The sequence below is a fragment of the Arachis hypogaea genome, chromosome 13 (genome assembly GCF_003086295.3).
Source record: "Arachis hypogaea cultivar Tifrunner chromosome 13, arahy.Tifrunner.gnm2.J5K5, whole genome shotgun sequence".
In the NCBI taxonomy this organism is placed as follows: domain Eukaryota; kingdom Viridiplantae; phylum Streptophyta; class Magnoliopsida; order Fabales; family Fabaceae; genus Arachis; species Arachis hypogaea.
Genome location: NC_092048.1, coordinates 56,100,395 through 56,172,483, shown reverse-complemented (window position 1 = coordinate 56,172,483; position 72,089 = coordinate 56,100,395). Strand labels below are relative to the sequence as shown.

Genomic DNA, 72,089 nt, shown 5'->3' with positions numbered 1-72,089 from the left:
ATTTCAATAGAAAAATTAATTAAATACAAAAAGAATACTAAAAAAGTACTAAAAAACTATAATTAAAAGAGTACTAAATTTTAACATATAAATTTAAGTTGTTTAAAAAAAAGTTATAACTAAATAGTGTTAAAATAATATGATTTTAAATTATAAATGTCTTTTTTTAATAATTTTTATCTAAATGTAATTTTGAGTAATGTAATTTAAATAATATTTATTTTATTATAATCCACTTTGATACAAAATTATTAAACATAAATCACATTAATATCAATTTATTTTTTTATCAAAATTAAATTTATAAAATTAATTTGATACAAATTTCTATTTGTAAATTAATTGTGTAAATGTAGTATTCATTTCATTATTTCTAATTTTAGCTATTATATTGATTTTGAACTATTATTCACGCTCTTACTAAAAGTTTGATCAATATACTTTCAGAGACTATATATAGTAGTCTCTCTAACACAATTTTTTAAGACTTGAACCAATCAAAATTATTGAAAAAAAAAAAAACAAAATTTCCTAGCATTCTCCTAATAGGGTGTTAATATTATTGTTTCTATACATTAAATTGTTACTTTCTATAGTCAAGTTGGATTAGCTGTCAATATACACGACAGTAGTGTCTATTTTTGGATATACAAATAGCACTTCCCTTCCAAGTATTTACATAAATAAAAGGAAAGTAGCTTTATGCATGTCATATGTGACTTCATCCACTTGGAATTCTGAATTAACAAAACCATCCTCGTGTTCACACTACTTCCTCTTCTTCCTTTTCGATTGACCCTTTGCTATTTTCAGAAGCTAGTACTATTGTTACCATGATATAAAGAGTTTAGAAAAGAAACGAATAATTATTTAAAAAAATATTATTTTTTATTTATGTTTTCATCTGTGATTACAAACTTTTTATCAATATATAGACCAAAAATACGTTAAAAATAGTATGCTTGCTATAAAATAATATCCTAATAAATTACATTGATATTTTTTTAATTGTCTTTGATATTTTCCTGATTTTATTTCCTAATTATAATATTCTAATAACTATCACACATAACTCCAATGCTATTAATTTCACCAAAACCTCTTAATTAATTTTCCCAACTTCACCTATTGCTAATTATGTTCTGACTATCTTCTAACTCTATTTTATCTCTTTATCATTCCTCTACTTATCCAAACACCCATCCAGAGGTAGTGTGTGTGATAATCATCAATTCACCTTCCAACTTTATTATTTTTATGTTTTACTTTCCATTCCAATTCAATGGCTAGAACCCCGTTATTATTCACTTCATTGTCATTGCTTTTCACTCAGTTCCTATTCACCCCATTTGATGCTGTTCTTGGTTCAAAAGGATCACTAGAATGCCTTAAAGTTTCTCATGCCGAGTTCACTAACTCAGCTAAAGAAGTTGTTGGTGTCTTGAAAAGTGTTACATCCATTCTAAATTCTGAGTTTGTTAGAAATGGCGGAGGCTTTGTCGATGATCATCGCCTTTCGAGCGCTGTTTCAGCGTGCCTTGAGTTGATGGACTTGTCCTCCGATGAGCTCAGCTGGGTTGTGTCCGTTTCTGAAAGTCCCAAAGGTAATGCATTTTTTTTATTTTGTCTTGGGTAATGTTAGGTAGACAAAAAAAAAAAAACAGTCAGAACGTGCTTTATTTAACATTCATTAGTCGTCGTAACAATTAATGAATGCTAAATAAGGCAAAGCCAAGTTATGCCTTTTTTTGCTGATTTTCTTTGATTACCAAACATTTCTGTTTGTCTCTTGGCTTTGGTTCCCATATATTGTTTGCCCCCTTTGGCTCTCTCTGTAAAGCCAGTTTCAGCCTCTAACGTAACTCATTGCCAGCACTCATAAATTAGAAGCATCTTTTTATGGATGAAACTGCTGTCTTTGAGTGGTAGCTTATATGAGAGTTTCTCGTTCTCAATTGATCCTTTCAGAAATTGCCGTATTTTGATTCACTGTTGAGTAATGCATGACACACTAAACAAATTTTAAAAGAATTAATTAGATGACAGATTCTTGTTATATATGCTCTCAGCAAAGCAATTAAATTAGAATCTTAATAAGAGTATCTCACATAAATCATATATTCTTGCTATTATATAATGGTTACGTTATCCGACGATGTATTAATAATCAAGCCGCATATATGAACCATTTATTCACATTTAATTTGAATCATTCAACAAAAATTCAATGATGGTCATCAGTCATCACATTGTTCTATGAACGAAATTCCAATAAATATTTCGTTTTTCTTCATTTAGAATATCTCCACCCATATTGCTATATATTTTTTTGAGCAATGCCAGGGCCAGCAACTTTTGTGAGTGGTAGCCATCAAATAGCCATCAATGATGATCTAATGGTGTGAGATTTCATCCAATGACTCACCTTTCTCTGCTGGCTACATGCTGGCCAAAATTCAACAAAACTGCTGACCCCCTAGACTTTTCCTATTTTTTTTTTCGGTTTCATATTTTCTATATATTTGGTCATATTATTATTAATATTATATTAACTATAAGTTTTCTAAGAACGAGTGGCCTCAATAAATATATACAATGTATATGCTTTTTGTTGTTCTTTTTTTTAAATACAGTTTTGATATGTATGCACCAGTCACCATATAAATAGAGTTTTGATATGTATTCATCAGTTATCATTTTGTACACCTTCAATTTATAAAAGATAAATTTTTTTTATTTTCTATCACTTCTTATCAGTTTTTTTAATATAAAAAGAATTTAATTTTGATGCTGATAATATAAATACAATCATATAATTTTATCCATTATTTTAGATGATCATTCACAGTCAATAAAATAAATAATTATTTTTGTTCATACGACATTATATTAATGAATGCATATAGAAAGTTGTTTTACAGTGACATGTATTAAAATTAAAGGGTAACTGGGTAATGCTAGGTAAACGAAAAAAAAAAACAGCCAGAACTTGCCTTATCTAGTATTAATTAATTGTTGCAACAATTAATGAATGCTAAACAAGGCAAGTTATGGCTATTTTTGGCTGATTTTCTTTGCTTACCAAATATTTCCGAAAATTAAATTCATATAAAAAATGAAACATATACAAGGAAAGTATATATAATGGCATTGCAAATAACATTTGTTGAAAAATTAAATGTGAATTAATGTTTTTGCAGGCAAGCATAACGGCACTGGTAATTTGAGCTCTGATTTGAGGACATGGCTAAGTGCTGTTCTTGCCAACACAGACACATGCATGGAAGGATTAGAAGAAGGCACCACAAGCAGTGTCAATAATATAAAGAATGCAGTAACCGCTTCCATCAACAAAGTGAACACAATGGTCCAGGATCTCCTAACACAGGTGCACCCTGTTTCGTATAACAGGGTGAGCAAGAGCAAACTTGAGTTTCCTTCTTGGACCGAATCAGAGGATCTTGAGGGTAAAAAGTTGCTAATGGCGGTGGATGCCGTGGTGGCTTTGGATGGGAGTGGGAACTACACACGTGTGAAGGATGCTGTGGAATCAGCGCCCGAGTATAGCATGAAACGTTATGTGATACACATTAAGAAAGGTGTGTATAGTGAGAAAGTTGAGATCCATAGCAAGAAGTGGAACCTTGTGATGATTGGAGATGGAATGGAGAATACTGTTATCACTGGTAACTCGAGTCGTTATTTCCATAATATCACCACATACCGGACTGCAACCTTTGGTAATTATGGACTCCTCATCACTCTTCCTCCTCCTTTTTGATTCTCTCTATTCAATACTTGTAGTAGTACTCTGATTTTATTCACGTTGAAGACTACAATAATAATTATAACATACTTTAAGAAGATGATAGCAAAGACAAATACCACACAATACAGTAATACTAATAATTACTTTTTTTTTGCATAATTAAATGTTATTCTATTATTTTAAATATTTATGCATGTGCAATTAAGCCTATTAAGGGAAATGTTAAAAGATTTTATAAAGATACTATGTGTATACAAAAAAATCAATTACTAAATTAGACACTCATATCAAATATATGTTAAAATATAAATTATATTAAAAATAAATTAAACAACACATATTTAAACATAAATATATAGTGATTAATTTTTTTTGTGTACAAAATATTTTTGCTTCACAAATTTGTCATAATTTTTTTAGGGAGACAAAAGAGAAAAAATAAAAGGGAAAGGAAAAATAAAAAGAAGATTAAAAAAAATGTGTCAAACTCATTTTTATAGACCTTCAAAAATGTTTGCACAATGACTTGTAATTTTGATAAAATTCGTTAATACGATATATTGTAAGTGAAATTGTATTCACAAAATTTCAAACCATTATAATTTTCACTAGAAAAGGAAATACACTCTGCTTTTTATTTTTTAGTTTTTGTTTATTTCATATATGTTGATTTACTTTGATATTAATTACGCTTTCATCCTTATGATTTGATTCTATACTTAAGCTTATATATAGATTACTTTTATACAATTTTATCATGCATTTCAACAATTTTATTTATTTTTTGTGAAGCTGTGGCAGGCAGAGGGTTTATAGCACAAAACATTTCCTTCCATAACACTGCAGGGCCAAGAGGGAGCCAAGCAGTAGCTCTAAGATCACAATCCGATCTCTCAGTCTTCTACCGCTGCGAAATCTCCGGCTACCAAGACAGCCTCTACGCCCACTCCAACCGCCAATTCTACCGAGAGTCCATCATCACCGGCACCGTAGACTTCATCTTCGGCCGCGCCGCCGCAGTCTTCCAGAACTGCACCATACTTGCCAAGAAAGGCTTACCGGAACAAACCAACACCATAACCGCTCAAGCCGCAAAGGACTCCACCTCACCCTCCGGCTTCTCCATCCAATTCAGCAACATCTCTGCACATTCTGAACTTCTACCTTTCTTGAACTGCACAAGAACGTACCTTGGGAGACCATGGAAGGCATATTCGAGAACGGTTTTCATGCAATCTTACATGAGCGAGATGGTGAGCCCGCAAGGGTGGAAAGAATGGAATGACACGTTGTATTTGGACACACTTTACTATGGTGAGTTCATGAATTATGGGCCTGGATCTGGGCTTTCTGAGAGAGTGAAGTGGCCTGGGTATCATGTTATCAATGACTATGATGAAGCTAGTAACTTCACGGTGGCCCAATTTATTCTGGGGGATCTATGGTTGCCATCAACGGGTGTGAATTATGCATCTCGTTTCACTAAATAGTAAATACTAAAACGTTCCATATGTACTTAGTCAAGTGGATCGTTACTTTATCAAAATCCAAAAATAAAAAAAGGTTATTATTTTATCAAAGAGGAAATCAAAAAACAACAATAATAATAGTAGTAGTTGTACAACTATTAATATCGCTATTAATTTTTTCTATTTAAATTTTGGCAAATTTCTATTTCTATCTCTTCTTTTATTACCTTTATTATTCATCAATTTTTCATTGAAACGACAATTAAATCTTTTAATTCGACTTTATTTTGATCACTTTTCTCTTATTATTTTCTATCTCTTATTCTTTGTTGATGTTTCTACCCTGATTTCGATTTTTGTTTACTTTCTGGTCCAAAATAACATGAAAGACAGACATAATATCCTGATAAGTACGAATTAACTGGCTTACAGAAATGTTCAAGATATATGTATGAGTTATCAACTGCGACTATGCACCCATATCGAAAATCAAAACATAAGCAAAATAAGGCATAGTATGTGACATGTCCAACAATTGTACGATAAACTGCCATCATGGATTTGGAGTGGAGTTGCTGCTTCCGCTTAACCCTTCTTTTAAGTGTGCAGTTATTGACTCCTTTTTGGCTGGTGGACGGAAAGCTGGCTGCGGCCACCTCCTTGAACTTGATACTCTAACTGTGGGTGTTGGCATGAAGTCCATGAACCTTGAAGTAGTGCCCTGGGAGGCAGCTTGCATAGTTTGTGGTGTCACAGTGGATGGCACATCAAAAGTTGGGGGTGATGGACTAGTAGTAGTTGGTTTAGGGTTGACAATAGGCGGAGGAGGTCGTGGTTGCTGACTAGTTGGTGGTGGTCTCCTCAGATTCTTTTTCTTCTTTGGTGGCCTTTTTGTAGTGGGTGGCCTAAGTGAAGGAGACATGACTGGATTAGGAATGAGTTGACGAACTGGGGTGGTCTCCTGTTCAGATAGACACATATGAGTGACATAATGAAATAAAACTTGTAAAATGGGATTGCAAAATACATCAGTAGACTTACAAGCGGGGGGCTGAGTTGCTGTTGCTTCAGCTGCTTCAACAGCTTTAAGAGTTTCCTCCCAGAACATCTCCTCTAGTCTTGCCGCCTCCTTTTCATCATCCGCAGCAGGTGGGTGTTGACTTGTACTTTGTCCCCCAGCACTCCCAGCCATTGTCTCCTTCTTCTTGGAATAGCTACGACTGTTATGTCCAGTCTTCAGTAACATATGGCATGAAAATAAACGTGGACAATGAATTCATAAGTAATGTAAGCTTATGAAGTATGATTTACCTTTAGGCAATACTTGCAGGTAATGGGGCCATACTTTCTGGGGCCCTATGTGGATCTGGGGTGGGTTCCTTTGGAGCGTCGTTCTTTTTGTCTCTTTTTAACTTTGGCCTCCCAATTTGCTTCTTGTATACTGGTGGCAATACAGGCAGTAGGTCAACATGCTGCCAGTATTCTTGACTTGGAACAGGCTGGACGACGAACTGATATGTGCTGTTATATGCCCCCATGGAAAGCCAGTTGTGTGCATGTTCCTCTGGTCGCCTATTCTGGTATGCAAGGGCAGCACATGCATGCCTGCACGGCAAGCCAGTCAGTTGCCAAAATCTGCAACTACAAGTCCTCTTTCCTATATCCACCATAACCTTATGTGGCAAGCACTGAACTTCATACACATTTCCAGGATCATCTCCGGTGAAAAACGGCCGCCACTTATTGCTCTTCTTTTTCTCTTTTTCCAGCCTACTCTGCTGCACCGAAGTGATGACTCTGTTATATCCCACCAACGCCTTCTTGTTTCTAGCAATTATGCTCATCATATAACACCTCACCTCTTCCAGCATAGTTATAATAGGCTTCCCTCTCATCTTCTTGATCCTAGAATTGAACGATTCGCAGTTGTTGTTCGTGTAATTGTCAGACTTTGGGTATTCGCTAAAACCAGACCTACTCTATTAACTTAGAGGGATCCTGTTCAGATACTCCCAAGCATGGGGATTAACCCGTCTGATTTGATCCAGTACAGCATTGAACTCTTGGGAGGTTGTGGCCTTGGCACACCTCCACATTGCCATCTTCAATTCTGTATCACCCCACTGTTTTTTGAAGTTCTGCCATATGTGCATAGCACAATATTTATGATGAGCTCCTGGGTTTACTTCACGCATAACAGGGATGAGGCCCTGGTGGAAAAAAGTAAAGCAAGTATATGATTATCTCCTATGAAGGACAATATCTATGACAACAGTAACTATTTACAACACATTGTAAATCACTAATTATGAAGACATACACGAACAATAAGAATTGAGACCATTACCTTCTGCATGTCGACATGAAGTTGATTCCATTGATTGCTGCGTCCCCTAAGTCTTCTTGGAGAAGTTCGAGAAACCACTTCCAACTATCCTTACATCCGCACTCCACCACAGCATACGATATAGGGTATATCTGGTTATTGGCATCGTGGCTGATTGCAGTCAACAACTGGCCAGGGTAGTATCCCTTTAGAAAAGTACCATCTAACCCGATAAAAGGCCTGCAGCTAACCGAAAAGCCCTTCTTATACCCTTCCAAGCATATGTAAATCCTTTTGAATTTATGCCCAGTCCCTTCAACATAATCAGTGCTAATCCTTACGGTGGAGCCAGGGTTGGTCCTCATTATTTCATTAGCATAGTCCCGAAGAAGTGGATACTGAGCTATTTCTGACCCTTCTATTAGTTCTTTTGCCTTCACCATAGCCCGGTATATCTTCCTCTCATTCACAATCACATCATACTCCTTCTTGAAAAAATCATGTGCCTGCCTTTGAGTCATGTCTGGATGGTCACGGATCTTGTCCTCAAGCTCCTCTACAACCCATTTTCCATCTGCAGATTTGTTCTTATTAACTCTGCTGCAGGTATGTTCGTTGACAAACGTCTTCACCTGAAAGCTTAATGGATACGACCGTTTTGCACAATATATCTACCATGGGCAATCCTCGTCATAACAAATGGCCTTGCACCTAGTTGAATCCACTCTTGGAAAGAATATGCTTCGCCTTATGTTGATGTTGAACTTCCTAACTGCCTTCTTGAAATGGTCCAGATTTTCAAACTCCATGCCAAGCTCCAACCTTACTTCCCTTACTGGAGCATTGGGATTAACTTGAGGAAATGCTGCCTGCTGACTGTCTTCATCATCACTTATAATAGAATCCAGCTCTTCAGACTCGTAACAATGCATCCTTGCACTTGCCTCAAGCATATCTTCACCCTCCACAGGTATAAAGATTGAAGGATGCTTGTTTGGATCTTGGTTAGGTATGAAGGTTTTCCCTGATGGAAGAGGCTTGACTGTTGATCGTCTCTTCCGCTTCTTTGGACTACCACCACCCACATCTGGGTTTACATCTGTTTCGGGCTGTGAACTGCTGGGTTGACTTCCTTCACAGGGTGTTTCATTCTCATTTTGAATGCTCTGCTTCTGAGACTCTAGTTCATTGCAAGGCTGTGGGATGTATTGTGTGAAAACCTCATCAGATTCTGCAGGCCTTTTATCAACTGTGGGAGCCACTGACTCCGCAGAAAGTGGATTTCGGTGTCCAGTTTCTTCACTTCCAACTGGCTCATGTGGTGGTTGAGGGTGTGGAGGAGTCTTCTCCAACGGTTCATACGGAGGCAAATTGGGTTCGGTGGGTGCATTTGGGGTCTGAATGATCCTTGGTGGCTCTTCGAAGGTTACTTTTGGTGAATGTGTGGGTACATTTGGTTGTTCACTACCTACTTCTGGTTGTTGTGTGTTTATTGTGGTAGGATGGACATCTTTTTCCACCGCATCATCCTCTGTTTAGGAATCCGGTCCAGGCATACCTCCTTCAGTCTCACTGAATTTTACTACTCTCTTTCCCTTCTTCTTTGGGGTTGGGGGTCTCCTAACACACAGTTTGGTTCTGTGCTTAACTGGGGTCTTAGTAACATTTAAAATCTCAAGATCTGATTCAGGTTCATTATTTTCTTCTGCAAACTCAAGAAGGTTAACTGGATGCTCAGTGAACACCTCAACTCTCCTCCCATTAGCAATAGATGCTTCGTACATAGTCACCATATCCATGTCAAGTCTAAGCAACCTCAACCCACCATCCAACTCCTTCCCAGGTTCAAGCCAGTAAAGCTCGCTCACAGCTCACATCAGTGTACCCTATATCCTTTACTAAGTCATTCATGAAGAACCTATTTAGGGTATCGACATTCACTCGTTCAATCTCTGTTTTCTCACCCCAACGTATGCCAGTTTGCCATCATCACCCTTTTCAAATTTTTCTCCGTGACTAATGACTAACGTAATGTGGATAGTTTCCATTTGCAAACAGACATATACAGAAAACAAAACCAATTCACAACCAAATCATAGCAAGTACAAACACACCCTAATGAAAATCCCGTTTCCATAACCATGCACCGAAAATCCAGAAAACCATGACATAGAGATCAAAGGTTACTACTTACCTATGGATGACACCACACAACTCCACCCGCTGAAACGATCCACACCAACAAGCACCCTCTCTTCAATACGGAGATTATCGTCGGCACGGGAGGTTTTCTTTGAGTGTAGAAGATGAACAATTTCTTCCTAAGGCTCTACCCTCTGTTTTCTGAAATGCGCAAACATGGAAAACCTTTGCTAACTGTTCATTTCTAATTTCCTTTTTTTTAAAAAAAAATCAAAATCCAATTATGTTTTTAGATAATTGTAATTATAATATCCACGTGTGAAACCCCCCAAGCCATGTCACGCCGTGAAGTGCCACGTAGAGTCTTTACTAATGGAGTCAACGCTGGAATATGGATTGGTTAGTTTCGTTCCACGGATCTCAGGATTGATGGTTACATTTGGTAGTTTCCTTCTCTTGTGGATAGATTTGTCAGCATTTTCAACTTCCATGGGTAGAAATGGTAGTTTACTCAATTTAGATTTAGTGAACTAGTTGCATCAAACTTTAAAACTTGTCAAACTTGTTTCTGACAGAGATGATAGAGTTGTGTGAAAGTTTGATAAACAAGGTGTATTTTTTACTAACTCCTTTGTGCAGGTGATGCAGGCGGAAATGATTTCGGAGGATATAGCGAGCTACAACTTTACTAGGGGGATCTGGAAAGGTCTAGTTCTACCAAGAATAGAACTATTTGTCTGGTTTTTGTTGACTGAAAGCGTCAATACTCAATATGAAGGAGAGGCTGAGTCGGTTTGGGGTGGTCAACCAGGAAGACATTGTTTGTGTGTTATGCAACAAAAATGTTGAATTTGGTCACCATTTGTTTCTTGGCAGGTTTGGCGTGCATGGTTGTCATTTGTTAAAAGGCTATGGTCATGTTCGAGGACGCTAAACGAACATTTTCAAAGCCAGACTGAGCTACTAACTAGTAAGGTGGAGCGCAAGAGGTAGATGGTATGTTTCTGTACAATTATTTAAAATATTTGGCTAGAAAGAAATAGAAGAATCTTCCAGAATAAAGGAAAAGGGGTTGACGAGATCATCCATCTGTCCTTATTGAACTATAAGGAATGGGTAAGTGCGGATCCCTTTGATCGTTGATGGCAATGCCGAAGATGGTAAGGGAATGTCTATAAGTGTTCTTAGCGTTGGTTGCTTTGTTTTAACTATTTCAGTTTGTTTGTTTGTCTTCTTTTTATGCCCCACTTGTTGTGTTGAGCTCCTGCCTTTCAAAAAAAAAGATCATATAATAATTAATTTAATTAATTATTAACAATTACCATTTTTCAATTAAAAAAAACTAGAATTTGGAATTATGGTCAGTTACGGAGAGAGTAAACCCGCCTCCCTCTCCGCATGTGAGTTCTCTTCGTCTCTCCCATTCTCTTCCATTCTCACTGGCGCTGCTTCACTTTCTCGTTCTCCAGTCCGACGCTGCCAAGACTCCAGCACAAGCGCCGTCGCTGTCTAACCACTGCTCCGATGACTGGCCATGATGCCTTGTCCATGTATGCTGGTCTCAAAGAGGATATTTCCATCAAGATTCTTCATGAATTGAGCAGCAAGGACAGACCCTTTGAATTCGTGGTTGAGATGAGGAAGCTCGCATTCAAGGTTTTTACCACCAACTTTTTTGGCTTTCATGATCATGATCACGTTAACCTTGGCATGGTGGACAACTTGTACACAATCTTGAATCTAGGAATAAAGTCCATCGACATCAATCTTCCTGGCTTTGCATTCCATAGGGCACTCAAGGTCTCTCTCTCTATCCCCTTTGTCGCTGCAACCCCCCTCCGCCAGCTGTGCCGACGCCATTCGCAGCCACAACCCTTCCCCTCATGTGCCCATTGATGGATGTTCAGTTCAATAGGTTGATAGATGGTTATTGTGTAATTCTTACGAGGATGGTTAGTTTAAGTATATATAATTAACAAATGTTGGATGTTCATTTTACTAGGTGGCTGGATGGTTATTGCCTGGATGGTTGTTTGTTGGATTTAGATCTATCTCAAATTTTCCAAATGCCACAGAGGTAGGATGGTTAGTGAAGAATGTGCCAGGGGGTTGTCGTTGGGAGAGGGAGAAGAAATTGGGAGAAAACTGTTTTCAATTAGGATTTGGATGGTTGTTTTGATAAAAAAAATCTGAAGTTTTTGAAATTAAGGTAATTTGTGGGGTTGGTTTCATTTTTTATCTCTATTGGGCTAAATAATTAGCCCATTGTACACATTGTAGAGATTTTTCATTGTCTTCCTAGCAGAGTTCCTTCCAATTTTTTGCTCTTATTGTGAAATTAAACATAAAAAATCCTTAATTTAATTGTAATAGATTAATTATTATTTCTTTGATTCTTCATCCAAGCATTTGGTGCGCACGAATCCCCACACCTTCGTACAGCAGTACCAGCAAGTACATTGAGTCATCCAAGTAATACTTGAGTGAGTCAGGGTCGATCCCACGAGGATTGTGGTTTGAAGCAAGCTATGGTTATCTTGCAGGTCTTAGTCAGGCAGAATCAAAAGGTTTATATGTTTTGATGATAAGGGGAAACTATTCAGAAAAGAAATAAAGAAAAAGGTCTAATATAAAAACAGAGATAGGAATAAAGTTAAGGATTGGAGTTGCTTTGTCTTTCTAAATTAACTCCAGTATTACTGCTCTCTTTGCTTGTGAGTGATTTCTTCAATGGCAGGCTATATGTGATTGATACTGGTTTGAGCAGCTGCCAATACTCCTCCAGATTTGAACCCCAGGTTTAGTGCAGATCTATTCTGATTGAGATTGCAGCTCGTACAGTTCATTCTCTTTAATGATCCTACTCAAAACGCTACAGACAAGGTCGGATCTTTCGGATCAGAGAATGCTGCACCTTGGGCTCTAGCCTCTACCATAGAGACCCTAATCTCCCCGTAAATCGGCTGAACTGATGTCTCAAGAAGTCCCCAACGAAGTCGTGGATTAGCCGTCTGAGAGACGTATATTCAAGCTGGAGGTTCATCATTGTCCGATGAAAGACGCACTCTGAACCCATGTAGAATGTGATAACCTTATGCCATTTCAACGCATTCATATTGATGAAGAATGAATATATATCTTAGAATTAATCAAACACATATCGAAGAGAAACAATAATATTTTTATTAATTCATAGGACTCAGCAGGGTTCCTCTCCTCAACCTGGGAGGTTTAGAAACTCATACTGAAGGTAAAATACAAAGTAAAAACTCGAAATAATGGCTGTCCTCTAGTATGTTGTTTGAATGATTATGTAAAATACACTATAAATACTAAACAGATGACTAGTAAGGGTAAAACACCCTATTTAGTGCTAAAATCCACTTTTGGGGCCCACTTAGTGAGTGTTTGGGCTGAACTTTGATGAGATCCATGTGCTATGAGGTCTCTTGGGTGTGGAATGTGATGTGTGAAAAATAATCCAACACAAAACTCACCGGCAAGTGTACCGGGTCGCATCAAGTAATAATAATTCATGTGAGTGAGGTCGATCCCACAGGGATTGAAGGATTAAGCAATTTTAGTTAGGTGGGTGATTTAGTCAAGCGAACAAGAGTTGATTTGAGTGATTTGTATCCAATAGAAGCTAAATTGCATAAAATTTAAAGGGAGAGGGGTAATTGACTGTAAATTAAAAGGCAAAGAAAGTAAAGAAGTTGAATCTTACAGTGCAAGTAATGTAAATTGCAGAAACCTTAATTGCAAGAAATGTAAATAGATGAAGCTTAAAGTGCAAGAAATGTAAATAGCTTGAATAATAAAAGGATTTGGGAGTTGGGATTGCAGAAATTAAACAAGAGAAAGTAAAATGGCATTAAACAGAGAAGTAAAGGATGAATTAAATTGCAACAGATCTAAACAAGAGAAGAATAATTGCTTGAGAAGACAAACAGAAAGTGAAATGTAGCTTAATTGAAATAACTAAAAGAAAGTTGAAGATCTCAGGGGTGGAGGAGACTAGAAAATAAGTCTAGATCTCAATTCCTTCCTTGATCCAACCAAGAACAATTGCAAAAAGAAGTAGAAGAGTAAATTGCAAGAGACGTAGAAGATGAAAGCAGTAAATGGAATTTGGATTCAAATCTCAGTTTCTAGAATTATGCAGAAAAAAATATAAACAAAAAGATCTCAAGGTGAGATTGAAACAGAATTTCTTCAATTCTCCACTCAAGATCCAAGACAAGAAGTAAAGTATGTAGAAGCAAGAAGACAAGAAATCCCAGAGAATTCAATTCTCCACTCAAGAACAACAATAAAATTGAGCTCTCCACTGAAGTCTAGTAAAAAAAAATCTCTCAAAAGAAAAAGCTCCCTTAAAACTTAAATCCTAAGCTATTTATACACTTTCTTCTAATGATCATTAAGCCTTCAATTTGGGCCCTTGGCCTTGATGAAATTGGGTTGAAGATGGCCTCTGTTGATTGCTCTTGGTCTTGAGAAGAAATCCGTTTGCACTATGGACTTTGGATCATTCACGTTTGAGTCAACGTTTGAGGCAAACGTTAACTCAAACGTCTTCGTGTAATGGCATTATGCAGAACGGCCGGTTGCTGTCACTCACGTTTGAGTTCACGTTTGAGGTCAAACGTGATCCTCTCCCAAGGCAATTTTTAGCCAACGTTTGACCTCGCGTTTGAGGCAAACATTGGCGCAAACGTTAGCTCCTCCAGGGTATTTCTTAAGCCAACGTTTGACCTCACATTTGAGGCAAACGTTGGCACAAACGTTACTTCTTCCCAGGGTGCTTCTTAAGCCAATGTTTGACCTCACGTTTGAGGCAAACGTTGGCGTAAACGTGAGCTCTTCCCAAGTGGCTTTGCTGTTATCCACGTTTGAGTTCACGTTTGAGGCAAACGTGAACTCAAACGTAATCTTCTCAATGCAGCCTTCATTTCCATTCCTGCCATCCCCTTTCTTCAACCTTCCTCCAAGCCTTTTGGTCACCTATCCTCAATCAACAAATGCATCAAAGCTACGCTAAAATCATGAGACTTCTTCTTATCCTTGGCATAAGAAATTTTAGCACAAAACCTCATGAAAATGCATTAATTTACTCATGATTGATTGAATCTAAGTACACATGAAATTCTACCCAAATGGCTTACTTGTAACTCAAGAAAGTGTATAAAACCTGTTAAAAACAAAGGAAAAAGACTAGTAAAACTAGGCTAAGTTGCCCTGGCATCACAACACCAAACTTAAATCTTGCTTGTCCCCAAGCAAGCATCAAACATAAGAGAGAATGACATGAAACAGAGAAGTGTGCATATCCTTATTGAGCATATAGTTGAATTTAGTTCATGGGATTTTTATACAGACAATGGTGGTTCATTTATTGCTTGCTGTTACATAAGAGATGTTTCCTCAAAAGTTTACTAAGTTTGCTGCTATAAGGCTTTACTTTTGCTTGTTCCCTTGCTAACTTTTCCTTCTTTGTTTTGCTCAGAGAGCTTATTATTCTTTGAAGGCTTAGTGGCAAATGTTGCAGCAGCCTTTGGCTTAATTTTGCTCAACATTTCTTTACCACAGACACATGGCTCACCCTTTTCTTTCTAGGATCATCGATGCCCAGCATCTCTTTGGATAACTAAATGTTTTGTGGCTAGGTTGCTCTTTATTGTGGACTTTCAGTTAGCAATCCCAAATCAGTTGATCTAAGTGGCCAAGTTTTGAAATACTCCTTAGAACTTACTTGTCCAAGCATATCCTAGCACAAAAACACCACAGGCATGTGTCCTAGGGTCCAAGCTATTAGTGCCTAGCCTTATTATTTATTTTCTTTGCCACTCTAGGCTTCTTCTCTTTCTTTTTCTTTCTGTTATATTTCATTCTCAAGGGATATTTTAATGATACAAGCATTTATAACAGCAAACTAGTTCACACTTCTAGGAAAATGTCATTATACAGCTTTTATTTTATGAGTCATGCATTAAATCAACAAATACCACCACTAACTTTCATTCATACTTTTGCAACATTGGATATTCACTTTCTAATTCAAATATTTCTCTTTTATTCAGGCACATGGGGAACAAAACAAAATTCAAGGTAATGAAGGATGACAATTATTATGCAGATCAGCATTCTTGATAGACAATTTCACTTGCAACCAGAGGAACACTTTAGCAGGTCATATAAGAATTCCCAAAATTAAAATATTTCTCAACAACAGGGATCAAGTGTAAATACAACCTGTTGGGTTGCAGCTTTTTATTCTTCCTTATGTTGTGTCTCTTTTGGATCCTACTGCAGATTGTTTCCAAATGTTGGCCATTTTCCTGTATGAGTCTCAAAAGTTGCTTGCTTCTCAAGCCCTTAAGGCATCTGGTTAGTATGCAAAGCTTATTTATGGGCTTTTGAACTTACTTTGGTGTGTGAACACCAAACTTAGTCCCTTGCCACTGCTTTTCTGATATAACAAGTTAACTAATTATGAACTCTCTTGGCCTTGCTAAAGGTTATGGAACTAAAAACTAGAAAACAGCAGATTGGTTAACTAGTTTATCTGATTGCTTGAAGCTAGCATTATGCATAAGGTGAAAATGTGTTGTATGATGAGGTTTTTGGTGGAACACCAAACTTAGAATCCTTCATTCTCTCTTAGATTGTTTTGGTGTGCAACACCAAACTTAGCTTCTTGCAATATAGATAAAACTAATTAACCTTTTTATTAAAATAGCTATGAAAAGAAAACTACCTCAGGTTAGGTTACCTCCCAACAAGCGCTCTTTTATTGTCATTAGCTTGACATTGGCCCCCATTAGGGTGGTTGATGACTGTAATATCTCAGCTTGTCCCCCCTCACTGTGAGCTTCCTTTTTGTTCCTTGATGCTCAATTTCAGCATGCTCAAGTGAGAGTATTTTGCAAATAGTGTAGTAGTCATTGGCTTGTTGGCTTGTTCCCAACTGTTGATAGATCAACTGTACTTCATCACCCTTGGAGAACCCCTCAGTTGGGATCTTCTTGTTCTTCCACCCCTTTTGAGTCTTTTTCTTGCTTTTCTTTCTTCTTTTTGTTAATCCTTCTTCCTTGACAGTAGGCTTCACCTTGGGGCTTTTCTTCTCAGTGGTTAACACTTTAATTTCTTCTTGGTTTCCCTCTTCGCCTTGCACAGTCTCATTCTCCTTTTGCCTTACAGTGTTGTTTGTTTCTTACGTTGGAAAATAATCAGTGATTTTCTTGCTAGTTCCTTCCTTCCACTGCAAGTCCTCTTTGTCAATTTCTATGCAGTTTTTCTTTTCATCTCTGAGCTGTGTCTTTGGAAAGACATTCAAGGTGATGCTTTCATCATGCATTCTGAGGGTCAGCTCTCCCTGCTCTACGTCTATAATGGCCCTAGCAGTGGCCAAGAATGGCCTTCCCAAGATGATTGAATTGTTTCCTTCCTCTTCTGTATCCAAAATCACAAAATCCGCAGGGAAGATAAACTCTCCCACCTTTACTAAGAGATTTTCCACAATTCCATTGGGTGTCTTGATTGATCTATCAGCCATTACCAAAGACATCCTGGTAGGTTTGAGTTCTTCTATGGCAAGCTTTCTCATCATTGATAACGGCATCAGATTAATACTAGCGCCAAGGTCACAGAGTGCTTTGTCTAAGGTCATCTTGCCTATGGTACATAAAACTAAAAAAATTCCTGGATCTTTGAGCTTTGGTGGGATACTCCCTTGAATCACGGTACTACATTCTTCAGTGAGAAGCACTGTTTCCTTCTCTTGCCAACTCTTCTTTTTGTTGATAAGCTCTTTCAAGAATTTTGCATATAGAGGCATCTGCTCCAATGCCTCAGCCAAGGGAATGTTTATCTCCAACTTCTTGAAAGTCTCAAGGAACTTATGAAAATGTTGATCTTTTGCTTCTTTGTTGAATCTTTTGAGATATGGCAATGGAGGTGTAAAGTTCACTCCCTGCCTGTGATCCTTGGTTGGTTCTTTTTTTTCTTGAGTCTGCTTGCCTGTTGTCACATCCTTGTTGTTGGCTTCCTCTTTCTCTATTGGTTCTTTGTCGCTTTCCTTAGGCTTCTTGGTTGCTTCTTTGTTGTCCACCAATGTCTTCCCACTCCTTAGCTGTATAGCTTTGCACTCCTCTTTTGGATTAGGAATGTTGTCGCTTGGTAATGAGCTTGATGGTCTCTCAATAGCAATTTGCTTGGAAAGCTGTCCAATCTGCCTCTACATATTCTTCATGGAAGCTTCCTGGTTCTTTGTTGTCATCTCTTGGTGCTTCATCATTTTCTCCATTAACATCTCTAAATTGGTGATCCTCTGAGAGTCTTGTGAGATTGGTTGGTTGTGAGATATTGAGGGTTGATGGTAAGTATTTTGATTGGTGGCTTGGTTATTGGATGGATGATGGTTAGAGTTGGAGTAGGTGTTTTGTGATTTTCTATATGTATTTTGGTTATTATTCTGCTGGTTGTTGTGGTTTGTGTTTTTTCAACTGTTTTGGGTTGAATTCCTTTGCCATGGCTGTTGAGTCTGAGTGTGATTGTCTCCCCATTTGAGGTTGGGGTGGTTCTTCCAGGAGGGGTTGTAAGTGTCACTATAAATTTCATTGTGTCCAGAGCCTTGATTGTGCATGTAATTCACTTGTTCTTGTTGTTGATCTTCACAAGCTTCTTCACCTTGCCCCCATGTGGTTGATGGATGGCTTATGTTTACTGCTGCAACTTGGAGGCTATCAATCCTCTTGGCCATTTGCTCAAATTGTTGCTGAATTTGCTGCTGCATCATTTTGTTTTGAGCTAGGATTGAGTCCACTCCTTCCAACTCCATCACTCCTTTCCTTTGTGATGTTGGCATTGCCTTTGATGAGCAAAGAAATATTGGTTGTTAGCCACCATATCAATGAGATTTTGGGCCTCCTCTGTAGTTTTTATGAGTTGTAAAGAGCCTCCGGCTGAGTGATCCAGAGCCTCTTGAGATTTCAATGTCAAGCCTTTATAAAAATTCTGCAATATGTCCTATTTATTGAACATTTCAGGAGGGCACTTCCTAATTAGAGCCTTGTATCTCTCCCATGCCTCATAGAGAGGTTCAGTATCCATCTGTATGAATGTTTGTACTTCAGTTTTCAACCTAATAATCCTCTGAGGCGGGTAAAATTTGGCAAGGAACTTGCTCACTAGATCTTCCCAATTGTTGATGCTATCTCTTGGAAAGGATTCCAACCATTGAGTAGCTTTGTCTTTAAGGGAAAATGGAAATAACAGTAGCTTGTAAATGTTAGGATGTACACCATTGGTTTTGACAGTATCACAAATCCTCAAAAAAGTGGATAAGTGTTGGTTTGGGTCTTCAAATGGTCCTCCTCCATAGGAGCAGTTGTTTTGAACCAAAGTGATGAGCTGTGGCTTCAGTTCAAAGTTGTTTGCATTAACATTTGGGGTAAGAATGCTACTCCCACAATGTCTAGGATTTGCAAATGTGTAGGAAGCCAATACTCTCTTCTGTGGTGGATTGTTATTGACCCCTCCTTCTGGATGATTGGAATTAGAAGGATCCCCTTCCATCTCGTGATATTCCTCCTCAAAATCTTCCTCTCCAACAACAGCCTTCCCTCTAGCTTCTCTTCTTATCCTTCTGAGAGTTCTTTCGCCTTGTTCACAAAAGGTAGGTATAGCTCTCCTTGTACCTGACATACAAACAAAACACAAGAAACACACAAAACTAGAAAACCAATAACACTTCAATCTATTGCTAGAGTGAAGTTTTGGTTAGCTTAGGCGAAAATTCAAACAGTTAATGTGTTAGCTGAAAACAAAGAAAAAGAAAAAAAATGCTTAATCTAGATCACCACCTCACTTAATCATTGTCAACCTAATCAATCCCCGGCAATGGCGCCAAAAAATTGATGTGTGGAAAACGATCCAACACAAAATTCACCGGCAAGTGTAACGGGTTCCATCAAGTAATAATAACTCACGTGAGTGAGGTCGATCCCACAGGGATTGAAGGATTGAGCAATTTTAGTTAGGTGGGTGATTTAGTCAAGCGAACAAGAGTTGATTTGAGTGATTTGTATCCAATAGAAGCTAAATTGTATGAAATTTAAAGGGAGAGGGGTAATTGAATGTAAATTAAAAGGCAAAGAAAGTAAAGAAGCTGAATCTTACAGTGCAAGTAATATAAATTGCAGAAACTTAAATTGCAAGAAATGTAAATAGCTGAAGCTTAAAGTGCAAGAAATATAAATAGCTTGAATAATAAAAGGATTTGGGAGTTGGGATTGCAGAAATTAAACAAGAGAAAGTAAAATGGCATTAAACAGAGAAGTAAAGGATGAATTAAATTGCAACAGATCTAAACAAGAGAAGAATAATTGCTTGAGAAGACAAACAGAAAGTGAAATATAGCTTAATTGCAATAACTAAAAGAAAGTTGAAGATCTCAGGGGTGGAGGAGACTAGAAAATAAGTCTAGATCTCAATTCCTTCCTTGATCCAACTAAGAACAATTGCAAAAAAAAGTAGAAGAGTAAATTGCAAGAGACGTAGAAGATGAAAGCAGTAAATGGAATTTGGATTCAAATCTCAGTTTCTAGAATTATGCAGAAAAAATATAAACAAAAAGATCTCAAGGTGAGATTGAAACAGAATTTTTTCAATTCTCCACTCAAGATCCAAGACAAGAAGTAAAGTATGTAAAAGCAAGAAGACAAGAAAACCCAGAGAATTCAATTCTCCACTCAAGAACAACAATAAAATTAAGCTTTCCACTGAAGTCTAGTAAAAAACATCTCTCAAAAGAAAAAGCTCCCTTAAAACTTAAATCCTAAGCTATTTATACACTTTCTTCTAATGATCATTAAGCCTTCAATTTAGGCCCTTGGCCTTGATGAAATTGGGTTGAAGATGGCCTCTGTTGATTGCTCTTGGTCTTGAGAAGAAATCCGTTTGCACTATGGACTTTGGATCATTCACGTTTGAGTCAACGTTTGAGCAAACGTTAGCTCAAACGTCTTCGTGTAATGGCATTACGCAGAACGGCCGGTTGCTATCACTCACGTTTGAGTTCACGTTTGAGCTCAAACGTGAGCTCAAACGTGATCCTCTCCCAAGGCAATTTTCAGCCAACGTTTGACCTCACGTTTGAGGCAAACGTTGGCGCAAACGTTAGCTCCTCTAGGGTATTTCTTAATCCAACGTTTGACCATACGTTTGAGGCAAATGTTGGCGCAAACGTTACTTCTTCCCAGGGTGTTTCTTAAGCCAACGTTTGACCTCACGTTTGAGGCAAACATTGGCGCAAACGTTACTTCTTCCCAGGGTGCTTCTTAAGCCAACGTGAGCTCTTCCCAGGTGGCTTTGCTGTTATCCACGTTTGAATTCACGTTTGAGGCAAACGTGAACTCAAACGTAATCTTCTCAATGTAGCCTTCATTTTCATTCCTGCCATCCCCTTTCTTCAACCTTCCTCCAAGCCTTTTGGTCACCTATCATCAATCAACAAATGCATCAAGGCTACGCTAAAATCATGAGACTTCTTCTTATCCTTGACATAAGCAATTTTAGTACAAAACCTCATGAAAATGCATCAATATACTCATGATTGATTGAATCTAAGTACACATGAAATTCTACCCAAATGGCTTACTTGCTCAAGAAAGTGTATAAAACCTGTTAAAAATAAAGAAAAAAGATTAGTAAAACTAGGCTAAGATGCCCTGGCATCAGAACGCCAGTTAGGGGGTCCTCTTTGGGCATTTGGACGCTGGGCTCTACTCTTTGGGCGCTGGATGCCTGGAAAGGGGCAGAAAGCTGGCGTTGGACGCCAGTTTTGGGCCTTCTAATCTGAAGCAAAGTATAGACTATTATATATTTATGGAAAGCTATGGAAGTCAGCTTTCCATATCCGTTAAGAGAGCTCCATTTGAACTTCTGTAGCTCTATAAAAGCTCTTCCGAGTGCAAGGAGGTCAGATCCGGACAACATCTGAAGTGCTTTCTCTGTCTCTGAATCAGACTTCTGCTCCAACTCCTTAATTTTAGCCAGAAAATATCTGAAGTTGTTTAAAAACACAAAAACTGATAGTAGAATCCAAAATGTAAATTTAATACTAAAACCTATAAAAACTTAATAAAAACTAAATGAAACATACTAAAAACTATATGAAAATGATGACAAAAAGCGTATAAAATATCCGCTCATCAAAACACCAAACTTAAATTGTTGCTTGTCTCCAAGAAACTTAAAAATACAATAGGATAAAAAAAGAAAATTAAGATACTATAAATTTGTAAGTTTCAAATGAGCTTAGTTATAATTAGATGAGCGGGACTTAGTAGCTTTTTGCTTCTGAATAGTTTTGGCATCTCACTATCCATTGAAACTCAGAATGGTTGGCATCTTTAGGAACTTAGAATTCAGATGATATTATTGAGTCTCCAAGTTAAGCTTATTTTTATTCTTGAACACAGCTTTCAGAGTTTTGGCCGTGACCCTAAGCACCTTGTCTTCCAATATTACCACCGGATACAATAATGCCACAGACACTTTAACTGGGTGAACCTTTTCAGATTGTCACTCAGCTTTGCTAGAGTCTCCAGATAGAGGTGTCCATAGTTCTTAAGCACACTCTTTTTGCTTTGGACCACGACTTTAACCGCTCAGTCTCAAACTTTTCACTTGACACATTCACGTCACAAGCACATGGTTAGGGACAGCTTAGTTTGAGCCGCTTAGGCCAGGATTTTATTTCCTTTGGGCCCTCCGATCCACTGATGCTCAAAGCCTTGGGTCCTTTTACCCTTGCCTTTTGGTTTAAAGGGTTACTGACTTTTTCAATCTGCCCTCCTTTTCCTGCATTTTTGGGCAGTAATGAATTTTTCTGCTTTTTATTTTTTTTTCTTTTTCGCATGCATATGTAATTTTTTTTCTTTTGCAACATGCTTTTTCTTTTTATTTTTGCTATTTTTTCTTGCTTCAAGAATCAATTTTTAGATTTTTTAGATTATCAATAATACTTTTCCTTTTTCCTTATTCTTTCAAGAGCCAACATTCATAAATTTCAACTTCAAATATGCACTGTTCAATCATACATTCAGAAAATAAAAGTAAATGACACCACATCAAAATAATTGAACTATTCTTATTTTAAACATTCATGCATCTCTCAATTCTTTTCAATAAAAATTTTCTTTTAAATAAGGTGAGAGATATATTGAAACATTTTACATCTTTAAGGCATAAATACAAATGATCATGCAACTAGAACAAGAGAACAAATAAATAAACAGACAGAAAATAGAAAAATAACAGGAAAGGGGTGTAAAGAGAACGAATCCACCTTTAATGGTGGCGTCTAGTACTCCTCTTTGAGGATCCAATGTGATGCTTGATCTCTTCTATGTCATCCCTTTACCTTTGTTGCTCTTCCCCCATAGTCCTTTAGTCTTCCCTTATGGCTCTTTGGTCTTCTCTTATTTCATTGAGGGTGGTAGCATGCTCTTGATGCTCCACCTCAATTACTCCATGTTAATGCTCAATTCTCCAAGAGAAGTTTGTCATTGATCCTAATAGCTTTGGGGAGGAAAATACATCCCTTGAGGCATCTCAGGGATCTCATGATGAGGCGGATGCACAGGCTCTTGTGCATGCTCTCTGGTTTGCTCCATCCGCTTCTTAATGATGGATTTATCCTCCCCAATGGATACATCTCCATTTATGACAATTCCAACAGAATGCATAGGTGACAGATGAGGTGTGGGAATGCCAACCTGGCATTGGTGTGAAACTTCTCAGCTACCTTGTACATTTCTTGAGGAATCACCTCATGTACTTCCACCTGAGTTCCAATCATGATGCAATGGATCATGATGGCTCTGTCAACAGTCACTTCTGTCCGATTGCTAGTAGGAATGATGGAACGTTGGATGAATTCCAACCATCCTCTAGCTATGGGCTTAAGGTCAGCCCTTCTTAGTTGAATGGGCTTGCCTTGGAAATTTCTTTTCCACTATGTTCCTTCCACACAGATATCTGAGAGCACTTGATCCAATCTCTAATCAAAGTTAACTCTCCTAGTGTAAGGATGAGAATATCCTTGCATTAGAGGCAAGTTGAATGCCAACCTCACACTTTTCGAGCTGAAATCTAAGATTTTTCCTCGGACCATGGTGATCCAATTCCTTGGATTTGGGTTCACACTAGTGTCATGGTTTTTGGTAACCCATACATTAGCATAGAACTCTTGCACCATGAGAATCCTAACATCCTGAATGGGATTGGTTAGGACTTTCCAACCTCTTCTCCAGATCTCTCTTCGGACTTCCGGATACTCATTCTTCTTGAGCTTGAAAGGGACCTCAGGGATCACTTTCTTCTCTGCCACTACTTCATAGAAGTGGTCTTGGTGGGCTTTGGTGATAAATCTCTCCATCTTTCAAAATTCAGAGAGATTGGTTACTGCCTTTCCTTTCCTCTTTCTAGAGGAGTCTCCAACCTTGGGTGCCATGAATGGTAATGGAAAGAAAAAATTTATGCTTTTCCCACACCAAACTTAAAACTTTGCTCGTCCTCGAGCAAAATTAAAGAGAATAGAAGAATGGAGTAGAAGGAGAAGAAAATATAGGGATAGAGAGGGAGAGAGAGGGCTCGGCCTTGTGAGGTGTATGAGGGTATGAGAGGTGTGTGTATGAAGGGTTATGAAGAGGGGTATTTATAGGAGTGGATAGGTAAGGTTTCGGCCATAGGGTGGGTTTTGAGTGAAAAATTTGATTTTGAAGTGGGTGGGGGTAGATGGGAGTTATGATGGTTTGAAAAATGGTATGGATGTGATTGGGCTAGGGTTTATAGGGAAGTGTGTATGAAAAGTGTGAAAGTAGGTGGGATTAAGTGGGGTAGGTGAAAGATGTTGTGGGACCCACAGGTCCTGAGAGGCTAGGGAATCCAGATTCCCTGCTTCTCTGCATTGGCATTTGAACGCCCAGGGAAAGCTCCCTGGCTGGCGTTCAACTTTAACACTCCATCCAGAGTATTCTGTTTTCACTATTGTGAAATTCTGTTTCTATTCTGACTGATGCATATGATCATTACCCTAAAAGAAAAAAATAAAATGAAGGAAAATAAACATAGTTGAGTAAGGTTGGGTTGCCTCCCAACAAGCGCTTCTTTAACGTCATTAGCTTAACGGTTAGCTCCTTATGGAGGTGAGTAGGGGCTCAGATTTTCGCCCCTTACAGTAAATTTTCTTTCTGTCTTCTCATGAATGAGCTCCACATGCTCTAGAGATAAGACACGACTCACTGTATGTGGTAAGACTGGTGTCTTAGTGAAGACAACTCTCATGCTAGGTGAGAGGCCTTCAGTTGGGACTTTTTTATCTCTCCAGCCTTTAGGTACTTTCTTCTTAGTACCTTTGTGCTTAGAGCTTGTTGATGGCTGCCCAACACCAAACTTAGAATTGATGTTGAATTTGGTCACCCAACTCTCATATTTTTTGTATTTACATGTTTTATATTTAATTATTTAAGAATAAAAAATTCTGTTGCCATTTAAAGAATTGTATATTAAAGTGTTGTCATTTAAAATATTTATTTATGTATTAGAATATTCTGTATTTATTAGAGTCTATCAAATGCTCTCCTTTTATATTAGCATTTGATTTTTATCTAACAAAATCTAATGATCTATATAAATATAGCACATCCAATAAATACATAATTATTGTGTTCATTTTAGGCATATCCCAAATAAAAAGACTATGAGCTTGCATTAGATTATGTTGCAAGAGAAAAAAAAGTTATTTTCATTTAATGAAAACTTATATGTATCGCAATTATTCTTTTAAGTAATATTCATGAATTTAACCTTTGATATCTACTTTCTTCATAATAGATATTTTCTAAATTCCCAAGAATACTGTTATCGGGGTATAAATAAAATTAAATTTTTGCATGTTTCATAATTTACCTCAGGTTTTTCCCACAAAACTGATTTTTGTAAAGTCATTATTATAGCACGGATTTTCTGATTAATAGAGTTGATCCTAATCATATGAAAAATATAAGCAAACTTAATATATTATAATTCCATTTTCATTGTCTAATTTCATAATCCATTTTCATTGGCTACTACAAATACTGCAATCAATTTGATTTAAGTGTTTTAAAATACTACAATCTTACTAAATTTTATAGTTTAATTTTATTGCGTACTATAAATACTACTAATTCACATCGCTAAACACCTAATAATAACTCACTATTTCATGTTTTTTTAAATATGTGAAATTAATATAATTTTAAGAAGTCACTTTTTTTTACTTCGACTATAAACTGCACTTTTTTTTTTTAATTTGCACTTCTAGTACTTGTAGTTATGGAAAAATTGATTATGAACCCAGAATCAATCCTGTCCTAAATTAATAATTCATCACTCAACAACTCTTTTAACTGGAGTTTTACTCTTATTGGTATTAGTTACAGATTTAATGAAATACAACAATCAAACAAACAAAATAAACATGAAGACATGTTACCACTTACCACCATAAGAAGCTAAAGAATTATGTTAGCAGAAAAAAGTTGATTTTGTTAATAACAGGACAAAAAAAAATTAGAATACCAATAATATTACACTATCACAAAAAATATAATCTAATAATATATGCATTTAGATAAGAAATTTAATCTTAAAATGAGACAAAACGCCTAAAACACAAATTAAGAAGACATATCTTTAAAAAAATGGTGAAAAAAAAGATCTTGCCAAATTATGTTATATTCTCTCATTAATAACAACGGAAAAGCTCTGCATAAGGGCTTGTATGCTTTACAAGTTCATTAAACAATAAAACTAAAATACGCGCTGCTCCACATACGTTGATTACACGCGCTATATAAGATCTCGCGTATATCTAACTACCAAATTTAAAATATTTGTTTCCTTCTTCGTTTTCGTTATTTTGAGATTTGGTTGTTCTTCTTCTCGCGCGTCTTCCCTCGTTCTTCTCCATCGTTCTTTTCCTCTCCTTTTCTCACTGGTATGTTCTTCGTTTACGTTACTTTTTTCTCTCTCTGCAACTCGAGCTTCGTTTTCTATTTTGATTTGTTGTTTCCTGAAATCAAAGTTTGAACTCGTTTTGAAGATAATGGATCATTCCACCTCAGATTGTCAGCTGAATCCAGGCGAAGTGGATTATGAATTTGAATCTAACGAAGTTCTTGAGGTTTGATTTACATAATGAATTTTCTTTCAGTAATTTGTATAGCATTGTGTAGTTGAAAAATTGCTGAACATTGACTGTGAAACTAACACGTTAACATGAATCTGTTGATTCAATGTATTAGTTGTGATTAATTACCTGGAATTTATAGCAGACGCTCGGGTGTAGATCAGGTCTTTTTTTGGGTGTATTTTTGCTAGAAGTGTGGGTGTATCTACACTACTGGTTTTGTTATTTTAATTGAGTTGTTGTTGTTCAGGTGTATTATATCAGACATGATTAGGTGTGTTTTTAGTTTTTGACATGGTGTATTCTGCAGCCTGTGTATTTACAGTTTATGGCTTTAAAGGTCATTGTGTAGTTGAGTTGTTGCGGTTTGGCTGTATCATATTAGGCATGATTGGGTGTATTCACAGTTTCTGACACGGTGTATTGTGCAACCTCTCTCGGTTGTTGATGACGAGCTTGTTCCGAAGGTTGGAATGACCTTTACCACCCTTGAAGATGCTGGAAAATTTTACAGGAACTACGCCAAGGCTACAGGTTTCTCTACAAGAGTTCGGTGCACAAATAGGAAGGGAAACGAGATTAAGAATCAACTGATTACATGTAGCAGAGAGGGAAAATGGAAATCTAAAATATCTCCGACCGAGAAGACCAATCCGACAGCCGGTTTAAACTGTCCTGCAAGAATTTATATACACAAATTGAAGGATGTCGGTGCTTGGATCATTTCAAAGGTTGTGCTCGATCATTCACACCCCTGCTGTCCAAGCAAAGCAGAGATGCTCAAACAGCACAACATACCAAGCAAAACATACCAATCATTTGTTGCGGCTGTCGGGGGTCACCGCGAGTTAAATTTTATCGAAAAGGACGTGAGGAATTACATTACCAGGGAAGTGCGGAATGTTTCCAAACAAGAAGATGCAAAGGAATTCGGGAAATATTTGTTAAGAATGAAAGAGAAGAATCAGAATTTCTTTTTTGAGCTCCAACTCGAAGAGGATCAATCGATTAAGCTAGCTTTTTGGGCCGATGCAAGAAGCAGAGCCACCTTTGAGTATTTCGGAGACGTCATTTCATTCGACACCACCTAAAATACAAACAGATAACAAACTGCCCCTGTTTATGATGCTAAATTAATTTATTTTTACGAATCCGCAGCAGAGGTGTATATTGGCTGTTTCATTGGGTGTATGCGAAGCATTTGTTGGGGTGTAACTAATGATTTTGCATTCTAGACCATGGTAATTTGTTTCAGGTATAATTTGGTCTGTGGTTCTTTTGTCGGGGTGAATCACCACGGTCAGTCAACACTTCTCGGATGCTCTTTGATGAAGAACGAAGAAATTGAATCATTCAAATGGTTATTTCAATGCTGGCTTCGTTGCATGGGAGGAAACGCTCCGAAAGGGTTTCTCACCGATCAGTGCACATCAATGAAAAGGGCTTTAGAGGCCTGTATACCAACGACAATTCACCGTTGGTGTATTTGGCACATCATGAAGAAGATTCCAAGCAAATTAAACGGGTACAAGGGACATGCCGATATTGAACAAGAAATGAGCCAAGTTGTTTGGAACTCTCATAGCAAAGACTCATTCGATAGGAATTGGAAAGATTTTCTGCTGAATTTTGGTCTTGCGGACAACAAGTGGCTTTCAGGTAATGTCTTTTTAAAATCTGCAGCAGAGGTGTATATTGCATGTTCTCTCGGGTGTATTTACAGTCTGTGTTTGGGTGTACTATGCAGATCTGTACGAAGACCGTCACATATGGGTTCCTATCTATCTGGATCACCACTTCTGGGCAGGGATGAGAAGCACCCAAAGGAGCGAGAGCATGCATTCGTTTTTTAACAAGTATATCACCCGGAACAGCTCGCTTATTCAGTTCGTCAAACAATACGATAATTGTCTCGGAAGCAAGGAGCAAGCAGAGAGAGAATCAGATGCTGCAGATTTTCATACGGTCATACCGTGTGCAACCAAATCCTCCATTGAAGCTCAGTTTCAAGAGGCGTACACTCATGCAAAGCTTAGGAAAGTCCAAGCGCAATTCAGAGGAAAGGCGAATTGCATCACCAGATTAAAGAATTCCGCTCTAGGCTATTCAGTATACGAAGTCGGAGAACGAGTTTTCAGCTCAATATTCAACAAGTTTGTGGTTACTTACGACTCAGTTGCAGCCGAGGTAAAATGCCAATGCTTATTATTCAAGTCGAGAAGGATACTGTGCCGTCACGCACTAAGCGTGTTAAGCTTCGAACAAGTAAGCCAAGTGTCACCTAGATATATATTGGAACGATGGAGCAAGAAGGTAAAGAGGCGATACACACACATCAAGAGCAGCCACGACGAGCCACTAATGGAGCCAAGAAGCAAGAGGTTCGACCAATTGGTTTTTCGTTCGCAAAATATTTGCGAATTTGCCTCCGAATCGGATGAGCTGACTGCAATTCTGCACCGTGCGTACGATAACGTCATGGCCGAGATGGAATCATTAAAAGCCAAAAGGAAGGGGACATCTTCTTTATCCCACGAAGATGCCAACTTGGAATCCGTTAACGAGCTTCAAAGCCCGCCAAGGATTCGAACAAGAGGACGTCCAAAAAATAGGCTAGGTTCAAAGCTGGAGAAACAGATCGCAAATGCCACAAAGAAGAAGAAGACGAAAGTTTTAAGCGAGGTAAAAGTAATGTTCTTTAAATTTGTGGCGATTGAGTTTATTTTTCTCGTTAATAGTTTAGCTAATGTGTGAGTGTTATATTCAGATAAACCTGTTTGATGCTGCATCAGCGGTGCATTCAAATTCCAGCCAATATCAAGGACACGTTATGAATTATCAGTTCAGGGTACCAGCAGCAGGGGATAACTCTTTGGGTGTATAGTTTTAGAGAATATGGGTGTAAAAGCACTGTTCTTTTGGGTGTATTTTTGTTCATTGACAATTTACATATAGATACATATATAGATACATATAGAACAAAAGCTATAAAAATTCGCAGGTTATGGGTGTATATTTGATTTGATGTTTTTCTTCATATTTTAGTACTTGTAATTCATACATTTTGAATACAGCACAGACAGTTTGGGTGTATATTTTATGCAATCTTGGGTGTATTATTAGACCTGCGTTGGGTGTAACAGTTTATAATTTGCGTTTATATATGCCTTGATTTTTTCCTTCATATTTTACCACCTGTAATACAGCTTTTGAATACAGCACAGACAGTTTAACAGTACAGATAGTTTAACTATGCAAAAAAATATACATGGAATAGAAGTTGTTGATAAATGGCAAATATTTACATCATTTGTTCAATTTACAAACTACCCAGCAGTTGGATTACGTAGTTTCTATATCAGCAGAATTTATCTGACAAAACGGACTCAATAATACAGAGGATGGCTTCGACAGCCTTATAGCACTACTCTCTCTAATTGCCCGATCTCTCTATTTATTCATCTCACTGAATAGTATCCGGGAAGCATACTCCACTCTATAGTGGTCCACCTCCTCCTACAATTAAAAAGTATATTCTGTTTAAACAGCAATATTAATTCAGTAAAGTAATACAGAGTTATATAGTTCTAAAGACAGTTACCTGTGGCCAATTATCCCATTCATACTTCCCCTTTTTAATGTTTTCCGGCTCAATTAACTCAAGCCACTTCATAACGTAGATAGCGCAGTCATAGCTGAAAACAAAGAAAATAAATTACAAATCTCATTTACGAAAGTTTAATGTTCAGAGTCACAAATTTATACCTTGTTTTTTGGCCTGATATTTTAACATATGATGCTTTAATTTCCTTCTCCTTCTCGTCTTTCTGAAGAGGTTCCCCACCGGCATATGCTCTCAATCTTGAAAATACATATCCCTTAAATACCAAAACAAATCATTAATACACCTGATTGAATGCACAAGATACACTCAACTGAATGGACAACATACACCCAACACAACTAACGAAATAGACCTATCTATTAAAGTAAAGAAGACAGAGGCAACTTACAGTGAATTTATTAATCTTCTTTCTCTCATCGCTTGGAGCTTTTTTGTGTAGCGGGTCAAGTATATGACATTTCCGCTTCGTTGTATTTATCAGCCATAACCACCAATGTCCCGAGTGGCAAACAGGTGCAAAAATCTGAAGGATTGCCACATTTCAACAGTGCGTTATTTTATTTGGCATATAAGTAAATAAGCGTACTAACAAATTTAGCAAACGAAAACTTACATATGGATGAGAAGTTAATTTTTTTTCTATCTATGAAGGGAATAAAACTCGGGTAGTCTTCCACCCTGAATTCCTTATTCATTTTCAGTGATATGAATTCCCCATCTGGGTGATCCGAAAGTGCCATGCTCTGCAAGAATTGCGAAACAAGAAATGAAATACTGAAAATACACAACTTACACCCAATCGAACGTAAAAAATACACCCAATTCAATACAGAAAATACACCCAAACATCGAAGAAGTAACACTTACCACAATATCAGGGGGAAACAGTATATTTGTTCTTGAAACCTCTTTTCATTTTTCTGGTTGAGGATGAGGCAGATGGCAGATACAATCTAGAAATATATGCCGAAATCAATTTTACATTAATAAACATTGCAGTTGACTTTGGTGTAAAAACATTAATGTTATTCTAATATTACCTGAGATTCTATATCACTTTTTGCCTGGAGGGATGCAAGGTGCATTCTCATCAAAATATATTCATCTTGGGCAACGAGAGTGCACATCTCCTCATACTCGTTAGTATTGTCATCTGCGTCTTCCTTCAGTCTCGTCCCCCAGATGTAGCACTTTTGTTTCATATCATCCGTAATCTGCTTTGTTGCCCCAAGAGTTTCAAACTTCCCAGAACTTTCTCCCCCCGTCTCCCTCTGAATTTGTGGACTTTTGTTTTTTCCCTTCGCCGCACTGCTTGCTATTTTCTGGTTCCTGCAATACGTGTAGGTCGTGTAATTAATCTACTTTGTTATATTTATATATAATTTACTTACAAAAAGATCAATATATATCTATTGAAATAATTAATTTAATTAGTATATACATAAATTGAGTAGTTAATTCTTTTTTATGTTGATGTTTAATCTAGTTATAAAAAATCAATATATAAAATTTAAAATGATTAATATCTTTTAATAATAGTTAATATTTTATTTGTAATTTTTAATAATTTTTTAGTTAGTAACTTGTAGAGTAATTATAATTAAATTTATGAAAATAAATAATTATATAGATTCGGTGTTATATATATAAAGCTGGAATTAACTATTTCATTTGTGTTCTAATTATAAAGAGTAGTGCTACATGCATCACCAATAAAATTTTTTTTTTAATATTTGTCTAACACTCTAATCATTAAGTAATAATTTTATTATAAAATCTTAATAGTATAAAAATATGGTCTCAGTCCAAAAGCATTGGCCCTTAAACCCTATTATTTCTCTAAAGTTTAGCACAAATGTGTGTTATTTTATATATAATCGTGATATATTAAGTCTACTTTTTCATTGTAATTTTCTTATAAAAGATCACATATCGTAAGATTTTATAATTATTATTTAAATATTAACTTTAAGATTATACTTATGATATATTTAATTTGTTACACAATTTTATTTTGTTCATAAATTACTATTACTTAGTGAGTATTTTATGAATAATATGTTTTTAGCAAATCTAAATGGTATTTTTTATTCACAACGACATAGAACAAATTTTTTATGAATAATATAGCATGTCATTTTATGAAATTAACACATTTTTACCTCTTTATATTCAATTTTTTAAACCAAACTTTTTATTATAGTAATGATGAAAATCAGAAAAAAAACAAAAAAACAAGAACGAAAACCACTAATATGAAATTAATTGGACTATATATTGTCATTAGAATATCGAAGTTTAATGGTTGAGCTAAACACTAAATTAAAAAAATAGATTCTCTTATTTTTTATAATTGTTTTGTAAAATGTGATTTTTTATTGTTTTTTTTATATCGTTTAAAAAATATATGGTAAAATATCATACTTTATAAAATAACTAAAAAAAAATTAAAAAGATCTATTTTTCTGCTTTGAGGTCCTTCATTTTCTGTTTAATGTGCAGCTGTTGCGCACCATGCTTGCCCTGCCTTATTTCCATTATTAGCTCCAAAATCCAAATAACAGAAATGACCCGACAGGCAATCAATGTCTTCTTGTCTAAAGTTAATTTCTTTCAGAGACATATATGCTATTTTACAAAATCTTCCAAGAATTTTTAGTTCCTCATAATTTGCCTCTATTTTAGTTGAAAAATGTTTTTTCTTACATAAGAGTGCAAACCAAATAGCGTTGATGGAGATAGTTAATTTTTATTTTTTCTTTTGCAATTCCACATTATTGAATTGATTCACTTGTTAAATCTCCAGCTTCCTTCAACAATTAACGATATGTTTGAAATTGAGCCAATTAATACTATAAAGGATTTCACGGAAATAGGGGAAGGAAATATATTTTCCCATTTCATTTCATATTTTAGCTCCCAATTAAACAATGCAGCATCTTTTGCTTACCTACTTTTCTTCCATTAGTACGAGTCATTTTTTTTAGATATAACGATAGAAAAGAAAAAGACAATACTTAAATGAAACAAACAAATTCTAAATGACTATCTACATCACGTATTACTTTTTTTCTTTTCGGTTCTTCGAATTTGAGCAAATTGTGTAAATTTTATACTATCTACGTTACGAATTATTTTTTTTTAAGAAAAAGTATAGGTAAACCATTATTATTACTTATATTATGATTGTTGAAGCTTAATATAATACCTTAACTCTCACTCTTATATTATATATAGTGTTGGGACTTGGGAAACACCTAAACGAACCTTTTAACAACAAATATCTTCACTCCACCAAATATATATATATATAAAGAAAAAAGAGGTGTAGAAAAACACTCCACTTCCAATAAAATAAAAAAACACTTTATTCCTAAATTATTCTCTAAATCTTACTATTAGGATAATTATCTGCACAACTAATAAATTAAATATGCACCCATTGTTAATTGTGCGTGAGTAAATCGAATCAAAAAAAATAATCATCTAATTAAAAATAATAAACATAATCATCTAAATACCTATTAAATTAAACATTTAACATATCCATTATTCATATTATTTAATATTCTCATTGTCTACCTCTACTTTTTCAAACTACAAAAGTCCATGACATTATTGTCCGTGTGTTTAGCTATTTGATTTAATGCCATTGTCGTATATGTATAATCAAACACATGAAGTTCAAAGCCCGTGTTGCTTTAGATTCTGTTCAGTATTCACTATCACCAATTATTTAAAGGGATTCAGATACTCTGCTTCCTTCTCATCATTCACGAGTTCGTTCCGTGAACATCATTATTCCATGGCTTCCACCTCTCATAAACTCACCTTCCTCTTTTCTCTCACACTCTTTTTATTCTTCTCCTCATCACATGCTTATGCTGCTGTTAACTCTTCAAATTCCTCAACACTATTTCACACCAACCTTTCTTCCTTAAGATCTTTCTGCAAAACCACCCCTTACCCAGAAACATGCTTCGAATCACTGAAGCTTTCAATCTCAATAAACATAAGTCCAAACATCATTACCTACCTCCTTCACTCCCTACAAGTCGCAATTTCGGAAGCCACAAAGCTATCAACACTTTTCCAAAGCGTTGGTGCCTCAAACTCAAACATCAGAGAGAAACAAAAGGGTTCAATCCAAGACTGCAAGGAGCTTCACCAATCAACTTTAACATCTCTAAAGAGATCACTCTCCGGGGTTCGTAACTCCCAGAACTCAAGAAAATTGCGTGATGCTAGAACCTTCCTCAGTGCAGCACTCACAAACAAGAACACTTGTCTAGAAGGCCTAGACTCTGCTTCCGGAACCATGAAACAAAAACTGGTAAACTCCGTTATTAACACTTACAAGCACGTGAGTAATTCCCTCTCAATGCTTTCTAATCCAGGAAATGACGACAACGATGGCGGATTCATGAAGAAAAGCTTGGAAGATGGGGAGCAGTATGATCCAAACGAGGTGATTGTTGTGGCGAAAGATGGAACAGGGAACTTCAGCACTGTTTCTGATGCAATAAACTTTGCTCCCAATAACAGCTATGTGAGGACGGTAATCTATGTGAAAGAAGGGGTTTATGAGGAAAATGTTGAGATCCCAAGTTGTAAGCCTAACATTGTTCTTGTTGGAGATGGAAGTGACGTCACTCTCATTACTGGTAGCAGAAGTGGTGGTGATGGATGGACCACTTTCAGATCTGCAACTCTAGGTGAAGTCTTTGTATCCCTTTTTCTTGCTTTCTCCTCTCTATCATTCACATTTTGTAAAACAAATTTGGATTTAATTCTTAATTTTTTTCAATATTACAATTTTAAATTATATCAAGATCATATAATTATAGTACATAATAAGTAAATAGATTCTAGTAATTTCTTTATATCATTACCATTTATTTGTGAATAAATATATATTGTTTAACTTATTTTTAATATATATATTTTATATTTCGATATATATTCTTTACGAATAATTGATGTGGTGGCTGACTTTTAATGTGCACTTATAATTTTTTTGTAATTTATGTTTCTAGTTTACTTCAATTTTAAATACAATATTATCTATTAGAAAGCTAAGAGGTGTAGCAGCGTTGTCATTCAACTGTGTCTCTTAAACATTAAACAAGGAATTCGAATCCTAGAAATGTATATTGGGATGGTTTCTTGACCAACAATTCTGTTCTTGTGGAACCTTTTAGGTGATTTTCTCATCGGCAATGAATGTCGAAGAAAAAAATCTTGAGTAAAGTATCGTTTTTGTCCTAACGTTTGAGGTAAGTCTTATTTGTGTCCCTAACGTTTAAATCGTCTTATTTATATCCCTAACGTTTGTAAAAGTGATTCAATGTTATCCTACTATCAATTATACTAACAAATCAGATTATATTTTTCAATTATTCTCACTTAGATGTGTTCATTCTCAATTAAGTCTCACTTGGATGTGTTCGATTTTAATATTATACCCACTATTTGTGTTTAGATTCAATTATGTTCCTAGAAAAATGAATTATGTAAATGTTGTAGGAATTAGTTTCAACATTTGATGAGCTATTTTTCGGAGTAGATCATTGATTTTATCCCAGACATTTGTATTCTAACTTTAAGAAGAGATTTTTAAAACTCAAATTAAAGCACTCATGATGTGTACTTGACGGCAGGATAACATTGAATCACTTTTACAAACGTTAGGGATATAAATATGACGATTTAAACGGTAGGTACACAAATAGAATTTGCCCCAAACATTGGAAACAAAAACGATACTTTACTCAAAAAAATCTATTAGAAACTAAAGTAATGCTAGGAAATTAATATAAGCTAACATTATAGTAGGTTAACAAATAAGACCAGGCTAAGAAAACTTATAAAAAATGAGCTTTTACTAAGTTAGATTTTGAAATTTTTTTTAATTACATTTTTGATATTTTTATTTTTAAGAATTTTAAATATTTTTTTCTTATGTTATGTTGAATATTAATTATAATGTTGACTGTGTTATGTTGGCTTCTGCGACCTTCTCAAAAAAAAAAAAAAAAACGTGATAGAGTGCTTATGCCCTATAATTTTTTTTAATATCTTAAGACTAAATTATCTAAATCGATATATTTTGTATGAATAATTAATGGGTCATCTTCACTGGTGATTGTGATTGTAGACTGTAGCTGTTATTTGTTAGTGTTATGTATTCACTATTCAGGCCTCATTTGTGTGTTCCTTTATTATGAAAACTTATGTGAATGTATATTATGTGGTACTTTTCGTCAATAATTTTAATCTTGCTCGGCAAGAAAATATGAGAAATGATGTTGGTATAAATTTGTTTTCTTATTATATAAAAGATAAATCTTTTTTATCTTCTCTATTTGTATTTATATGTTTTATATAAATAGTATATTAAAAAATATATAAAAAATGTATATAATTTTCATCATAAAATATTCTGCTAGTGCCGGATGCTTTAAGAAGAGTCACAGGCTTTTCTAGTTTTCTTTATCTTTGGTTACTGGCATTAGTTCCGTATTCCGTGCAATTGATTTGTTCTTGATAGCAGAGACACATGGTAGAACAATAAGAGAAAAAAGTTACTGGATTGGACATGTTTTTGAATTTAATGAATCATCTTATGAAAATTAATGGCTCCAATTGGTAACTTCAAAGGTTCTGACTTACAGGCATTATCTAAGTGCAATTTATTTGTTACTCCTTTAGTTTTAAAACTATCTATAATGTTATATCTAATTATGTTACATGTAAACAGATAACAAATTATTTATTTATATAAAAAATATATACTAAAACTGAATTAAATAACGTATATATTTCTATATAAATAAATAGTAACTATTTGATAACTGATTTTTATATCCATCTAAAATTTTTATTTTACATCAAGATGCATTTAACTATGGCTATGCATATACTGAATTTGCAAAGTGAACAATGTATTTTATCACTGGAAGCACAATGGATAGTGGAAGCATAGCAGAAGATAAGACAAAACATTGTATTTTGTGCTTCTTGTTAGGCAATTTCTCTCTTATTTTTGTCATAGAATTAAGCAACAAAATAAAATGACAAATTGACTGATTATACATTTGCTCTTGTTTCTCCTTTTCCAGCTGTATCTGGTGATGGCTTTCTAGCACGTGACATAGCTTTTGAGAACAGTGCAGGTCCTGAGAAGCGTCAAGCAGTTGCACTAAGAGTAAACGCAGATTTAACCGCTTTCTACCGGTGTTCCATTTATGGTTACCAAGACACGCTCTATGTTCACTCCTTCAGACAATTCTACAGAGAATGCGACATTTACGGAACCATAGATTTCATATTCGGTAACGCCGCCGTAGTCCTACAAGAATGTAACATTGTTTCAAGAAAGCCATTGCCTGGCCAATTCACTGTGATAACGGCACAATCAAGAGATACGCCAGACGAGGACACCGGAATCTCGATCCAAAACTGCTCAATTATAGCCACAACTGATTTGTATGCAGCTTCAAACTCTAGCACTACCATTAAGAGCTACCTTGGTAGGCCATGGAGGGTTTATTCAAGAGTTGTTTATCTCGAGTCATACATTGATGACTTCATTGACCCAAAGGGTTGGTCAAAATGGTCTAATAGTGATGATGATCAAGGCTTGGATACTTTGTATTATGGAGAGTTTGAGAATTATGGACCTGGTTCAAGAACAAATGGACGTGTAAATTGGGTTGGCTACCATGTGATGAATTACAATGATGCCTATAACTTCACGGTTTCAGAGTTCATCACTGGTGATGCTTGGCTTGGGTCTACTTCTTTTCCTTATGATGATGGTATTTAAGCAAATAATGTAGCTTTATTTTGTTTCACTTTTTACTAATGTCACTACTGTGTCCGATCCTTGGTGGTCTACCTGCATAGGGCATTAAAGAAGTTGCTAGAAGAGTAATCAATGTACAATAATAAAATACATTATGTAGAGTCCTTTCTTGGTTGCAAATTCTAATGTGAATGCAGGGCCTTATGATCAAGAAGATAAAGGTTTTACATGGCAGTTTTTTCAACAACACCAAGCCCCCGCCTCTTCAACCACTGTATATATGTTTGAGTATAAATATCAAAAATAGGAAATATATAATTTTTTTTATGGTGTCCAATATTTTGTGGTATACACAAAATATTTAGGAAGTATTTAAATGGCGACATGGCAAATGTGATTATTTTAAATATACTGGTGTTTATAACAAAACATAACAATTAATACAATGGGAAAAATTAGAAAATTTTATGACAACCAGTTTACATATAGTTAACTATTAAAATAATGATGATTGAATAATATTTGTGTTAAAAATTACTAAGCACACTTAATTTAACAAAATTCTATACATAATTTAACAAGAAACAGTTTCACCCTTAGAAAAATGGAGGGAAGCGTTTTCTAAGTTGGTCATAAGGGGGAAAGAAAATAGGGCTGCAAATGAAGAGCCCTAAACCAACACTTGAAAATAGCAATGCCTGAAATGTCTCTCATCCAGACCTTCCTACTCTCCCTTCAAACAAATGCTAGTGAGGTTCCAAAATGGCTCAAACAATGAAACATGAACAAGGAAGGCCTAAAATTAAACCCTGCTTGCTTCTCTTCCACTCACTATCCCTCTCTCACCTTCCCTTTCTTGGCTTGAACCTAAGGCAGAGCCTCCCTCTGCCTTAGACCTGGACTACCAACAATTCCGACAATGGCATTCCAAGATTTCGATATCATAAACGAACGGAGACGACAGGAGAGGAGAAAAAAGATCCAGAAGAGAATCCTCATCGGTCTAGTATCCACCATTCTTCTTGTATGCATCATAGGCGCTGCGGCCTACGTTGGACTCAATTCCAAGTCCTCCGGTGGAGGTGGGAGTGACCACGGCAAGTCACCGTCCAAGCCGAGTCATCAGCCTACCACCACCTCTGCTTCCGCCTCGGCCTCCACCAATACCAAAGCATTGGAAGCTTCATCAAAGATTGTGAAAGTAATATGCGAAGCTGCAGAATATAAGGACAAATGCGAAAGCTCCCTTGGCGATGCTGTTAAGAATGACCCCAATGCACAACCAAAAGATCTGCTTAAATACTCCATCAAACTAGCTCAGGACGAGGTTGGAAAGGCCTTCGACAAAACCACCTCCATGAAATTTGAATCCGAAATGGACAAAGGAGCGTATGAAGATTGCAAGCAGCTTTTTGACGACGCCAAGGAAGAACTCGGCTTCTCCATCTCCGAAATCACCGCTGATGATCTCAAGAAGCTTTCTACAAAAGCCCCTGATCTCAACAACTGGCTGAGTGCAGCTATCTCTTACCACCAAACCTGCATTGATGGCTTCCCCGAAGGGGAATTGAAGACACAACTTAAGGATGTCTTTAAGGATTCTCAAGAATTTGTTAGCAATTCGCTTTCTATTGTAACTGCAGTGTCCACAGTTCTTTCTGCCGTGCAATCAGTTTTGACTCGCCACTTGCTTTCGGAGAAAAACGGCAGCGCTACTCCTTCTTGGGTCAACAGCGAGGATCGGAGGATTCTGAAGGCGGCCGATGACAAACCCACCCCGAACGTAACTGTGGCAAAAGATGGCAGCGGCAACTTCAAAACCGTCTCTGAAGCCTTGGCAGCCATTCCAGAAAAATATGATGGACGGTATGTTGATTTTTCACTTAGTCTGTTTTTTTTTTTTTTGCGTGAAGACTTATGTACAGATGCTTTGACGTCAAATTGAAAGTTGAAAATGGTAGATAAAAATTTAGTTAAACATATTATGTCGTTTATAATTTTCAATTATCAATTTTAATGGAGAAAACTGTGGGTAAGTTTTCTTATTATTTTTCTTTTTTTGAATTGTTATTTTTAATTGTTGTTCATACGAGCATATATTTTCAATTCTGAAAATGCAGCTACGTAGTTTATGTTAAAGAAGGAATATACGAGGAGACAGTGACTGTTACAAAGAAAATGGAAAACATGACCATGTATGGTGATGGATCACAAAAGAGTATCATCACTGGCAGCAAAAATTTTGTAGATGGAGTTAGGACTTTCCAAACTGCAACCTTTGGTATGTATAAGCTATATGCTCTTATGCTAAATGTGCCTGTTACTACAAGTGCCTCTTAAGTTAATAATAATAATAATAATAATAATAAATAAGGTGCTTGTTATAATACGTATAGTTACTGTGATTATAATGGTTTTTTAACTTTAAAAACACTTAATTTTTTTAATTTAAAAAATAATAATAAAAACTTCCTAAATATAAAAAATGTGACTTTAAATTTAACAATACAAAATATTGCTAAAATTGTTTAATCATCGTAGTCGCCAACTCGCCATACTTATAAACACCATATACCCTATCTATGTATATAGTCTCAACAAGCACATTAAAACGCCAGTAACAAGAGCAAGAGAAATAAAGGAGAAAAATCAAAATGAGAGAAAATAAGTCCAAATTGAAGAATCTACTAAAAGTAGTAAAATGCAAATAGCATTTTATTAAATTTAAAATAGGAAAAGTTTAGGGTCCGGCAACTCTATTAAATTCTGGCCAGCATGTAACCAGCAAAAAAAAGTGAGTCATTGGATGTAATTTCACACCAATCTCACACCATTAAAATCATCATTGATGGCTACAAATCACAAAAATTGCTGCCCCTAACACTCCTCTTTTGGACATTTAATCTATAACCATTCATTGGAGTGCCGTCCTATTCATTTTTATTCATTGCATATTTTGAAGTCTTAAATTTAATAAGAATCTCAAATAAGCATCAAAGTAAATGTACAAGTATCACTATCTACATTATTATTAGAAAGAGAATCTTGCTAGAGAACTAATGAAATATTTTAAAGAGGAGTTAAAATATGAGTTAAAATATGTTATTAGATTAAGACTAAAGTAATTGAGTTAATGGTTAAAAATAATGATAAAAAATAATAAATTTTGATAATTTTTTAGTATTTTTTATAATTAATAAATATTTTTAAAAAAGAAAATAATATTACAAAAAATAATAAAATATCATAAAATTATTTCCAAAATATATTCGTGTATAAATAATTATTTCCTAATAACATGAAATATTTTGTGACATCTTGTATATATAGCTAATTTAAAATTAATTCGGTTTTTGATACTGCAGTGGTGCTTGGAAATGGGTTCTTGGGCAAAGCAATGGGATTTAGAAACACTGCTGGGCCGGAGAAGCATCAAGCGGTGGCAGCCAGAGTTCAAGCAGACCGTGCAATGTTCGTTAACTGTCGCTTCGAGGGCTACCAAGACACACTATACGCCCAAACCCACCGCCAATTCTACCGGAGCTGTGTCATTTCCGGCACGGTCGATTTCATCTTTGGCGACGCAGCCGCCATCTTCCAGAACTGCATCATGACACTTAGAAAACCAATGGACAATCAACAAAACATCGTAACTGCTCAAGGCAGGTACGACCAAAAGGAGACAACTGGCTTCGTTCTGCAAAAGTGTGATATCAAAGCGGACGACAAGCTAGCTCCGGATAAGGACAAGATCAGGAGCTACCTTGGGAGGCCATGGAAGGAGTACTCGAGAACCATTGTAATGGAATCCGATATTGGCGATGTAATTCACCCTGATGGGTGGCTACCTTGGGAAGGCGACTTTGCACTCAAGACACTATTCTATGGTGAGTTCAACAACACAGGACCTGGTGCCAGCACCAATGCCAGGGTCAACTGGGTTGGCCGCAAAGTCCTTAGCAGGGATGAGGCTAGCAAGTTCACTGTAGGAACTTTCTTGGATGGAGCATGGTTTAGTGGTAGAGGCGTACCAACTCAATATGGCTTGTACAATTGAGGGTTTAGTCATATAATTCTATGCTTGTGGTTCTTTGTTGAAGAGCCAGTAGAGTTTGGTGCTCTCATGTTGTGCCACGTTTTGTTCCGCAGTGTGGGGAAATCTAAGGCTCCATGCAACTGAAGTTGCTCAATTTGATTGTTTTTTGGTATTGAACCAACTTTAATTTGGTTGGGTAGGAAAAGTTTGCACAACACTATTACCAAGTGCTTGTGACTATAGGAATTATATACATACTAGTTTATTTATTCTCGCTGATAGAAGCGAAAAATAAGTTGATCATCAAATGTTTTATAGAATCAAATTGTCATTCGTAGTTCTCTACCAAAAATAAATTGTCATTTGTATAGTTCTTAGTTGTTTGTATATATAAGAGGGAATTAAAATAAAAATATATATAAGTCTCCAGTTTTGTTGCAACGAATGTGTGTGATTTTGAAATTTGAATACAATTGCGCTACATGCACATCACTTTTAGCCACCATATTTGTATACTATACTAATACAAAATTCAAAAATTAAAAATCAAAGCCGGGACATTCTTTACACGCGCGGAAATTCTTTCCTCATTCTCACTCTCAGACGCGATTCTCCTTCTTCATTCTTACTCTCAAGCGCAATTCTCCTTCCCTCTCTTTTCGGCGGTACAATTTTCCTTTGCTCTCTTTCCGGTGCGGCACGATTCTCCTTCGCTCTCTCTCAAGTGCGGTGCTCTCTGTCTCAAGCGCAAACTTCTTTGACGGCATTTTCTTTATTTGATTTTGCAAGGTAAGCTTCTACTCCTTGTGCTTTTGATTCTTCATTTTGAGCTTTTTCAACTTGATTACACAATAATGAGCAGAAACAAATTATTATTTTATACCCGTAGAAATATTTGATTATAATTTGGTTATGAATTTGATTTGTGTTTTAGTTTAATTTGTTGTGAAAATAGCCATTATTAGTGTCTTATTGCACTTGAGCACCACGTGCTTATGAAAATGCTTGAATGAAAATATGCTTTACTTCAAGTTTCAGGATTGTGGGAAAGAGCAGCCTGAAATTTTAATCACTTATCACAAATAATTTTAAAACCAAATAAAAAAGTTTGCATTTAATACCACTTAGTTTAGAATTTTCTTTCTAGTTTATTTGGAGCTAGTTTCTTTTAATGGATTATAATCTCCAATTTTCAATGTGTTTAATTAACATGAATTTAAACTTTGATTTAGGTTTTGGTATTTAATCATGGTTGGATTTTTCTCCTTTTCTTTGTGTTTCTCTCTCTTCAGTCACTCTTCCAACGTTGGAGGTGCGACAACTTTCCTTTCGTCCAGACACCCTACCCTCTTTCTTCCTTTACTGTGTTCCCTTCTCTATTCTCCCCCCTGCTCTCTCTCTCTCCTTCCCACCTTCTCCCTCTCTCTCCCCCTCCCTCCCTTTTTTCTCCCTCTCTCTTTCCCTCCCTCCCTCCCTCTCCCTCTCTCTCTCCCTCCCTCCCTCTTTTTCTCTCGTGTATGTTAGTGAATTTAGCTTGCCTCTATCTCTATTTGTTGCCATATTGTATTTGATATGATGATGGTGTTGGCAGTTATTATAATGCTTAAGGCAGTAATGTAAAAATTTGAAAAAAAAGTTCAAAAAGTTGAAGATAATAGAATAAATAAGGGTAGTATGAATATTTTAATTAATTTTTTACTAGAGTCAACAAAAAATTTATAGATTAGTTATTTTTGTCAAACAAAACTTATTTTTTAGAGGTGCAACTTCAATTTCATTTTTCTATGGCCAATTTTTTTAGCGTCCAATTTTTTTATGATTAAAAATGACTATTTACTCTAATACAATTATAACAACAACTTTGTTAGATAACTAACAAGAGATGCAGCCAACTTTAACCAACTCTTATTTGGACTGCACTCCAAAACCCATGAAAAAAAATCAATATACCAAAAAAATCCAAATTACATGGAAAAAATCTAAATTAGATCGAAAAAATCAAATCACATTAAATTTATTCTCAAAGGGTTGTGGATATTTCTTTTATAAAAACATCTACATCATAAATTCCAATACGTTTTTTACTAAAGGACGAAAAAATATCCATAATATACCAAAAAAATCCAAATTACATGGAAAAACATCCAAATCACGTTGAAAAAAATCAAAGCACATTAAATTCATTTTGAAGAGGGTTGGGGATCTTTTTTCTTTGAAATTGAATGTTTCTTTCTTTGTAAAAGAAATATCTGCATTATAAACCCTAATACATTTCTTACTAAAGAACAAAAAAACATTCACAATATACCAAAAATAATCCAAATTATATCGAAAAAACATCCAAATTACATCGAAAAATCCAAATCACATCGAAAGAAGACCTACGGCGATGGAGGGCGTGACGCAATGGAGGACGGCCACGCGATGGCGGAGGCGCGACGTGATGAAGAACGACGACTGCATGCAGGGTGGCTGGCAACCATATCTTCAATAGTGCTGCGTGGACGGCGAGGTCGACGACGTGCTTGACGGCACTGGTGTGGACAGGAAGGTCATGGACACCGCTGGTTGTTCTCTCGTAGACTAGCGCCGATGAAACGCTAAACAGTGAGCGACGGCGAAAATGGTGGTTGTCTTCCGTTGAGAGCCCTCCTGCGATGGATGACAACACGACGACTGGGGCTTACTGGTGCAAGGACAAGACATGACGCATAATAATTACGATGGAGGACGCGCGGCGAAGAGGTATCGAGTGAGAAAGCTAGCTGCACGCGAGGAATGGTGACTGATGGTGGCACACCAAAGATACAAAAGTCGCACGACGTGCAAAAGGAGATTGATAGGAAGAGGAGCGTGAAAGAGAAGATAGAAGGTGCGTATACAGAGTGGTTTGTGGCTTAGGATCGTATGACGCGCATATGAAAAGGGAACAAAACTAAATTTTTCGAATTTCAAATTTAGGATTAAAAGAGAGTTGGCTAAGTTAGCTTATATCATAGTTAGTGTCCTATACTTTTCCTTATAACAAAGGGTCCAGTTTTGTATTCAAAATCCAAGAACATTTGCTTGATTGGAAATGAAATATCATTTTCTTTTCTGGTGTTAAACACTATCAAGAGCATTCTCAAATGATTGAATAATGAATTAACTCTTCTGCTTTTGCTTGCTGTAGCAATCAATTTCTACTCAAACCAGGACCATAACGTGAAATTTAATAGGCCAAACACTTTACCCATCATATTAAAAAGCCTAAAAGTGTATTCTAAATAGTATGGATGGCATTGTTGCCAATCTTGGCAAAGTGAAAACTTGTCTCCTTGAGCTCCCTCAAAAATGTTCTTATGCTTGCATGAAATAATCAACAATAACCAATTAACTTCTAACCCTTCTATATATACTCCTTTAGATCTCATTACATGCATCAATTACTTCTCAGAACAAAAACTACGAAAGATGAGAAAACTAATAGGGGTTCTACAAGGAAAAGCAAAATAAATAAATAAATAAGATGAAGATTTTTTTGCTCAAAAGCACCCTTTGTTCTCCTAATTTTTCTTGTTATCACAAATTGCTTGTTCTCTGAGGGGCAAAAGTGCCGCCAAGTGGCAGAATCATAGGGAAGAAACCATCTCCAGGATAATGTGTAACACGGAGAATGATTCAAATTGTAGCATAGAAGGTAAAGCATACACAACCTACAAATGTTCACAAATCACAAGTGACCTCACACACAAGAGCCACTCACACTGAACAGCTTCCAAAAAGGTGGAGACGATGACAGCCCATCAGAGTGTGAGAACAAGTACCATTTGGATGACACTCCGGTTGTCCCACTCTCTACAGGATGGTTCAACAAGAGCAGGTGCCTGAACATCACAATTCGCGAGAATGGGAGGAGTGTGGTGGCAATGGTGGTTGATGAGTGCGACTCAAGAATGAGGTGTGATGAGGACCATGATTACCAGCCTACCTGTAAGAATAACATTGTTGATGTCTCCAAGGCTGTCTGGGAAGCCTTGGGAGTTCCTCATGAGCAATGGAGGGGGAGAAACGGACCTTACTTGGTCAGATGCTTGATGTTTTTCAATGGGGTGGCATGTACATTACTTGGTTTCTATGTTGTAGTTAAGTGATTATGTTATGTGATACTTTGCTTAAGAATGTTGTTTTGATTATGTTGTAAATATGAACTTTCTTACACATTATATGTATGCGTATTCTTTGTTGGTCTAACTTAGCAGGTATCTCATATATAAACAAAAATCATGAGAGGCACATATTTACAGTAGCATGCCAGAGAGAACTCGGTAAGCCTCTAGAAGGAAACTAAGATGCAAATGAAGAACAATAAATATAGGCAAAATAAAAAAGCAGAAGAGCAGAAAGCTGCTTTTGCTACAAAAATCTTATAAAGATTCTACAATGAAATGAATAAAGCTTCTGTGAAATTAAGCCTTTCTCAAGTACAAAAAAATTAATCCTTAGAAGAATCCACTCACGGAAATAAATTAAGGATAACAGATATAGAACTAAACCAGAGTATACGAAACACCAGGAGCAATCTTATAACCGAAGAATAAAATCTTTACCACTATAAAAGCAACTTCAAGGACAATGTTACAGGAGACTGCAGAAAACCTAGAAGACTCATGAGTGAGTACATTTTTGCAGAGCTAGCAACCGCAGGACAAATACATAATAGTAGTACCTGCATAGATATCCCATGCTCTCCTGCCCTTGTGTAGAAAAGTTAGTTACTAGTAAACTACGTCCAAAGTGGTTTCCTATCAGCCAGCTTTAGATGACTCGCTTGAAGATTTTGGCTCTATGTTCTTTCTCAAAAACTCAGACAACCTTGCACTAACAGCACGCCCTCGTTCTAGGCAGTGAAGATAATCATCCACTTGAAAAATACACCAGGAAATAATTAGATCACAGATGATATAATTCACAGTTGCAATCACATGCTAGGAACAATTGAAAGGTATAAACAATGGTTCGAACATCTGTAACCATGTAGAAAATATTAAATGAAGACTAAATACCTGACATAGCACCATGGGTAACAGATGTGATGATACCATGTGCCGTGGGCTCACCACCCTTCTGCGATGATCTTTCTGGTAGAGCGGAAACATTCAAATTTGGAAAAACTAAATAGGAAAATGCTTTCATTTTCTGCCATATGATAAAATTGCAATGAATTAGAGTTGTGTACAAGCAAGGGAAATAGGAATTTAAAATTTTTAGAAAAATAGAAACAATTATCATAATTATAGTATAAACATGTCAGCTGTTAAGTTCCATTAAATCTAACCAGCAAGTAATCAGACATTTACCGGCAAATACAATAAATGGTATATAAAAGATATTGTTAACACTAGTACATGAAAGTGTTTTAGTGATGAAAACAAAGAAAATTAAGAAAAGATTTAAGCATTTCAGCTACAATCCACTAGGTATTGAGACTTTATCAGCTCATCATAAGTCAAATGCTACATAAATGATGTAAATGCGTAAAAGTTTTTTAACCTAACTAAATTCACTAGACATCAGCTGAGTGTGTGTGTGTGTGTGTGTATATATGCAAACCTCTTCTTCCTGTTTATTTGGGTCCAAAAAGATATAGCCATTATCTGCTACAGAACAACATATTGCAACTGCAGAGAGAGAAGGATTAGAAATCAGTATTAAGCAAAATGAAATCAGTACACCATAAGATAATAACAAGTGTTGATTACCAGCAAGATGTCTCAGGGGTATTCCAGCATCCACGAGTGCAGCACATGCTGCATTTATTGCACATGGAAGTAGCTACTATGTCAAGAAAAAGAAGCAAAAGATCCAAAAGCATGTTCATGAAATACTTGTCTTTATAGGACTGCCTGACTATACACCATGACACACTTAAAGAACAAATACCACAAATCATAAAAGAAATTTCAAGGATACAGCACCATCATCATGAACAACCTGCAGTAAAACCATGAATGTTGAATCCTAAAATACAAGCTCGTATAAAATTTACATGTATATATCACCTTAATACCTAGGAAGAACCAAGGATGTGCCACTAGCTAAAGCTAGTATATAAGCAAAATTAATGCAAACTACAAGAACAATACATATGTAAAAAGGAAAGTTAAAAAGATGCTCAGATTGCAGCATGTTCTTTTACCCTAACTAATTGTGTAAAAATTAACAAACCAACAAAAATGAGAAGGGTGGGAATGAAGGATTCAATGAGAAACATGCCTGTACTATGACTGAAGTGGTGGTATTCGGGTATATTGACCGAATGCAAATGCTCTCTAATGTTCTCTTCAAAATCATCTCATATTCCCTCTCCGCTTTTCCTACAAGGTTTAAATAAAATAAATTAACTGAAACAGTTGCACCAAAATAGTGACAGTTCTGAGTAACCTAGAATCATGACCAGTAGATAGCCATTTACTTAGCATAGATAGAGAACCAAATTTTATAAATTCAGGCATTGGAAGAAAAGAGTGACACTTGATTGAAAATAACAACGAAAGAGAGAGTTATGCTGTAGTGTAATCACCAATTTGTCCAGTCTTCGGTTTCCAAACAACTTCAAAGGAAGCTTTCTCAGGATTTTCATTCTTCCTGGTACCGGCTTTTGGTCCGTAAACTGCAGCAACCACCTTGGTATCTCCTTCAAACAAGAAAAGCAAACAACCATTTCCCAAAATCAGTTTTATTTTTTCACTAAAATTGGAAACAACGCGAAATGATAAAACTTCACACAAAACTAAAGGGGAAGGATGGCAGTGAGAGTGAGACCTTGAGACCAGGTAGCGGAGCCATGAGCACGGTGGAGAATGGAGCGAGAACAAGCCAGTGGCCTTAGCTGATTTGGGCTCCGCCCATCTGGCCTCTCAATCTCCATTCAAGAACAATCAGTAACGGCAACAAGGCTGTCAAACTCGCGAGTCTAAGTAAACTCGTGGAGCTCACCTAGACTCGATTTGTGTGAGATTACTTGTTATGATTTAATAGAAAAAAGCATACATCGTATATAAGATATATATTTACTCAAATCTAGCCATTCAAAATCAACAAGTACAACCAGTCTACCACAAAAGCACAATATTAAACAAAAATAAAGTTATAATAAACCCTAAACCAACATTCTCAGATATCCAGTCTCTAAACAAATAATTCAACAGCCATAACTAAAACTCCTAGCTCTAACCATAGTTATCAGAACCAAACCGGTAATTGACCAGGCCATACGACCAGGTCACTGGTTCAACCGGTGAGTGGGCCACTGATTCACCCGTTTGACCCGGTCATAATTAAATAAAAATGAAAAATTACAAAATAAAATTAAAACCAAAAGTTAAAACTTAAAATGCATGTCTTCACAAACATATTAATAACAATAAAGTATCAATTCTTAGACATAACTAATGATGCAAAAAGAGATAATAAACTAGTCACTAGTACAAAATATTTTCACAGTTTAAATGAACAAAAGAGAGCAAAAGATAACACAATCAATAAATCATATCCAAGGGGTGATCTCAGAGTCGGCATCTATATCTTCATAGGACAAATTTGAAGCTTGACCAACATTTCGTTCATTTTGATTTGCTTCTATTTCTACATTTGTGTATTTTTCACAAATCAATACCAAGAATAATTCATAATAGCAACTGAGTTGTGATGAACACATTTTTTAAATTCTAGCAAAAAAACCAAACAGGGAGCACGGGAACAACAATTTAACTGAACAATTTTACTCTGAGTTGCAGAGAGCATGAACCTCATTTTCAACAACAAATTCAACGCAACAAATGATTTAGCTCAAAAGATGATTTAAAGATTTACAGCAACAAAAAGTTTAGCTAAGTGATTATTTCAGCAACACAACAACAGATTCAAGCTTCAGCGATGATAATCAGTAAACAACGTCAATTGAGCAAGAAAGAACAGGGGAATTTGTTGGAACTCACCAAGTCGGGGACCAGCTGCTGACGGCAAGGTTCGAAGCAAGAAGACGACAACGACGACCAGCCCCGGGATGTGCGACGAACGCAGGGAAGGCGTGCGACTGAGTGCGAGACGGTGACGAGTCAAAGAGCGACGACGACGACCAGCCCCGGGACCTGATGCTTCTGCCGCCGGCGACGACGAGCGCAGGGAAGGCGCGCGCTGACTGCGAGACGGTGACTTGACAGAGAGCGATGACGAGCTTCGGTGCGAGACCGGAGGCAGTGAGAAAGACCGGAGACGAGAGAGCTTGAGTGCCAGAGTGACAGTGAGAGAGATGAGAGAGGTTGAGCTTGAGCTTGAGCTTGAGCTTGAGTGACTGACGAGACTGAGACAGTGTGGTGGCCTCGTGAGTGGGAGAGGAAAAGGAAGGGGAGACGTTCACCGAGAAGATTAGGGTTTTGGCTTACCTTTACTAGAAAACGACGTCGTTTTCAAATTTTTTAGAAAAAAAAAATTAAACATGGACTGACCGGGTCACCAGTTTTGCTTAAATCCAAACTAGTAGAATACCCGGGCGTAGACCAAATATTGATCTATTACAAAAATTTATTATTACTTATATGTTGGTACTAAAAATTATTCTTTTTAATTTTTAAAAATTTTAAATATAATAATTATTTGTACAATTTATAAGACTGTTTTATTTTCGCTTATATAGACTATAATAAATATTTATATAGGTATTTGTCTAAAGTTTATGTAAAAACTGAAATTAAAAGGTATTCGTTTATAGTATATAAGATTTATTTGTACCATATATAAGATTGTTTTATTTCCGCTTGTATAGACTAAATAATTAAAAACTGAAATAAAAAAATTTACATTTTAGTCACACAGACAAAATTAATGCAATGGTACTTTTTTATATTATTAGACCCTATTTTATAGTTACTCGCGGTTGATGTGTTTAATATTTTTAAAGGTATTTATCTAAAGTTTTTTTTAAAAAGAGATTCATGTATTTTAATTGAAACGAATTGCACGATCATAATATCAAAAAAAATTAAGTGATTAAACTTTTTTGATATATTGATAATAATTATTATCAATAATTATTCATATATTATTTTATTATACTTTTGTTGTTTAACTTTAAACTAATAATACATGTCAGTAGCTTCAAATAATTAATTCCACTATTCTATAGATTATTGATCCGTAAGTTGTAACGAAACTTAAAAAAATTAGATCTTCCGTTCGCTAAATACTATTAATTTATTTATAGTCATTTCCTCGGAAATATTTACTTGTTTCATACGTTTACTTTTATTCTTTTGTTTTTTAATGTATGTGCAAAGGAGCTTATACATGTATAGCAGAGTTTTTTGCATTTTACACACATTGAATGGTTAATTTTCTTTTATTATATTACCATTTATTCAATTGCACAAAAATAGTAAATGAAATTAACATTGGTTACAATTAACTTATATGTTTGAATGATAATTTTCTTAAAATGGTAATTTTTAGAGTACACTTTAACAAATTAAAATAATAAATAACTAAACGTGTATACAAATATTGTATTATAATTTTTAAGTATAATTTGAATAACAGATGTTATCATTTTGAGTCATAAATAAATATTTTTAAGTATATATTTATTTTTCAAAAAATTAATACTATCACGTACTTTAACAAATTGTGTATTATTTTAAAGGAGGTTAAATTTCTTATATAATATAATTTCATTAGCACTATTTAATAAGCGCATTAGAAATACTTTTACAATTTATTCCTTATTAAAAGAAATATCTAGATAAAAAAGCATTTGATTAAGTGTTGTTTAGACAGAAAAACCATATAAAAAATCATGTGAATACTAAATTAGATTAATTGGGCTTTAAAATTTTTTATAAATGAATTAGACACCATCACGATTTTATTAAAAATAAATATAAAAAATCAAAATCTTATAGTATTTATTTAAACACGTAAAATAGTAAAAAAAAAAAAATTTACCTAATCAGATGGTTCCCACATTAAGAATAGTTTTATTCCCCAATTCGATGAGGTTATATATATGTTTTTATCAAATCATTATAATTTAGATGTATAGATTATTATTTCTATTTAACAAAATGATAATCAAATATTCGGGAAGAATGGATTAAGTGTGTATTTGGATTACAGTTTGCAAACCAGAGTTTGCATAAAATTGATTTTGTAAAATTGATTTTGATGATAAGTTAGTTTGGGTTAACGTGATTTATGTTTGGTAATCTTTGTATTAAAATTGATTATAATAAAATAAATGTTGTTTGGATTATACTACTCAAAATCACTTTTAGATGAAAAATTACTAAAATAGACATCAATTTTATATACCTGCAAAATCAGAATACTATAAAAAATATTTATCATATAAATAAAATAAATATAATAAAAAATAAAAATATAAAAGAGAGTACTATAAATTTTATAATGTTACACAAAAAGAAAATATTCTATAATTTGTTTTAGTATCGTCAGTACTCTTTAATTTAGTATTATTTTAGACTATAAATTTTTATTATTTATGACTCTATTGTTACTTATAATTAATTTTTTATTTATTTTGTCATTTTTTTATAGGATCATAATTTATATTATTCAAAATTTTGATAATAAACGTAATATATAATAATTACAATTACAAATTTTACAAATTCAGAATAAAAAATAAAAAAATTAATACAAAAAAAAATAGAGTACATCAAAGAATAGAAAAAAATTATACAGATAAGAAATAATAAAAATTCCATAAAACCAACAACATATATTATATGAATAAAAAAATACCATAAAACGTAAATAAAATTCATATGAATAAAATCAAATAAAAATAAAAAAATTTCAATTTGTTAGTGATTGAAATAAATCTGAACGATTTTGATGAAAAAAAATGGAACTAAAAAATTATGAAGAAGTAGGAAGAACTACAAAGAATGACTGTGAAGATAATAGTTACTAGTATCATTTTTATAGAAGAAAATGAAGGGTAGGGTTGGTAAAAAAGAAATATTTGAGCTTCTCCTAAACGTGAACGTAAAATGTGAAACACAGAAGCTACAAATTTGAGCTTCTCCTAAACGTGGGTTCAGAGGCAGAATCAATTCTGCGTTCACAAAGATAAAAATGGCCAAACATAAGAGTGAAACTTTCAAGAAGCTCAAACGTGTTTCTCTCCGCCCCAACGTGTTTGCCAAACACACCCTAAACCATTCGAAATATAACGTGGGATAATTTAAACTTGATTAAGTATTACATTAGATAGAAATAGGAAGCCATTAAAGATGATTTATATAAAAAATAATATAACCGTTATCTATCCTATAATTATATAGTCTCATTAAATAGTTGCCCACTCCCCATAAAGTAAGTTGTTTGAATTCTTATCTGTTCATTAAATTTGAATTTATTGCAACCCGCCCACTCCCACCAACTACAACAGTCTTCTTCTCTAAATATTTCACACAGATGGATCAATCTAATAATCTGGAAAAAACCATGGGCATCACAGAAACAAAATCAATGGAAAAAGGGGTATCGGCACCACCTGCTTCTGGCTTCCTGATTCAATTTGTCTGGCGTGGTATCTTAACTCACTTTTGCTTCACACAGTCCATGATTTTTGGCACAGAGTTTTTTGGATCTAGTTAATCTATAGATGATGATTTCCATGGCTGTTGGAATATAATTGAATCCTTCTGTCAAATTCACTACTGATCCAGTCTTCATGAAACATCTAGATCGAAATCAAGTACTATGTCTTCAATTATAAGCATGTTAAATATTAGAGATATAATTTTCGATTAGTTAACTACTGATTTGAAATCCACTACAACTGAATACATTTAAATAATTTCGTTTATGAAATACATAATGGGGTTGTATTTGGCGTTGAGAGCTGACAACTTTCTTGGTGCGGTGACAGTGTTTAAGAAAATCAGGAGCTTTGTTACTTTTTTATGCATCAAGGATTGCAATCTCCTGCGTTAGCTTGTCCATGTGGGATGACCGCGCTTTGAGAACATGGTGGGAGCTAGCTGAATGGGTAGGGACTTAAATTTCTAAGAGAAGCTCGCTCCATTTACTCTTCGGGGTAAAGGTCGCCCAGATGGGTAGAATCCGATCCAAAAGGATTTGGTTCGAGATGTATGTAAGTATACCGCGACCATCTGTTACATATAGTACATGTTATTTTGCTAGTATATTCTTGACTGAACCTATCCCACTCATACTTTTGAACATTCTTTTAAATTTGAACTTAAACCCTCTTACTATGATTCCCAAAATATGCCTAATCCACTGATACTACTTATTTTTTACTTATATCTCTCCTTTGTAACCAACTCCTAAAGTCAAAGTACTCTCATCACTTATTTAGTTATTTTGATTCCCTCTCCTCTTATTTGTGTATTTAAAAAGGGTATTTTCTCAGTGTCCTAAATTTTTCGGCTGATGGGGTGTTAGTTTGAAGATCGTAGCATTATCTTAGAAGATAAAAGTGAAAGTGAAGATATAATACCAGAAACATACAAACATCACAATTAACAACATTGTTAGTGTAAGCAAAGAGATGCAATAAAAACTCCACAGATTTTGAACAATCCAGGAATCCCCAAACTAAAGTACATATTTTACATGGCTTTGCCAAATTTAATTAAAAAAAAAAACACAGTTTAAGCGCTCCTTGATTTCCACTGCACAAATACATCCCACACTGTTAAATAAAAAAGATATATTAATCGTCACATATATATAGATGTTTTGCTAGTTCAACTCGCCTTTTTCTGGTTGATCATAATAGGTACTATTTTACTGGTCAAAATTATAGGCAGAAACATACATATAAACAGCTTAAAATGGTTGATCATAATAGGTACTATTTTACTGGTCAAAATAAAAATTCTAATGCAACTAAAAGAGTTATAATATCTTAAAAAATAGTGAGAAATTTAAAAACTTGGGTATGTCATATCATGACATAACTGTGGTTGTCTCTGTATCAATTGTTTAACATGATATTACTTATCTCAATGGTATTACTTAAGAAAGAATGAGACAATAAGCTTGTGCAGTCAAGTTAAGCCATACCTTATTGATGTCTGAGGTTGTAAAATTCATTCATTATAATCTCTAAACCCTTCAAAGCAGTTTTGCTCTCTTATAATCAAATATATGCTTCAAGTGGATCCTTTGTTAAGCTACTGTATCATCTGAAACTATTGTATTACAAATGTCAAATATCAAAATTTTGGTGTTTACTTAATGAAAAAAATGGTCTTCAAATTGAATTTTAGTACTATGCAGTATAACATAAAAAGAAATAGAAAGCAGACTACAAATATAAATGCCTCAACATGATCAATATGTAGTATCTACATATTTACGAATGCTAATGGAAGTGGTGGATCCAACACCAAAGCCAATCAGTAGACAGTACCACAATGTGATACTTTACATGGTCATGAGAAGCGGAACCAAAAGGGCCATTTATAAATAATTTTGGACAATGAACTGATCTCTTTAAGGTATAATGGAGATAATATCACATTCTTGAGGTCCATCCTCAGTTTGAAAATAATCTTAACTCTATTTTTTTACAATTGAATTAGAAAAATTAAGGACACATCAGAATATAAAAAAAGTACAAAAACAAAAAGAACAATGCTCATCAACCCTAAAGAAATTAGCCTTTTCATAATTGGAAAAGTCCCTAATTTTTTTTCCAGGGAAAGCACAATGTTTTCTTTAAACCATTGGAGCATGTGGCATATTTAGTCGGGAAGTTGCACCAGATTTTCCTCAAAATCCTAATAATAGCTATTGTTCAAATACAGATTTTCTTGTTTTAGGAGGAAAAACAAATTTTCATCGAAAATTACTTAGTAGATACTTCGTAGGAACACCAAAATATAGTTCTAGTGAAGGAAATGGATTTTATACATTTAAATTTTACCTAGCTGTTATCTAGTCTTGTTTAATATTATCTAGTATGAAAACTATCACTTTGAACAAAATCTTTCAACGATGCTGGCATTTGACTTGAATGTTTGTGTGGGTTCCATAAGATTTTTTTTTGAATTTAAGCTAGACTGATTTATAACTTTAACTTAGTATTTTTTGAATAATCATGTGTCTTATATTTTACTCAATATCACATGTATTTTGGGTGCTCCCTAATTATTATGTTTTGATCCAGTTGGGTACACTGCCACAAATCTTATAATACACTACAAATGATAACTATGGGAAGGTGGATCAAGCTATTTAATTGGAAGCCATTTCCTAAATATTCAAGGATTTCCGTGGTATGTATTTGGACATCAATTCTAATTATTTTCCTAATCGAAGGCCTGGCACAATGAAATTAAATTTGTTCTACAGAGGTATATAAATTATTAAGCCCAGATCCAACTGTCATTAGTTTGTGTTACTCAAATTGTGTCGGTAGGCAACTGAGAGGTATACAGGATCTTGGTGGGTATTATTTGTAACACTACTCATTTGTTTAACTTCAGGGTGGGGCTATAATGAAGACATCAGATTGCATATCACCCCAATAAACCTTCTAGCTGGACAATAAAGGTAATATAGTTCCTATAATGCAAAACATTATTGTTCAGAATAGTTTTACTTTGGTAAAATCCTGCTAAAGGCACTGATTGTATACTCATTTAGTTCCCTACACCTAAAATCGCTTTTTAAGAAAATTGTAACATGAAACAACGACGTATTTGGTAGGAGTAAGTAGTTCCTATAATGCAAAACATTATTGTTCAGAATAGTTTTACTTTGGTTAAATCCTGCCGAAGACACTGATTCTATACTCATTTAGTTCCCTACACCTAAAATCGCTTTTTAAGAAAATTGTAACATGAAACAACGACTTAGTTGGTAGGAGCAAGTACCTCGTTTGTGTAACCAATGAATGCTGAATCTTTTCTTGCAATACTTGTAATGTTCAACATATGTTTTTGAATACTTCTTTGAAAACGACATTCTCTATTTCTTTCTTTTGATCATCATCATGACATAACAAAATCTTCAGTCTTGCCTTATTTGTCACCCTGGAGATAGCAACATATAGCTGGCCATGTGTGAATACGGGTTTCTTTAATATTAACCCAACCTTTGATAATGACTGACCCTGGCTCTTGTTTATAGTCATCGCGTAAGAAACCATAATAGGAAATTGTCTCCGTTGGAATTTGAATGGTATTCGATGGTCAGAAGGACTTAGGGTCATCCTTGGTATAAACACTTTCTGCCCCTTATTCTTGCCCGCACACGTTCGTGCTTCAATTATGTGTTTTCCAAGCTTAGTAACAACCAATCGTGTTCCATTGCACAATCCTGCGGAGTGGTCAATGTTTCTTAACAGCATAATCGGTGTTCCAATTTTTAGTGTTAACTCATGATTAGGGACACCTGAGCACTTGATTGTGTTTAGGAGTTCAGGAGTGTGTATTGAAGCCAATAAATTGTTATTAGGCTCTGTGGGGCATGCCTTATCAGAGCTAAAATATGTTTGCGCTTCAGCCGGATTTAAACTCATCATGTAGTTGTTGATCTCATCGACTAACTGCAGTGTTGGTGCAAGGATAGCTCGATCTTCAATCTGTTGGTCAATATTTCTTCCTGAAAAGATTTCAGGATAAGTTACTCTACATATTGCTTCAATTGGGTCTACCCAATCGGAAACCAATATGTCATCGGGAATGACAACCTTTTTCGCCTGAATTCGATCGTGACCCTTGGCTACCGTCACCTATACTCAGTATCCAATCAGCAAATTCTTTCAACTCAGATGACCTTGAATTTGAATCACTTGATTTTAAGCGCATGTTCTTTGAAAGTGTCAAAAGCTTGCAGTCATCCCACAAGTATGATGAGTTGATAGTGGCATTGACTATCTCTTGCCTAGACCCTTTCGGGATGACTGGAAGTATTTGGCGAAAATCCCCCCCAAAAACAATTGTCTTTCCTCCAAATGGCTGCTCCAAGCTATCTGTGTTATTGAACCTTAATATGTCACGCATGGTTCTGTCAAGAGCTTCAATACAAAATCTATTTACCATAGGTGCCTCATCCCAAATTATCAACTTTGTTTTAATCAAAAGCTCAGCTAATGCACTCCCTTGCTTAATATTGCATGTTGAGAATTCATCTATGTTAAGTGGTATTGCGAAACGTGAGTGAGCTGTCCTGCCTCCAGGCAACAAAAGTGATGCTATCCCGCTAGATGCAACTGTTAGAACAATATGTGATCTAGACCTCAATGCAGAAGCTAGTGTCTTCCAAACAAATGTTTTTCCTGTCCCACCGTACCCATAAAGGAAAAATACTCCACCTTTTCCGGTTTGAACTGCGGCAATGACTTCGTTATATACTTCTCTTTGTTCATCAGTTAATAGTCCTAAGTAGGTTACATGCTCTGCAGCTAGTTTCTGCCGATCGTATCTGAGTTCATCGCAAATTAACCTATTCATGCCATTGGGATACAGTAAATTGTTACATTGGTTTGTATCTGGCATAGGCATTGGTGGAAAATCTTTCAGACTCTTGTTGTATTTGTTAAGTATATTCTCAATCTCCATTAGGGTCAAATCTTTGATCTCATCCTCTGTGAGGACTAACACTGTGTACATAATAGCAACATATATGTCAAATCATGTATTTGATTAAGAAAAAATTGTTAACTCAAATCGTAAACACTTGCAAAATATTGCTTCTAACAATTGGTCAAACTTTTCAAATTTTTATTTTTTTAATAAAGTGAATCTAATAAAATGAGTCCAAATCACTATTATATCTAATACCATGTCCACTAAATCTTATTTTCATATCCTCTTGATTCATACTATTTATTATTATGCATGAAGTTATATGTTTAGGCAAGCCATAGCAAGCTGTACATAAATTGATATAGACTTGTATTCTAAAAATTCTACCAATAAATATGTAGATGTTAATTATTATGTCATAAATAATCACACTATCCTTATAATGTCACAAAGTTCATAAATACCTTGATTATCGAGTAGTCTCCTGTGTCTATGAAGTATGTCATCACATAATAAAGTCCATGTTTCTTCCCATACATGTTCTGGTCTGTCCATTGAATTGGAAAATAACAATGTAGCAAAAAGATTCCTTAAGTATGTACCTGACCCCCAATAACTTGCTTCCACTATTGCTTCAACATATTCCTTATCATCATCTAAAAGACCACGTGCATAACATGCATCTTTGAATGATGAGTATACAACACCATCTATAGTTCGAATGTCTTCATAGCAAGTTGATCCCCTAACGTAATTGAGTAGTAGCCTTAGGTAATATCTCTCACCAGATCCAGGAGGCACAAAGAAGATTCTTCCAATTACAGCATGGCTCTTCCGAGGCAACCACACCCTTTCCTTTGCCTTCCACACAAAATGTGTAGGGAATTCTGCATAAGTTAGCGACCTTGTTTCTGAGTAGATCTTGTTGGCTTGAAACCAACCGAGAAACATAGACTCTTTGACAGATGCTTCTTGGATCACATCATCGAGCTTTTCATTATCTTTAAAGATCAAGTTTTGTTCATCGGGTAAGTGAAATCCTAGACGAACAACCGAGGGATCCCTGTAGTGTATGTTGTAACCAAAGATCCTCCAAGCAGCTTCACACGGAGAAATGTACCTACAATCATAGTACATACTGACTTCATCATAGTCATCCATGTTCTCTTTGTCTGCAGCACTTTTATAAAATGAAGCCGTTACACGGTCATGACCTTTGTTCACATATTTGAACAAATACTTAATAGATCTTGACTGGTTACACCACTCAACATTAATATGGGCACCATATCTCATGAGTAGAAACCTATTGTGTGGTACCACGTAACGGTTGTCAAGATCGACTCCTGATTTGTTGATAGTCTTTCCATCTTCTCTTCGTCGATATACTGGGTAACCATCATCATCAATAGTAGTACTCTCAACAAACCTCTTAGGGAAGTGTCGAATGCATTTAGCATTTTCCATACATGGTGAATCTTTCTTTGCCACTCCACACGGACCGTGCATCATGTGCTTTTCGACTGCATCAAAGTATTCAGGGTCTGTCTCTTTATCGTGTATCTCAGCTGATATAATCTTATCAATATCTTCGACAGTGGGAAATTTGTCATCCTTGTGTAAGAATAGTAGAATGTGTGCATGTGGTAACCCACGTTTCTGGAATTCGATTGTATATACCACTGCAAGATTCATAATGAAAAGTTCAAATCCATGACAAATAGACTCTCATACATAAAACATTATATCTATTGCTAATGGAAACTTGAGACATGACATAATTGGTTTTGACTGGACATACCTGCACTAACTCTACCAAAAACTTTGTTTGCTCGGACATCTTTAATTAGTGTATCTAATTTTGCCTTGAAAACCCTACAAACAATATCGGGTCGATCTTGTGGATTCAACTCTCTATTGTTCAAAAAGTCTTCAACCTCAAGCCACTTCGGATTGCACGTGAAGGTTATGAAGAGGTCTGGATAACCAACAACCTTACATATTGCCATTGCATCCTGATAGTTTTGTATCATATATCTTGGTCCACCTGTGAATGATGAAGGCAATATTATACGCTTGCCACATGATGACGGCGTTGTTTCTCCATTCAGTACTGCTTCCTTTACTCCTTTATACATCTCACACCTTAATTTCTCTTGGTCCCTGCGTATGTAGTTTAGCCTTGATGATTCAATCATGGAGTACCCATCAACTAAAAACTGTTGAAAGAGTCTTCTTGAGTATAATAGTGGAGATCCGTCGGCTAGTCTTTCTTGTATATGAAAAGCAAAAAATTCTCTCATCGACACCTCCTGTCGTCCTTTACCACAGTTATGATGTCTTTTATTTAGCGGTATATCTTCCTTGTATCCATCCTCGCCATAAGGAAATAGCAGGGGATATTGTAATCCTAGATATGCTGGATTGAGTTGATTAATCCTTTGTAATCTTCCGCTCTGTGTCTCCACAACAATGTCTCTGTCTGTCTTGTCAATGTCAAAATCACCGACAATCAATGCAGCAACCTCATCTGTCGATGGTAAGTTATATCTTCTACCATCCTTTCCCCTTTTTCCCAATAGTCTAAGTTTAATTGTGGAATTTGATTCTTTGCCCATTGAATACCTAACCATGCGGAATGCCTTCACCAACACATTCTTTTCATCTAGCATCTTCTTAAGATCTCTTACAATATCTTCGTCTATGTTTTTGTTATCTTCACCCCTGTATGTTTTAAATAATGTCATCTTTTTTAAACAACGCTTAATCATATAAGGTTAATTAGTTTGATCTAAACCCTTGAAAATATTTTAACTAAAATATAAAAGGTTATAGATACATGCCTGATAGCTGACATCCGGTTGCGCACCTCATTTTGTGAATCAACTATGTATAACTGGGCGAATTTCGCAATATTTCCTTCTGGTGGAATTAGGCTACCTATTAGATGGTAGTTTTCGCCACAAAGAATAAATGTAGGTGGACCTCTAGAAGCATTTATACCGCGGTCTATTTTGGCACCCATTGAAGTGAATTGAAACATGCTATTATATGACCTGATGTTATCACGAAAATGCTTGCTCTTGGGGTTATTATTGAACAACAACTCATACAGAACTTTTGGTGCTTCTGGTAGGTGTGGTAGTTGGACTTGACCTCCTTTACAGCACATCGTGAATTTGGGTTGGTCTGTGTTATAACTTTTGTTTATCCTTTCATCGTACCAAAAAAGGGCACTGCAGTGTTCGCATATATACATTGCATCTCCCAAGTGCAAATACTCTGAATTTTCAATATTAACATGAACGGAAAAATCCATTAATTACATGCATGAATATAATTTGCAGAGTTTTAATAATAAATTGATCCTTTGAATATCTCTCAACATACCCTTGCTTGCCTGCTCCTTACGACTGGCAACTCTAGCATCCCTTGCTGAAGCCCTTCCACCTGTGTCATGCATTGGAAGATCATTTCATTATTAGAACGGGTTTGACAAAAATAAATATATATTATTAAATATCTTTCCCTAATTCATTTTAATATTACTAAGAATGCTTTAAATTTTGTAGTTAAGTGAACTTGTAAACTATTCAGTTTTTAGGAATTGAAGAGCGAAATTCATAGCCATTTAATATCATACCATTGTTATTTTCTTGTCGATGTATGACAGTGATTCCTGCTTTGCGAGCCTTCGACTGCTCTGCATCTATTTTACAATGGGTCAAAAATCAGTTCTTCATTATTTATAAATGGATATGACAAAAATATCTAACACATATAATAAACTAATCTCGGTTTGTATTGAGTTTAGGACCATATATCAATGCTTAAGTGTCATGTATTCTATATCTATTTAGTATTTAGGGGGTTTAAATTCTCTGGTTGTAACCTTTAAACCTCATATATGAATTTAGTGGTTTTGATGATTTTGAAATTTTATTCTGCAAACAAAGATTAAGGCGCGGGCCTCATAGTTTCGCATATCAATGTAGACAAATGCAGATCGGGCATATTGAGCGGAGTCGTTGAAGGTGGCAACTTGGGTAGAGTTAAAGGGCACAGAGTTAATATCTCCAAGGGCTTCGAGATTTACATATAGACATATGCTAATGCGGTAAGATTGAATAGAGTGGTAAAAAGTGGCAAAGTGGGAAGAGTTGGAAGGCACAAAGTCAGTGTCTCTATGGGAGGCATAGGTGAAAGGGAAGATTGAGAGAAAGAATGCTCGGCCAAGGATGGAGACCAAGGTTAGTGTCTTCGTTTACATACAAATTTGATAAGTTATCTAACTTTGATTTGCACTTATCTTACAGTACTCATTAGTTGGTATGATTCATTAGTTAATTCGATTACCATTTGTGTTTCAAGCCTATATATATATATATATATATATATATATATATATATATATATATATATATATATATATATATATATATATATATATATACCATAATTAAATAGAACTGGCCTTTAAATGGGCCATTTCGGGGACCACAATTCACTTGATTTGCATTTGAACATATGTAGTTTTCCTTATTCACAATCAACCCTTGCTTGTGAATGTTAACCAACTCAACTACAATTTTTATCATGTCAGAAAATATATAAATTAATACAAAAAAAAGATAACTCAGACTAAGTTAGGACACATGGATTCATATATAGTGACTATAAACTGTACCTATTATAACTCAAGTGCAATAAGCAAGTTCTTCTACAACATACTTTGTATAGTTCCTACCTTGTGGGGAAGACGTTCCCATATGTTGTCTTTTCTTGGATAGTTTGTTCGCTCGTTCCATCCTAGCATGCCTAGCATTGTCTGCCAATGAAAGATGTTTGCTAAATCACTATATTTAGAACGCATAAATTAGTCCGATGTGTAGTTTGTTACCATTAGTCCATTACCTCTACTTCTTAAATTATCCAGTGTTGTTAGATTTGATGGTAGCAATATCCATTTTTGGCTGTTTTCTAAGTTACTGTATTCATCCCTCTTCATGGTTTGCATAATAATACTTGGATAGAGTGTGCAATCTGCTAGAGTATATGTTACATTTCCTGTGATGACACAATCTATATCAGAATTTGCCACTAAGCAATAGTAAAATACACTTGTCATTAGTGAACAATAATTACCTTATAGTGATTTAAGAACAAAATCAATTAATTATTACTGCACTTTGTATATAGTTATGTAACTCAAGTTGGGTCTATACATATAATTTTTCACAAACTGTTATTCTACAATGAAACCTCTGCACACTATTCACACTAATATGCAATTAGAGAACGATTTGCACATTAATAATTGGTTAGCAGCAAGTGCTGAAATAAAGCATTATTTATTACAGCTTTACCTTGAGGGAAAGATTCTACTGGACGTTGTTTTTTCTTGGCTAGCTTGTTAGCACGTTCCATCCTAGCATGTCTTGCAGTATTGTCATAAAGATCTTTCATAGTTTACCTATTCATAATCTAAGTAAGATTTTGATTTCTATGTTGTTAATATATAAGATTACCTGTGTTAGTTACATCTGCTAGAACATATGGTTTTGTTCCCAAGCTTTCCCGGATCTTATCGTTTTGTAGGTTGCTATTCGCGGTAAAATACCTTGAGTTGCCAATAGTACTGCTAAAGCTAATCTGAACCCCTATGTTGCGTTGCATATCATCAACTGGCTGGCTCCAGTCAGCCGATAATGTTGATGACAAAGTCCCTGCCATGATACCTTTGTTATCTTTCTCACTTATAACACCATGTTATACAACTATTTAGAGATATTCAAGGTACTCTTGTAGTGGTATACACACTATAACTGAAATTGACTTTATTGTGGATAAGTTATTTTTCAATTGTAATGAAAATAACTTCGTTTATATTATGTTGAATGAAAGCATGTTGTCCATATTTCGTACCTTGAGTCTCTCTATTGTTTGACCATTCATTCGTACAAAATTGATCAATCTTTCTCTTATTTTTAAGCGTGTTTCTTTCCTCCATCTCTGCACATTTCAGATTAAACATGATTGTTAATATTCCAAACATAGATATTATAAGAAAAAGAAACATGAGTGCCAGAAATCATTATACTTAGATCTGTATACACCCAACTTTGTTCCATTCGTACTAACCTAAATGGAACCAAGATATTTTGACTTTGTATTCTAAATCTCATTATGAAAAATAAATCTATAATTACTTATACCTTTTGCCCTTGAGTTCAGTGGGAGATCTTTTAGTAGCCTTCCTCTTATAAATATATCTGTGTTTAGTCCTTGTGATGATTGCATTGCCTTAACTTTTCTTCCCCAGCTTTAACTGTTGAGGACTTTTGCCTTGGGAGGCTCCACTTGTGTCTAGTTTTTTTTTTATCTTTCTCTTTCTCTTCACATGTTATGCTTTGGTACATGTAACAATTAACTGGTAACAACGGTTGTGTGGGTATAGCAGGTTATTTTAATACGGTTAAGTTGGCCTTAGAAACCTATGTGAAAAGTTAAAATACTATATTGTTCATTGATTGGCCTCATTGTTACTACTTTATTCCACATCTATCATGATATTAAACCTTTATTGATATAGACCTCGTAATACCATGCTGTAATACTAAATTCATATGATATATAATTATAAATCATTTTTATATTAACTTATTATTAGCTATCATTGGTATATATTTTGAATTATGTAGCATCTTTTTTGTAGTCATTTAATCAGACTAATTTTAGCAACCTATTACTAAACACACCTCAACAAGGCATCCTAACTTTCTTTTTAAAGATAATCCATAATACATTATATGTTTTTTAAATGATTCATAGGCAATAATTTTTTTTCTATAAAACCCAGGTATGGCAATTTATAAGGCCTAGTTGTTGTACATGTCTACAAACTGTAGTTTAAAGTCCTTCTTAACCTTGGTTGTGAATATGTCATATACAAAATTTATAAAGTCCGGTATATGATAACTTGTTTCTGAGCCAGATATACTTTTCATATCAAGATGATGTTAGTGTAATCAATCAATTCTGTTTAGTTAAATCTAGGTAATGTATTTATTATTGATAATAGATAACCATTGTTAAATTAGTATTAGGGATATTAAATTACGGTGACATGTCTTAATGAATTTACAGAAAAATATGTATTCATTAATATATTGAGTTGAATATGTAAATCTGATTTCAACATTAAATTAAGTGTATATAAATGGGTACATATAGAAAGTTAACCATATGTACTACCTGCTACAACCATTACTACTACTTTAATATCAAAGATAAAAGGATAAAGAAACCTGTAAACCCTAAACCTTTTAAGTTGTTACAAAATTTAGAAGAGTGTATAACATTGATTAACAAACTAACATTGATAACTCCTTCAAAATCAAAACGAACCCAATAGACGGTTATATTGAAACACAAGGGATCTAACTACATATATTCTACCCTATTGTCTAAATAACCAAACTAAACAAAATAAACTGCATTTAAAACTCAGCAAAATCATCTAAATTGATCATAGAACTCTAAACCATGTATAGCCCATCTGAATGCATTGTAATTGTCTTCACGTTAACATGTTTCTGCCATGTGCGGTGAACCAAATGCTCCCTTCTTGATTCCATATATTTTAGCCTCGAAATCAGGAAGTCTGTTCCCACGGCATCATTTGCACTTCCTGACCCACCTCTGCACTCCATGACTGTTATTATGTCATTACCTACGAACAATGAAGGAGTGTATGGGATTCCAAGACCAGAAACTCTAATCATCCTCTCCCAGTGGATGTTGTGATCACCATTCCTTTTCATTTGCCAGACCAGGACTTGCCTGCTGAATGCAAGATTGCGGTATGAAATATACCCGACACCATCGTTGAAGTAAGTTAGTGAGTTGTAATCAGATGGCACATCTGGGGGGATCTTTGCCTCATGGAACATCTGGATGCGGAGGTTGAACGTGACTATGTATGCTGGCTCAAAGAAATCAGCTCCCTGCCACCCAATCCAATAGACTATCCCGTTGTTCACTATATATTTGGGCCCAAGTTTCTGGACATCACTCTCAAACATACCGGAATGAGTCCATTCTCGTTCAAATGAAGTGTAAAGAGACCATGACATATTTCTTTGTCTAAATGCACGCTTGTAGACATGCACAATACGATACTCAATTTCGTCCTCCAAAAAATCAAATGCATATAGAGAAACGGCATGAGCGGAATGCTTGCTTGCTTCATCGGTTACGTACCGCCTCTTATCCGAGACTGGATTCCATATAAGAAGCCGAGAATTAAGGCCACCCAATGAGATCTTTATGCATATGATTCCGTTCTCAGACCCAATGACTGAATAGAAGCCATATTGGTTAGCATCCATTGGGACATTGAACTGAACCTGGCGACCCGAATGAATATAAGCTCGGACGAACCAAACAGAGTTGTAATCACCTAGGGGATAGCCAATGCCTACGATCACACTCTTGCTTCGATCTTTATTTTCTTTATAATTTGTCTTCACGAACAAATTAGTACACAGCCTGAAATTCCAACCCTTGCTTAGGGTTCTACACTGTCCAACTGTCTTAGGATCTGCCTTCACCATGATCTTCCAGATAAGATCCTCACTAAGGTGTGGAAGTTTTTTCATATTGGGTGGAGTGTCACTCATTCTAACTATACAGTTTATTACAGAACCGCTAATGGCTCTTAGTGTTTTTGAGTATAAATTATGGTTCTTGTAACCTTTCTCACAACTCATGACTTATATATGTTTTGAATGAGAATATCAATAGCCTATATTGATATTTAGAACGTGTCATGTAATGGCTAAGACAACAAACTGCAAAATAAGATATTTATATAAATATTTAAATAAAATTGTATTGACTCTATGCATACATTAGATGCATTGCTTTGTCATTACCTTAATAATGAGTACACCCAATATTGGTGATAAATAAATTAATTAGATGACGATCTTAGTTTGTTTGTTAATAAATATAGGCCAATTGCTTTATCATTCATGCAAATCTAATGACCATTGGATATTAGTGACATTAATGGGTAAAAGTATTTACCTACACGTTTTGTCATTTGTGCACTCTTTGGGACACCTCATATACTTCTTTTAGAAACTGCTAAGGATGTATTGGAAGCAACACAGTAGTAACTAATTTTGTGTATGACTTGTGCCATGAGTCTTACATTTAATTAATCCATCAAGAAAACTTTAAAAAAAGTTCTTTATATTAATGCCATTTTTATCATTCTCTATATGTGTCGTTACCTTATGCATGTGTGATAATCATTTTGCATTATATGTTACTGCATCATAATTTAATGACCGTTGGATATTAGGCACATTAGCTAGTTAAGGTATTTAACTCTATGTTTTCTCTCTTGGGCACTATTTGGGCACGTAAACTCCTTCTATTAGAAACTGCTAAGGGTGTATTGGAAGTAGCACCTTAGAACCTACGTTTGTGAATAAGTTCTCCAATGAGTCTTGTATTTGGTTAATCAATCACGGAAACTCTAATCAAGTTCTTTCAATAGATTGGTGACCTGTTTTTCATTCTATGTGTCATTAGCCTATGTATGTGTCATACCCATTGTGTATTATATGTTATTGCATCATAATTGAATGACCATTGGATATTATTGGCATTTGCTAGTTAACATATTTAACTATAGATTTTGTCTTGTGCACACTCTTTGGGTCAGCTAAACTCTTTCTAGTAGAAACTTTAAAGGGTGTATTGAAAGCAACACGTAGAACCTATTTTTGTATATAGCTACTCCAATGAGTCTTGTATTTAGTTAATCCATTAAGAAAACTTTAATCAAGTTATTTCAATAGATTGGTGACATTTTATATAGCTGTCATAACCATTTGCATTACATCTTACTACCTCGTAATATATTATTTCTGACAAGGTTCACCATTACTGGTTTTATCACTTGGTATGAGAAATAATTTTTTAGTTTAATATGTTTATAATGTTAAGTCTTCTCATGTAACTGAAAGCCCGTATGTATTGTATGCCTTGTTAATCATGATCCAGAAATTATATTTATCTCTTAAAAGTATCTAAATGCAAAAATAGAGATCACACACCTCTTTATTCTTTTACAGTTGCACAAATAGAAATGATCACTATTTTGACTACATACCTCAAGGTATGATTTAAAAGGTACTACATTATCTTATGTTGCAATGTCCTATTTTATATTGAGTTTTTATTTGATTTAAATGCAATTTCGCCTTCTCTTTGTTAGTGAATTAATGCAAATCCTGAGAACATATCGACATTGCCTTTTTTTTCGATGGTGCTTATAGTTTTACTAGGTCAATGCACTAATTATGTTTCACACCATTAGTTTGCATAATTTTGTCTTGGACAAAGCCTATTTTCAAAAAAGGCAATGGTAGTCTTGTTTGAACAGAGCCCCATGTAAACAAAGATTGGGATAAAGACTATGCCAACACACTGCATTCAACTCGTCTATTTAATTGAAATCTCTTTCAGAAAAAACAATGCTTCATTTCAACCCTACTTCACTATTTGAGCTTTAGTCACTTCGAAAAATCTTATGATGTGTCAACTTGATACCCGAGATTTAAGTGCAACGTATCTGATCACCGTTGATTAAAATGGTGAGGCTCTTGATGTGTGTCAAAATGAGCCACCCTATCTACTATTACCTTAACCATCATTTAAACTCACAGGATAGTCCAGGCTTCTTTAATCGTTTCCCAAAGAAACCCACTATGAACAAAGTCCTGCATTTCATTAAAACATCAAGGAACTTTAATCATGTTCTTTCATAGTTGTAGACGGGTGACATTTTATCATTGTATGCATATTTCCTTCTATATGTGTGATAGATATTTTGCTTTACCTGCAACCACGTATAAATATAATTGAATCCAACTGTTGTCCACTTTTGAATTTACAGATAAGTGGTCTAAATCGGTAAACCATTCATGGTATTATCACTTGGTATAAGAAACAACCTTTACTTGGGATACAATTTAAAGATATATTAAAATTACTTATGGATCCATGTGAATTTTTGTGGGAGCAAGTGCACATACTATCATTCTTAAAAAATGTTAGACAGTAAATGTGTGCATATATATGCCCCCATAAAAAAATTAGATTTGACCCCATGTTAAAATAATGAAACGATTTAATTAACTCGTGTGAAAGAAAATGATAAAATTTGGTATCACGCAATAATAAAACTTTAGATAGATAATTAAATAAGTTGTGTTAAAAGTTATATAATATCACTATATTTATTATTATTATAATTACTAATATTTAAAATCATATTATTTATTTCTTTACAAAATAAAACGATAATTACGTGAATGCCTATTAATATATCAGTATGGATATAGAATAAAAAAAAATCAACCATTATTTTTATATGATTTAATGTATATGCTCTGATATGTTCACACTATGACTTTGCATGAATTTGGCTGACATTATCCCCTTCTCAAGAAAGGCAATAAAGTTTACTTGTTTTAATTTTATGGTGTGGATAAAGATTTTGTTCTTCCTTCACTATGAATAAACTTCACCGAATAGTTCACATATTTCATTCATCGTTTCCCAATAAAGTCACATTAAAAACTTTTGAAAGCTTGTTCCACACAACTCAATGTAGATATGTATTTGATTTTGTGATGCAATTTATCTGCTTTATATAGTTCTGATAAGGTTTAACAGCTCGCTGCTTACACTTGTATGGAATAAGTGACTTTTTATCCAGCTCATCAATTATAATTTCTCACACTCTATGTTAGCTGACCTTCCACGTATTTAATACAGTTAATGTGAAATGACGCATATGACACATTGTTTCTTTGGTCTTTGTGAGCATTAGTAGTCTAAACCTATAACTGGCAAACTACATTAAGGATCGAGATACTGGTTTGTAAACTTAGCTACAATTGTTAGCAGTGCATCTGTTTAAATCCAGCATACTTGCTGATTTTGCATTCATTTGAATATAACGTAGTCTCATGTCTATTGATTACAATACTTCAATCACATGGACTAATTGGCTTTATCACATATTTACACTAATGACATCAAGCATAAGATATTAAAATGATAAGTGATAAACAAATTCTCACCTTGCATAAAGTGTCACACTCTCTTATAAGTATACACTTATAAAAAATGCAACAGAGTGTTGAATGCACTTTGTTATTACATATATCATGATTATAGTTTATAAATTGAAGATAGCCAATGCTAAATTGATTATTTAGCACTATACCTTTGTATAGATGTACACACTTCTTATAATAGATACCTATCAAATACTCCCTAGTTCTTTGCTTAATGGTTCTTTGGCAGCTACGAAACTACGATCACATGAATTATGTGTAATGTATAATACCTATATGTGGAGATTATTGTTATCTAGCTTGTGGCTTGTCAAATTTAGAATGATTGCATTGACTATTAATGAAAGTTGTTTGATAATGACTTAAGAGGTTTATGATTCAATTAATACCTCAGCTTAATCAAGTATGACTCTTTCCCTATATAAAATAGTGTCTGATTCTAGCATGACTTAGCGATAACCATTGCTATTGTATAAGTATCCATAATATTCATATAATAAGACTTTTTTTATATTATTTAGCTAGTCTTTTTATTATGTAACTTAACACAACATAAATATATGAAATCACTATTAATGCCACGTGAAGAAAAATCCAGTGCCTGAGTTGTCATTACATACCATTAAAACATATAGTTCCTCTCTTAATCAATATCTCTATGTTAAGACTCTAACTCCTCATTACTAATTTTAGTTACATATAAATAACCCTAATAAGACCATTATCAAAACATGGAGACAATAATAGCTAAGCAAAAACACTGTTTATAGATATCTCTGAAATAAGTATTTCATAAAGCTCATTCATTATTATCATGAACTTGCATCTTCTGTCTCTTTCCACGATTGCGGGTAAGTTTGTTGGTTGAAAACCCCAGTTCTTCTTCATTCTCAATGTTGATGGGGAATTTGTTGGTTTAAAACTATGTAGCTATTTTTGCTGGG

At 35.1% G+C, this 72,089-nt stretch overlaps 5 protein-coding genes and 1 long non-coding RNA gene across 6 annotated transcripts; 4 read left to right on the top strand and 2 right to left on the bottom strand.

Moving 5' to 3' along the window:
- The first annotated feature begins 1,133 nt into the window (after nt 1-1,133).
- On the top strand, nt 1,134-5,349 carry LOC112738402 (pectinesterase/pectinesterase inhibitor PPE8B). The gene is made up of 3 exons (XM_025788853.3): nt 1,134-1,604; nt 3,201-3,740; nt 4,562-5,349. The coding sequence occupies exons 1-3, from the start codon at nt 1,283-1,285 to the stop codon at nt 5,257-5,259; spliced, it is 1,560 nt and encodes a 519-aa protein (XP_025644638.1). The 5' UTR covers nt 1,134-1,282; the 3' UTR covers nt 5,260-5,349.
- Nucleotides 5,350-34,222: 28,873 nt separating this feature from the next.
- Nucleotides 34,223-38,624, top strand: LOC112738401 (probable pectinesterase/pectinesterase inhibitor 12). The gene is made up of 2 exons (XM_025788852.3): nt 34,223-35,285; nt 37,692-38,624. Exons 1-2 carry the CDS (start codon nt 34,232-34,234, stop codon nt 38,396-38,398), a joined length of 1,761 nt encoding a protein of 586 aa, XP_025644637.3. The 5' UTR covers nt 34,223-34,231; the 3' UTR covers nt 38,399-38,624.
- Nucleotides 38,625-39,091: 467 nt separating this feature from the next.
- Nucleotides 39,092-42,783, top strand: LOC112738399 (putative pectinesterase/pectinesterase inhibitor 45). The gene is made up of 3 exons (XM_025788850.3): nt 39,092-40,243; nt 40,498-40,658; nt 41,743-42,783. The coding sequence occupies exons 1-3, from the start codon at nt 39,297-39,299 to the stop codon at nt 42,432-42,434; spliced, it is 1,800 nt and encodes a 599-aa protein (XP_025644635.1). The 5' UTR covers nt 39,092-39,296; the 3' UTR covers nt 42,435-42,783.
- Nucleotides 42,784-42,885: 102 nt separating this feature from the next.
- On the top strand, nt 42,886-46,646 carry LOC112734590 (uncharacterized). Its single transcript, XR_011869738.1, has 2 exons — nt 42,886-43,202; nt 46,007-46,646. It is a non-coding gene; the product is annotated as an uncharacterized lncRNA (long non-coding RNA).
- Nucleotides 46,647-46,836: 190 nt separating this feature from the next.
- LOC112738400 (exosome complex exonuclease RRP46 homolog) lies at nt 46,837-50,889 on the bottom strand. The gene is made up of 9 exons (XM_025788851.3): nt 50,393-50,889; nt 49,218-49,391; nt 48,976-49,089; nt 48,669-48,769; nt 48,366-48,386; nt 48,155-48,227; nt 48,006-48,073; nt 47,459-47,591; nt 46,837-47,316 (listed from the first exon to the last, which is right to left on the bottom strand). The coding sequence occupies exons 2-9, from the start codon at nt 49,321-49,323 to the stop codon at nt 47,201-47,203; spliced, it is 732 nt and encodes a 243-aa protein (XP_025644636.1). The 5' UTR covers nt 49,324-49,391; nt 50,393-50,889; the 3' UTR covers nt 46,837-47,200.
- Nucleotides 50,890-57,381: 6,492 nt separating this feature from the next.
- Nucleotides 57,382-64,717, bottom strand: LOC112734588 (uncharacterized). Its single transcript, XM_072210752.1, has 10 exons — nt 64,513-64,717; nt 63,899-64,084; nt 63,732-63,812; nt 62,628-62,693; nt 62,375-62,434; nt 61,828-62,266; nt 60,786-61,708; nt 59,587-60,666; nt 58,147-59,058; nt 57,382-58,058 (listed from the first exon to the last, which is right to left on the bottom strand). Exons 1-10 carry the CDS (start codon nt 64,715-64,717, stop codon nt 57,382-57,384), a joined length of 4,629 nt encoding a protein of 1,542 aa, XP_072066853.1.
- Between the last annotated feature and the right edge of the window lie 7,372 nt (nt 64,718-72,089).

Excerpts from the sequence above, each read along its gene's own strand:
- LOC112738401 (XM_025788852.3), top strand. The coding sequence starts at position 34,232 with ATGTATAATCAAACACATGAAGTTCAAAGCCCGTGTTGCTTTAGATTC. Across the intron at positions 35,286-37,691 it reads TTTCAGATCTGCAACTCTAG|CTGTATCTGGTGATGGCTTT; the intron begins GTGAAGTCTTTG and ends CTCCTTTTCCAG.
- LOC112738402 (XM_025788853.3), top strand. The coding sequence starts at position 1,283 with ATGGCTAGAACCCCGTTATTATTCACTTCATTGTCATTGCTTTTCACT. Across the intron at positions 1,605-3,200 it reads CGTTTCTGAAAGTCCCAAAG|GCAAGCATAACGGCACTGGT; the intron begins GTAATGCATTTT and ends ATGTTTTTGCAG. Across the intron at positions 3,741-4,561 it reads ATACCGGACTGCAACCTTTG|CTGTGGCAGGCAGAGGGTTT; the intron begins GTAATTATGGAC and ends TTTTTTGTGAAG.
- LOC112738399 (XM_025788850.3), top strand. The coding sequence starts at position 39,297 with ATGGCATTCCAAGATTTCGATATCATAAACGAACGGAGACGACAGGAG. Across the intron at positions 40,244-40,497 it reads CCAGAAAAATATGATGGACG|CTACGTAGTTTATGTTAAAG; the intron begins GTATGTTGATTT and ends CTGAAAATGCAG. Across the intron at positions 40,659-41,742 it reads TTTCCAAACTGCAACCTTTG|TGGTGCTTGGAAATGGGTTC; the intron begins GTATGTATAAGC and ends TTGATACTGCAG.
- LOC112734588 (XM_072210752.1), bottom strand. The coding sequence starts at position 64,717 with ATGGCAGGGACTTTGTCATCAACATTATCGGCTGACTGGAGCCAGCCA. Across the intron at positions 61,709-61,827 it reads AACCGGATGTCAGCTATCAG|GGGTGAAGATAACAAAAACA; the intron begins GCATGTATCTAT and ends TAAAACATACAG. Across the intron at positions 59,059-59,586 it reads AGCAAGTTATTGGGGGTCAG|TGTTAGTCCTCACAGAGGAT; the intron begins GTACATACTTAA and ends TTATGTACACAG.
- LOC112738400 (XM_025788851.3), bottom strand. The coding sequence starts at position 49,323 with ATGGAGATTGAGAGGCCAGATGGGCGGAGCCCAAATCAGCTAAGGCCA. Across the intron at positions 48,770-48,975 it reads ACCGAAGACTGGACAAATTG|GAAAAGCGGAGAGGGAATAT; the intron begins GTGATTACACTA and ends TAAACCTTGTAG. Across the intron at positions 48,387-48,668 it reads CCACTTCAGTCATAGTACAG|GTTGTTCATGATGATGGTGC; the intron begins GCATGTTTCTCA and ends GTTTTACTGCAG.